Genomic DNA, 69566 nt, shown 5'->3' with positions numbered 1-69566 from the left:
TTCTGAATGGGCCGCCTCCCCAACCTGCCCCAGCCCAGGCCCCCTGCTCAGACTCTCCCCAGAAAATCACCACTGGGCTGGTGCTCCCCACCCTGGGAGGGTGCTCCCTCTGTGTGCTTCCCACCATTCCTGAGCTCTGGAACTGGGAGAATTGAACCAAAGGATGATTGGAGCAATCCGGCATTTTGTTCTCAGCACTTTGATGAAATTTCTGTAATATTTACTTTGTTTCAACACAAAGTCTTAGGAGAGGGTGTGGGGGAGGGAATGGTCTCTGTACCAGAAAATATGTCATTTCTTCCAAAGATGCCTCCAGTGTGAGCAGAGGAGGATGCACATGACCCCAGACACAGGCTCCTCCTCCGTAAGCACCATTCACCTTTTAGAATGACACATGTAACCTGGAATGTAGGAAAAAATATGATGATCAGGAGTAATGCTCTTATTTTAAAGTTTAGTAAGAAGAGAACCCGGTTCCCGACAGCTCCCTGCTACAGGGCCTGTGATGCAGAGGCTGGACAGGACTGGCATGGAAAGGGGCCCCAGCTCCATCCATCCCCAGCTCTGTGACCTGGGCAGGTTACCCTACCTCTCTGTGCCTCTGGCACTTCTGTAAAATAGGATGGCCCCTGCAGGCCTCAGGGACGTGCCATGAGCTCAGACATATGCAGCACTTACGAGAGTGGCCTGGACCTGCCAGGCACAGTGGCTTACGCCTGTCATCCCAGAACTTTGGGAGGCTGAGGTGGGCAGATCACGAGTTCAGGAGTTCAAGACCAGCCTGGCCAACATGATGAAAACCGGTTGCTACTAAACATACAAAAACTAGTGCTGGGCACGGTGGCTCACGCTTCTAATCCCAGCACTTTCGGAGGCCGAGGTGGGCAGATCACAAGGTCAGCAGTTCAAGACCATCCTGGCTAACATGGTAAAGCCCTATCTCTACTAAAAATTAAAAAAGTTGCCTGTAATCCCAGCACTTTGGGAGGCCGAGATGGGTGGATCACGAGGTCAGGAGATCGAGACCATCCCGGCTAACACGGTGAAACCCCATCTCTACTAAAAAAAAATACAAAAAAATTAGCCGGGCGAGGTGGCGGGCGCCTGTAGTCCCAGCTACTGGGAGGCTGAGGCGGGAGAATGGCGTGAACCCGGGAGGCGGAGCTTGCAGTGAGCCGAGATCGCGCCACTCCTCTCCAGCCTGGTGAAAGAGTGAGACCCCATATAAAAATAAATAAATAAAAATACAAAAATCAGCCAAGCGTGGTGACACAAGTCTGTAATCCCAGCTACTCAGGAGGCTGAGGTGGGAGAATCACTTCAACATGGGAGGTGCGGTGCAGTTTGCAGTGAGCCGAGATCGCACCACTGCACTCCATCCTGGATGCCAGCGAGATTCTGTCTCAAAAAGAAAAAAAAAAAAAAAACGGAGAGTATTCGGTGTGATCCCAATGTAAAAATAATAATCATCATCGGACAGGTGAAATGTGAGGAAGGAATTGAGCTGAAATATTCAAGCAATTATTTGAGTTTGGAGAGTTTTATTGTCTGTTGCATTTTCCTAATGGGTTGGGAGATGTGTGGCAGAAAAACTGGGAGGTTAAGGGTGTCCCATTGGTAGCCCCAGAGCTGGGGTTCCAGCTGGGAGAGGTCACTCCGGCCCTGCTGCCCCTGCCAGTATCCCCTCCTCTTTCTCTCTCCAAATCATCCTGCCTGGGAAAGCAGCAGACATTCTCAGGGCTGCGGAGGGATGGGGGAGGCCCAGAGCCCAGGGCAGTCCAGGGAGTGATGTTCAGCGGGCATCAGCCCCCAGGACTCCGGGGGGGGCGTCTCTGCATTGGCGGGTTTCTCCCTTGTGCCCTCAGAAACCCGATGGAGGCAACGTATCCACACATATTCTACTTCCACTTTAAAAACCTACGGAAAGCCTATGGTCGGAATGAAACCTGGCTGTGCTTCACCATGGAAATTATAAAGCAGCACTCAACTGTCTCCTGGGAGACGGGCATCTTCCGAAACCAGGTAGCACCAAAGTCCTAGTTACACCCCAAATAGGAGCTAAGTAGCTGGGAATGCAGAAACCACAAGAAGTGATGTGCCTGGCGCGGGCTCTCCTGTGTGTACTTTCCTTTTACATTTCTTTTTTTCTTTTTCCTTTCTTTTTTCTTTTTTCTTTCTTTCTTTTTTTTTTTTTGTTTTTTTTTTTTTGGTTTTTTTTTGTTTTTTTTTTTGTTTTTTTGAGACGGAGTCTCGCTCTGTCGCCCAGGCTGGAGTGCAGTGGCGTGATCTCGGCTCACTGCAGCCTCTGCCTCTTGGGTTCAAGCGATTCTCCTGTCTCAGCCTCCTGAGTAGCTGGGATTACAGGTGCCCGCCACCACACCCGGCTAATTTTTATTGTATTTTTAGTAGAGACGGGGTTTCACCACAGTGGCCAGGCTGGTTTCGAACTCCTGACCGCACGGGATCCGCCCCCCTCGGCCTCCCAAAGTGCTAGGATTATAGGCATGAGCTACCGCGCCCAACCTCCTCCCACATTTTTAAGTCCGTGGCCCAGATCTTCCTCCCTGTCTCTCCTGGGATCGGATGGTGGAGGGGGTTTGTCTCTTCCCAAAAGGCTTTGCTTAGAGCCCAGCACCCTCACTCTTGACCTTCTTTCCCAAAATCTTGTCATGGAGCTGTGTGTCCGGAAGTCCTCGGGAAACAGCTGCTGTGGGAAGCGGGGGCTGTGGTGTCCGGCACTGTGTCTGGGCCAGTCACTGCTGGGCTGGTGGGGCCGCCCCTGCCATTGCCCTGATTCCTTGATGTCAAGGACACATCATCACAGGATGGTGAACCCTTGCTCCTCACCACGCCGCCCCCACAGGGGCCAATGACCTCCCACCCACCCTGTCATGTTCCACCCACCCCTGCAGCCCCCACTGCCCAGGCAGGAGACTTTTCAGAGTGTGTTCGGGGAGGGAGCCGCCTGTGTTCTGGGCAGGCCTGGCCTACAGCAGTGCTGGCCTCGGAAACGCCCAGGACTCAGGAGTGAAGCACAAGTGAAGTCCCCACACGCTAAAAAGGCGGCAAGAACTGGTGGAAGACATTTTAATGTCTGCATTAGCTCAATTATCTCACATACGATTTCAACATATACTTAATATAAAATGTCTCACGAGGGAGTTAAAGTTTGTCTGTTCTCACAATGAGATTTTGAAATGAGCTGTGTATTGTTCACAGGCCAATGTTTCTAATCAGAGCCCCATTTCAAGTGCTCAGTAACCCCTTTGGCCAACCTTCAACTCCATGGGCAATGCTGGTCCAATGACCTGCGTAGCAGAAGGGAGACAGGGAACAAGGACGACCCCCATAGGGCCAGGCCGCAGCAGGGGCTGAGGATGCCTGGTTAATGGATGCCTGGGGAACAGGATGCCAGAAATCACACATGACCTGTGACGAGACAGGGAAAGACTCAATAAAATAAAGAAGGAAGGGGCCGAGCATGGGGGCTCACGCCTGTAATCCCAACACTTTGGGAGGCCGAGGCGACAGGATCATGAGGTCAGCAGTTTGAGACCAGCCTGGCTAACGTGGTGAAACTCCATCTCTACTAAAACTAGAAAAATTAGCCAGGCATGGGGGTGCGCCCCTGTAGTCCCAGCTACTCGGGAGGCTGAGGCAGGACAATTGCTTGAACCTGGGAGGCAGAAGTTTCAGTGAGCCGAGATCTTGCCACTGCACTCCAGCCTGGGTGATAGAGCATGACTCCATCGCTCAAAAAAATAAAGAGGAAGGACTGGGTGCGGTGGCTCACGCCTGTAATCCCAGCACTTTGGGAGGCTGAGGCGGGCAGATCACGAGATCAGGAGATTGAGACCATGCTTGATAAGTCAGTGAAACGCTGTCTCTACTAAAAATACAAACAATTGGCCGGGTGTGGTGGCGGGCGCCTGTAGTCCCAGCTACTTGGGAGGCTGAGGCAGGAGAATGGCATAAACCCGGGAAGTGGAGCTTGCAGTGAGTGGAAATCGCGCCACTGCACTCCAGCCTGGGCGACAGAGCAAGACTCCGTATCGGAAAAAAAAAAAAAAAAAAAAAAAGAAGAATAAAGAAAAACGAAGGACAAGGATGGAAGAAGGGAAATTCTATGAATAAAAAGCCCTAGGGCCTACTATGTACCCAGAAAAATGAAAAGTAAAGAGAATAAGGCAGTGCATGTGGTTTACGCTCATAGTCCCAGAGCTTTGGTAGGCTGGGGCAGGAGGACAGTATGAGCCCAAGAGTTCAAGATCAGCCTGGGTAACATGGTGAAATCTTGTCTCTGCAAAAATTACAAAAAGATTAGACAGGCGTGGTGGCACGCACCTGCAGTCCCAGCTAATCAGGAGGCTGAGGTGGGAAGATTCCTCGAGCCTGGGAGGTGAAGGCTACAGTCAGTCCAGATCGCACCACTGCACCCCAGCCTGGGCAACAGAGAGAGACCCTGTCTCAAAAATAAATAAATAAATAAGGAAACGCCCTGGGGCTCCAGGCCCGCCCTCTACTCCCATCGCCCCACCCCTGCACTCCCCCTGCTCCTGGTCTGAGCTCCCCCTGCCCTCCTCCTCCTTCCCCAGGTCGATCCTGAGAGCCGTTGTCATGCAGAAAGGTGCTTCCTCTCCTGGTTCTGCGAGGACATACTGTCTCCTAACACAGACTACCGGGTCACCTGGTACACATCTTGGAGCCCTTGCCTAGATTGTGCAGGGGAGGTGGCCGAGTTCCTGGCCAGGCACAGTAATGTGAAGCTCGCCATCTTTGCCGCCCGCCTCTACTACTTCTGGGATACACATTACCAGCAGGGGCTCCGCAGCCTGAGTGAGAAAGGGGCCTCCGTGGAGATCATGGGCTACAAAGGTGAGATGTGGGGGACTGAGGGGAGAGGGTTCGGGAGGGACAGCATGAGGGGCAGGTGGGGCTGCAATGCCGTGGGGCGAGGCAGTGTCCCCGGGAAGCCTGAAGGGATGGGGCCAGCGTCCACTGTAACTGGCAGCCAGGAGACCTGGCCTGGGAGGGGAGGGACCAGGGCCTGGAGAGAGGCCTGCTGGGTCCTCACTGCTTTCTCCTCGTTTTTTTTCAGATTTTAAATATTGTTGGGAAAACTTTGTGTACAATGGTGATGAGCCGTTCAAGCCTTGGAAGGGACTAAAATACAACTTTCTATTCCTGGACAGCAAGCTGCAGGAGATTCTCGAGTGAGCGGTCTCCCCAGGCCTCATGGTCTGTCTCCTCTAGCCTCCTGCTCATGCTGCGCGGGCCTCCCCTCCACCCTGGACCAGCTCTGCTTTTGTCTGGTCATCCTGAGCCCCTCCTGCCCTCAGGGCCATTTCACAGTGCTCCCCTGCCTCATCACCTCCTCCCCGCTCTCCTAGGCTCTTCCTTCAGAGGCCCCTTTCTGCCTCCATGGCTACCCATCCACCCACCAAGACCCCGTTCCCTGAGCCTGTGTGCCCCTAACCTGCCTTTTCCCATCTCCCCAGCATAACCAACCTTTTTTTTTTTTTCTTTGAGACGGAGTGTTGCTCTGTCGCCCAGACTGGAGTACAATGGCTTGATGTTGGCTCACTGCAAACTCCGCCTACCAGGTTCAAGTGATTCTCCTGCCTCAGCCTCCCGAATTGCTGGGAGTACAGATGCCTGCCACCACGCCCAGCTAATTTTTTTTTTTTTTTTTTTGTATTTTTAGTAGTAACTGGGTTTCACCATGTTGGCCAGGCTGGTCTTGAACTCCTGACCTCGGGTGATCTGCTCATCTCAGCCTCCCAAAGTGCTGGGATTACAGGCATAAGCAACCCTGCCCAGCCACATAAACAAATCTTATTAAACTCAACCTAGGCTGGCTGTAGTGACTCACGCCTGTAATCCCCCCAGCAATTTGGGAGGCAGAGGTGGGAGAATCCCTTGAGCGCAGGAGTTCAAGACCAGCCTGGGCCACAGGACAAAGCCCCATCTCTACAAAAAATAAATAAATAAATAAATAAAAAGCCAGGTGTGGTTGCATGCACCTGTAGTTTAAGCGACTTGGGAGGCTGAAGTGGGAAGATTGCTTGAGCTGGGGAGGTGGAGGCTGCAGTGAACTGAGATCGCGCCATTGAACTCTGGTCTGCATGACAGATTGAGACCCTGCCTGAAAATAAATTCATAAATAAACTCAACCTAAATGGGCGTGAATATATGTAGATTGAATACCAGAAGTTTTGAGAAACATCCTTTGTAAATTTCATCCTACGAGTTGGGTCATTCATGTCCTACCCAGCTAAAACAGAGGCCAGAAGCCAGGGAGGAAAAGCAATCAGGCCACACACCATTGCTCCCGAAATGGACTTTTCTGCAAGCCTGACTCCTGAAACTGTGCGTTGTACCCTGAAACCAGCTTTATCCATAGCTTCTGCGATAAATGGCTGTAAGTCTTGGACTCCTTGCTCCAAAAGCAGCGACTCAGCAATGGAACCTCCCAGCTCCCAAACCTTCCTAGTGCCCACGGGCTTTCCCAAAGGGCAAGAGAACATTTCTCCTTTTTTTTTTTTGAAATGGAGTCTCGCCTTGTTGCCCAGGCTGAAGGGCAATGGCCCAGTCTTGGCTCACTGCAACCTCCTCCTCCCTTGTTCAAGTGATTCTCCTGTTTCAGCCTCCCGAGTAGCTGGGATTACAGGCGTGCACCACCATGCCAGGCTAATTTTTGTATTTTTCATAAAAACGGGTTTCATCTTGTTGCGCAGGCTGGTCTTATTTTTATTTTATTTTTTAAAACAGAGTCTTGCTCTGTTGCCCAGGCTGGGGTGCAGTGGTGCAATCTCGGCTCGCTATAACCTCTGTCGCCCAGGTTCAAGCTATTCTCCTGCCTCAGCCTCCCAAGTAGCTGGGATTACATGCACGTGCCACCATGCCTGGCTAATTTTTGTGTTTTTAGTAGAGATGTGGTTTCAGCATCTTGGCCAGGCTGGTCTTGAACTCCTGACCTCATGATCCAGCCGTCTCGGACACCCAAAGTGCTGGGATTACAGGCGTGAGCCACAGGGCCCAGCCTAGGCTGGTCTTAAACTCCTGGCCTCAGGTGATCTGCCCGCCTTGGCCTCCCAAATTGCTGGGATTGCTGGTGTGAGCCACAGCGCCTAGCCCATTTCTCCTTTTTATAAAACCTGTTGCCATCTCTGTTCTCCCAACATGGTGAACACCACCCGGACTGCGTGTATGTCCCAAATTACAATTATTTCTTTGCAAATGAAATGTGAGATTTAGAGGCTCTTCTCCACACTTTAAATTTGACTTGACATTTTCAAGGCAGATGTAAGTTATTAGAGAATGACTCTATAAAAATGACCCCTTCATGCTGTGGCCTCCATAGAAGATGCCCCGGGCCAGGTGTCCACACGGCGGGCATTTATTTTCTCGAAGATCTGGAGGCTGCAGGTCCAAGTTCGAGGGGTGGATGGGGTTGTTTGCTTGGAGGCCGCTCCTCCTGGCTGGCAGGGAGTCTTCCAGCTGTGTCCTCTGTGGCCTTTCTTCTATGCACCTGCACCTCTGGGGTCTCTGCTTCCAAATATCAACTTTTTTTTCTTCTTTTTTTGAGACAGAATTTTGCTTTTGTTGTCCAGGCTGGAGTACAATGGCACAATCTCAGCTCACTGCAACCTCTGCCTTCCAAGTTCAAGTGATTCTCCTGCCTCAGTCTCCTGAGTAGCTGGGACTACAGGCGTGCGCCACCACGCCCAGCTAATTTTGTAGTTTTAGTAGAGCTGGAGTTTCTCCATGTTGTTCAGGCTGGTCTTGAACTCGTGAGCTCAGGTGATCCACCCTCCTCGCCTCCCAAAGTGCTGGGATTACAGATGTGAGCCACCATACACAACCTCTTTTTTTTTTTGAGATGGAGTTTCACTCTGTTGCCCAGGCTGGAGTGCAATGGCAGGATCACTGCTCACTGCAACGTCTGCCTCCTGGGTTCAAGCAATTCTCTTGCCTCAGCCTCCTGAGTAGTTGGGATTACAGATGCCCAGAACCACTCTCTGCTAATGTTTCTATTTTATAGTAGAAATGAGGTTTCACTGAGGAAGGAGACCACCTCTCTCATTGTCTCCTGTTTCAGAAGGAAGCAAAAAGTTAGAAAGAAGCAGAAGTAAGATCAATGGCCAGATTGTTTGGCACTGCTACCTGGGCCTGGTAGTTAAAGATCAACTCCTGACCTGACCATATGAGGAAGCATTGTGAAACTCTCTGTTCTGTTCTGCTAGCCCCCACTGCTGATGCATGTAGCCCCCAGTCACATAGCCCACACTTGCACAATCTATCATGACCCTTTCATGTGGACCCCTTAGAATTGTAAGCCATTAAAAGGGTCAGAGACTTTTTCAGGGAGCTTGGCTCTTAAGATGCAAGTCTGTCAACGCTCCCAGCTGATTAAAGCCTCTTCCTATAACCGGTGTCTGAGAGGTTTTTTCTGCGTCCATTCCTGCTGCATCACCATGTACACTGGAGGCCAGGCTGGTCTCAAATTCCTGACTGCCCACGTTGGCCTCCCAAAGTGCTGGGATTAAAGGCATGAGCCATGACACCTGGTCAACCTCCTTTTTGGACCCCAGCCAAGTTAATTTGTGCCCACACTAGAGGTCTCATTTAAATTAATAATCTCAGCCGGGCCTGGTGGCTCACGCCTGTAATCCTAGCACTTTGGGAGGCTGAGGCGGGCAGATCACTTGAGGTCAGTGTCACCCACGTCCATGTGAAGAGACCACCAACAGGTTTTGTGTGAGCTACAAGGCTGTTTATTTCACCCAGGTGCAGGTGGGCTGAGTCGAAAAAGGAGTCAGCAAAGGGTGGTGGGATTATCATTAGTTCTTATAGGTTTGGGCTAGGTGTACAAAGTACATTCTTAAGGGTGGGGGAGAATATTACAAAGTACATTTTTAACGGCAGGGGAGACTATATTGTATCGGTTAGGGTGGGGCAGGAACAAATCACAATGGTGGAATGTCATCAGTTAAAGCTATTTCCATTTCTTTTGTGGATCTTCAGTTGCTTCAGGCCATCTGGATGTAAACGTGCAGGTCACAGGAAATGGCTGAGCTTGGGCTCAGAGGCCTGACATTCCTGTCTACTTATATTAATAAGAAAAACAAAACAAAATAGTGCTGCAGTGTTGGGGTGGTGAAAATTTTGGGGGGTGGTATGGAGAGATAATGGGCGATGTTTCTCAGGGCTGCTTCAAGCAGGATTAGGGCAGCGTGGGAACCTATGGTGGGAGAGATTAAACTGAAGAAATATTTTGGGGTAAGGGGTGATATTGTGGGGTTGTTAGAGCATTTGTTGTATAGAATTATTGGTGATGGTCTGGATGTGGTTTTGTATGAATTAAGAAACTAAATGGAAGACACAAAGTCCAAATAAAATAAGGAGAAAAATAGCGTTGTTTTTTTTTTTGAGATGGAGTCTCACTCTGTTGCCCAGGCTGGAGTGCAGTGGCACAATCTCGGCTTACTGCAATCTCCGCCTCCCTGGTCCAGGTGATTCTCCTGCCTCAGCCTCCCGAGTAGCTGGGACTACAGGTGCCTGCCACCACGCCTGGCTAATTTTTTTGTATTTTTAGTAGAGACGGGGCATCTGCAGCACTGTAATATGTTCGTAATGGTCCCAACGCCCGTGCTGGAAGGTTGTGGGTTTATGGGAACGAGGGCAAGGAACACCTGGCCTGCCCAGGGCAGAAAACAGCTTAAAGGCATTCTTAAGCCACAAACAATGGCATGAGCGATCTGTGCCTTAAGGGCATGTTCCTGCTGCAGTTAACTAGCCCAACCTATTTCTTTAATTCGGGCCATCCCTTCATTTCCCATAAGGGATACTTTTAGTTAATTTAATATCTATAGAAACAACGCTAATGACTGGTTTGCTGTTAATAAATATGTGAGCAGGCCGGGCGCGGTGGCTCAAGCCTGTAATCCCAGCACTTTGGGAGGCCGAAACGGGCGGATCACGAGGTCAGGAGATCGAGACCATCCTGGCTAACACGGTGAAACCCCGTCTCTGCTAAAAAATACAAAAAACTAGCCGGGCGCGGTGGCGGGCGCCTGTAAGTCCCAACTACTTGGGAGGCTGAGGCAGGAGAATGGCGTGAACCCGGGAGGCGGAGCTTGCAGTGAGCTGAGATCCGGCCACTGCACTCCAGCCTGGGCGGCAGAGCCAGACTCTGTCTCAAAAAAAAAAAAAATAAATAAATAAAAAAAATAAATAAATATGTGAGCAAATATCTGTGCAGGGCTCTCAGCTCTGAAGGCTGTGAGATCCCTGATTTCCCACTTCACACCTCTATATTTCTGTGTGTGTGTCTTTAATTCCTCTAGTGCTGCTGGATTAGGGTCTCCCTGACTGAGCTGGTCTCGGCACCAAAGTGCTGGGATTACAGGCATGAGCCACTGCACCTGGCCAGAAAAATAGGTATTAAAGTACTAGGAATTGGGACTACATCCAATTAGACAGTGTCCAAGGGGGTTCAATGTAATTATTTGCTCGGTTGGTGAGTTTTGGGGCTCTATCTTTGAGTTGTTTTATGTTGTCATATACCCGGCTGGATTGATTTAGGTAAAAAAAACACTCTTCATTTAAAAATATACAGTCTTCTTTTGTTAGCAGTGAGTAAGTTGATGCCTCGGTGATTTTGGAGGAAAGAGAAATGCAAAGCCAGCAATTGTTCATTAAAGAAGGATTAGCAACGGCTAGGAGAGAGTGAGATTGATGGTGTGGTGGAGATAGCAGGGGAGAGGTAGAGGGTGGCATAAGAATGGGTACCAGAATAAGAGTGAGTATAAAAGTAAAGAATAGGACTTCATCAGGGTGAAAGTATTGGAGGATACCTTGCCCCTGAAGATCTTCTATCCACTTCAAGAGAGACTTAAGGGTGGTGATTTGAGGTAAAACCAGGAGCCACTAAATACCAAGAGCCTGAGAAACCACTTGGGTGATTTGACTAATAAAGGCTGATCCGTTACCAGACTGTATAGAGGTGGGAAGGCCAAACCGAGGAATTCTGTCTAACGGAAGGAAAGAAATGATCATGGTGGCCTTCTCAGACCCTGTGGGAAAGGCCTCTACCCATTCAGTGAAAGTGTCTACCCAGACCAAGAGGTATTTTAGTTTTCTGACTTGGGGCATGTGAGTAAAGTCAATTTACCAGTCCTGGGCAGGGGCAAATCCTGGAGCTTGATGTGTAGGGAAGGGAGGGGGCCTGAACAATCCCTGAGGAGTAATGGAATAGCAGACGGAACACAGAAGTGATTTCCTTGAGGATAGATTTCCACAATGGAAAGGAAATGAGAGGTTCTAAGAGGGGGGGTAGCGACTTGTAACCTACATGGAAGAGGTTATGAAATGATGATAGAATAGAATGGGCCTGTGAGGCTGGAAGGAGATATTTTCCTTGGTCCAAGAACCATTTGCCTTGTGTGGGAAGAGATTGATAGGTGGAAGTTCCAGTGGACAAGTAGGTGGGAGTGACTGATGAGAAGGAGAAAAACTGGCCATGAGGGGCAGAAGTTGGAACTCTAGCTACTTCTTTAGCGTTGCCCTGAGCAATGGGATCTGATGCCTTTTGATGGCCCTTGCAGTGAATGACTCCAGCTTCCTTTGGAAGTAAAGTGGCTTTAAGAAGAGTTTTTATTAAGGAGGCATTGATGATGGAGGACCCTTGCATAGTGAGGAAACCTCTTTCTGCCCATATAACAGCATGGAGGTGCAGGATATGGAAGGCATATTTAGAGTCAGTATAAATATTGATGTGTAGTCCCTTTGCAAGAGTAACGGCCTGAGTTAAGGCAATGCGTTTGGCTTGCTGAGAGGTAGTGGAGTAGGACAGAGTGGTAGCCTCAAGGATAGATATGGAAGATACTGTAGCATAGCCTGCCTTTGCTAGTGAGTGGTGATTAGGCCTGGTGGAACTGCCATCAATAAACCAAGTGTGATCAGGGTGAGGAATGGGAAAGAAGGAAATATGGGGAAATGGAGTGAATGCCAGGTGTATCAGAGAGATACAGTCATGGGTGTTAAGTGTGGTATTGGGAATAATGTGGGAGGCCAGATTGAAGTCTGGGCCAGGAACAATGGTAATTTTCAGAGACTCAACAAAGAGTGAGTATAGCTGAAGGAGCTGAGGAGCAGAAAGTATATGCATCAGGCGTGAGGAAGAAAATAGATTTTGTAAGTTATGAGAACTGCAGAGAATGAGTTGAGCATAGTTTGTGATTTTGAGGGCCTCTAAAAGTGTTAAGGCAGCAGCAGCCACTGCACAGAGACATGATGGCCAGCCTAAAACAGTAAGGTCAAGTTGTTTGGACAAAAAGGCTACAGGGCACGGTAGCTTTGTATAAGAATCCTAGTCCTTGTGTAAGAATTCTGACTGCACAGCCCTTCACTTCAGGCTATGTGTAATGGAAATGGTTGGGATGAGTCAGGGAGAGCTAGTGTGGGAGCAGTCTCTAAGCTGTCTTCAAGGAACAGAAAGAGGAGTGGGGAAAGGATTTAGGATCTATGGGGTCAGCTAGGTTTCTCTTTATGAATTTATATAATGGTTTTGTTAGGATGGCAAAACCAGGTATCCAAAGGTGAAAGTATCCGACCATGCCCAGGAAGGAAAGAAGTTGTTGTTTTGTAGAAGAAGCTGGGGTTTGAGAGATTAGCCAGACACGATCGGCAGGGAGAACACATATGTTTTCATGAAGAATTATGCTGAGGTAGGTAAAGGATGGGGAAGAAATTTGAGCTTTGGAGGGGGATACCCGATATCCTCTGGAGAATAAATGTTGAAGGAGCAGGAAGGTATCTTGTTGAGAAAACTCAAAGGAGGGACTACAAAGTAAAAGATCACCAATGTATTGAATAAGGTGGGAAGCAGAGGGGTGGAAAGAAAGTAAATCATGAGGAAGGGCCTGGCTGAAGTAATGAGGGCTGTCCCTGAAGCCTTGTGGCAGCACAGCCCAGGTAAGCTGCTGGGACTGATGGGTGTCAGGGTCAGTCCAGGTAAAAGCAAAGAGGGGCTGGGATGAAGCATGCAAAGGAATAGTAAAGAAAACGTGTTTGAGATCCAGGACCAAATAATGGATTGTGGAGGGAGGTATTGAGGAGAGGAGAGTATATGAGTTTGGCACCATGGGGTGGATAGACAAGACAATTTAGTTGATAAGACATAGATCCTGAACTAGCCTATAAGGCTTGTCCAGTTTTTGGACAGGTAAAATGGGAGAATTGTAAGGAGAGTTTTTAGGCTTTAAAAGGCCGTGCTGTAATAGTTGAGTGATAACAGGCTTTAATCCTTTTTAAAGCCTGCTGTGGGATGGGATATTGGCATTGAGCGGGGTAAGGGTGATTAGGTTTTAATGGGAAGGTAAGGGGTGCATGATCGGTTGCCAAGGAGGGAGGAGAGGTGTCCCATACTTGTGGATTAAGGTAGGAAGACACAAGGGGAGGATGCGAAGGAGGCTTTGAACTGGGGAAAAGGGTGGCAATGAGGTGTGGCTGGAGCCCAGGAGTAGTCAGGGAAGCATATAATTTGGTTAAAGTGTCTTGACCTAATAAGGGAGCTGGGCAGGTGGGGATAACTAAAAAAGACCCCATAAAAGAATGTTGTCCAAGTTGGTGCCAGAGTTGGGGAGTTTTAAGAGGTTTAGAAGCCTGGCCATCAATACCCACAACAGTTATGGAGGCAAGGGAAACAGGCCTTTGAAAAGAAGGTAATGTGGAGTAGGTAGCCTCCATATTGATTAAGAAGGGGACAGACTTTCCCTCTACTGTAAGAGTTACCCAAAGCATCCATGATGGTCCAGGAGGCTTCCGAGGCAATCAGACAGCGTCAGTGTTCAGCCGCTAAGCTGAGAAGAACTGGGAAGGAGTCAGTCAGAGAACCTTGGGCCAGAGTTCCAGGGGCTCTGGGACTGTCTGCCGGGTGAGTTGGACAGTCCGATTTCCAGTGGGGTCCTGCACAGGTGGGGCATGGCTTAGGAGGAATCCTGGGCTTTGGGCATTCCTTGTCCCAGTGGCCAGATTTCTGTCACTTGAAGCAAGATCCTGGGGAAGGCGGTGCTGGAGGAATGCCTGGCCCCTGCGGTTTAGGTGATCTGAAGTCCTTGTGTGCTAGAGATGTGACTGGGGTTTCTCTCACAGCAGAGGCAAGTAATTGCAACTCTTCTCCATTATTGCACACCTCAAAGATGAGGTTAATTAAGTCCTGTTGTGGGATTGAGGGCCAGAATCCAATTTTTGGAGCTTTTTCTAATGTCAGGAATGGGTTGGGTAACAAAATGCATATTGAGAATACAACAGTCTTCAGGCCCCTCTGGATCTAGGGCGGTAAAGCATCTAAGGGTTATCGCCAAATGGGCTATGGACTGGGCTGGGTTTTCATATTTGATGAAAAAGCGCCTAAATGCTAACCGATTTGGGAGAGGTTGGGTAAGAAAATGGAGCATTAACCTTGGCTATGCCTTCAGCTCCAACCACTTCTCTAAGAGGAAACTGTTAGACAGGTGGGGAAGGGCTAGTCGTGGAATGAAACTGTAGGCCAGACCAGGTGTGAGGAGGGGAGGTGATAGAAGGATTATAGGGTGGGGGAGCAGAGACTGAAGAAGAGTTGGGACCTGGCTCAGCCTGGCGAGGAGCAGACTGAGGAGAAGGGAAGAGGTCAGATGAGTCCATGCAAAAGGAGGATTCGAATGACTTAGAGCTTGGGGTGGAGACTGAAGGAACAGACAGGAGAGAAAGAAGATTTGGGATGAGTCTCATCAGAAGCAGAGATTAGGAAGGGACTGATGTGTAAAAGAATGCCTGGACGTCAGACACCTCAGACCATTTGCCCATTTTAGGGCAAGAATGTTCTAGATATTGTAGGAAGGAGAAATGGAAAGTGCCATTTTCTGGCTGTTTTGAATCATTGTTGAGTTTGTATTGGGGCCGAGTGGTGCTGCAGAAGAAAATAAGATGCTTAGGTTTTATGTCAGGTGTGAGTTGAAGAGGTTTTAAGTTTTTGAGAACACAGGCCAAGGGAGAAGAAGGAGGAATGGAGGGTGTAAGGTTGCCCATAGTGAAGGAGGCAAGCTCAGAGCAAAGAGAGGGTACAAACACAGAGAAGGGGGGCTAGTGAGCAGCCCTGCACTGCAATGTATGTGAGCAGCCAAAGCAGGCATCCCTGCAATTGACTGGCCACCAAGGGAAGGTGGGTGAATGACCAAGGCAAGTGTCCCCGTGGTGATCAGACACCAATGGAGTGTGGGTGAATAATCAGGCAGGTGTCCCCGCAGTGATTAAACACCAAGGGAAGACTTGTCTTCCTGAGTCCGTGACAGGCGCCAGAGTTTTGGGTCCATGGATAAAATGTGTCTCCTTGTCTCTACTAGAGAGGAAAAAGAACTGGAATTGGGAGGACAGGGAGATTGAAGGGTAGTGAGAGAGGAAGATTGTAGGGTAGGGAGAAAGGTTGGAGAAGAGTGAAAAGAACGCTTACCCGATTTGAAATTGGTGAGATGTTCCTTGGGCTGGTTGGTCTGAGGACCCAAGGTTGTAGGTGGATCTCCTCATGGAGTGAGGGCGAGGACAGAGGACTGGTCTCCTGAAGGAGTCCTCCTGTCCCGGGTTTCGGCACCAAATGTCATGTGCGTCTGTGTGAAGAGACCACCAACAGGCTTTGTGTGAGCAACAAAGCTGTTTATTTCACCTGGGTGCAGGCGGGCTGAGTCTGAAAAAGGAGTCAGCAAAGGGTGGTGGGATTATCATTAGTTCTTACAGGTTTGGAATAGGCATACAAAGTACATTCTCAAGGGCAGGGGAGAATATTACAAAGTACATTCTTAAGGGCAGGGGAGAATATTACAAAGTACCATCTTAAGGGCAGGGGAGGCTATATCGTATCAGTTAGGGTGGGCAGGAACAAATCACAATGGTGGAATGTCATCAGTTAAGGCTATTTTAACTTCTTTTGTAGATCTTCAATTGCTTCAGGCCATCTGGATATATACATGCAGGTCACAGGGGATACGATGGCTTAGCTTGGGCTCTGAGGCCTGACAGTCAGGAGTTCGAAACGAGCCTGGTCAACATGGTGAAACCCCCTCTCTACTAAAAATTAAAAAAAAAATTAGCCAGGCGTGGTAGTGGACGCCTGTGATCTCAGCTACTCCAGAGGCTGAGGCAGGAGAATCACTGGAACTTGGGAGGCAGAGGTTGCAGTGAGCCAAGATCATGGCATTGCACTCCTACTGGAAGACAGAATGAAACTGCATCTCAAAAAAATAAATAGGCCGGGCGCGGTGGCTCAAGCCTGTAATCCCAGCACTTTGGGAGGCCGAGACGGGCGGATCACGAGGTCAGGAGATCGAGACCATCCTGGCTAACACGGTGAAACCCCGTCTCTATTAAGAAATACAAAAAACTAGCCGGGCGAGGTGGTGGGCGCCTGTAGTCCCAGCTACTCAGGAGGCTGAGGCCGGAGAATGGCATAAACCCGGGAGGCGGAGCTTGCAGTGAGCTGAGATCCGGCCACTGCACTCCAGCCTGGGTGACAGAGCGAGACTCCATCTCAAAAATAAATAAATAAATAAATAAATAAATAAATAAAAATAAATTAATCATCCGTTGGCTGGCGGCAGTGGCTCACGCCTGTAATCCCAGCACTTTGGGAGGCCAAGGTGGGCGGATCACCTGAGGTCAGGAGTTCAAGACCAGCCTGGCCAACATGGCAAAACCCTATCTCTACTAAAAATACAAAAAGTAGCTGGGTGTGGTGGTGGACACCTGGAATCCCAGCTACTCGGGAGGCTGAGGCTTGAATCACTTGAACCAGGAGGCAGAGGTTGCAGAGAGCTGAGATGGTGCCACTGCGCTCCAGCTTGGATGACAGAGTGAGACTTTGTCTCCAAAAACATTAATTAATGAATTAATTAATCATCTGTTGAAAAGGACCTGTCTCCAAATACAAGCACACATTGAGGTAGAGGGATTAGGGTTTCAATATATTGATTTTTGGGAGAAACAGGGAGACATGGCAACAAGCCATAGTCATTGTGGGCGGGCCTGAGTGGGGAGTGCAGTGGTTCCTGTCCTGTGTGTCTGTCTCCCAGGGGAGTCCTGACCTGACCCTCCCAGCCCCTCCACCCAGACCTTCCTGTGTGCTCCACCCACCGCATTCCTCCTGCACCCAACAGCACCCAGCCCTCCCTCCTGCTCATGCCCCTCCCTTCTCAAATCCCTCCCAGCAGTGCAGCTCTGGTCTAGGAAACAGCTCAGGGAATGTGATGGAGATACAGCCAAGAAAACACTCAGTGATCAAGTTGGTGTTTAAGTAAGATTTTCAGTAAAAAGTAGAATTGGGTACTACATGGAGGCTTGAGATGCCCAGAGCTTTTTGAGAAAGCAGAACAGAAAGTAGAAGGGCAACCAGGAACCAGAGGGGCTAGAGAACCAGAAGCTTGAGCCCTCAGAGGAAACAGGGAGTGGGCACCTGGGTCTTGGGCCTGTCAACAAAAAGAGTCAAACTCTGTAAAATATTGAAGAGATGTGTTCTGAGCCAAATACGAGTGACCATGGCCCGTGACACAGCACTCAGGAGGTCCTGAGAACATGTGCCCAAGGTGGTGGGGGTGCAGCTTGGTTTTATATATTTTAGAGAGGCAAGAGCTATCAATCAAATATATTTAAGAAATACAGGAGCTGGGCGCAGTGGCTCATGCCTGTAATCCCAGCACTTTGGGAGGCTGAGGTGGGTGGATCATGAGGTCAGGAGTTCGAGACTAGCCTGGCCAACACAGTGAAACCCTGTCTCTATTTAAAATACAAAAAATTAGCCAGTGTGGTGATGTGCACCTGTAATCCCAGCTACTCAGGAGGCTGAGGGAGGAGAATCATGTGATCCTGGGAGGCGGATGTGGAGGTTGCAGTGAGCCAAGACTGTGCCATTGCACTCCAGCCAGGATGACAGTGCAAGACTCCATCAAGAAAGAAAGAAAGGGCCGGGCGCGGTGGCTCAAGCCTGTAATCCCAGCACTTTGGGAGGCCGAGACGGGCGGATCACGAGGTCGGGAGATCGAGACCATCCTGGGTAACACGGTGAAACCCCGTCTCTACTAAAAATACAAAAACTTAGCCGGGCGAGGTGGCAGGCGCCTGTAGTCCCAGCTACTCGGGAGGCTGAGGCAGGAGAATGGCGTGAACCCGGGAGGCAGAGCTTGCAGTGAGCTGAGATCCGGCCACTGCACTCCAGCCTGGGTGACAGAGCAAGACTCCGTCTCAAAAAAAAAAAAAAAAAAAAAAAAAAGAAAGAAAGAAAGAAAGAAAGAAAGGAAAGAAAGGAAAGAAAGAAAAAAGAAAGAAAGAAAGAAAGAAAGAAAGAAAGAAAGAAAGAAAGAAAGAAAGAGAGAGAGAAAGAACGAACGAACGAAAGAAAGAAAGAAAGAAAGAAAGAAAGAAAGAAAGAAAGAAAGAAAGAAAGAACGACAGACAGACAGACATTGGTGGCCAGACACCACCAATGTATCACCTGAGGTCAGGAGTTCGAGACCAGCCTGGCCAACATGGCAAAACCCTGTCTCCACTGAAAATAAAAAAATTAGCTGGGTGTGGTGGCGGGCCCCTATAACCCCAGCTACTTGGGACACTGAGGCAGGACAATTGCATGAACCCAGGAGGCAGAAGTTGCCGTGAGCCAAGAGCATGCCACTGCATTCCAGCCTTTGAGACAAAGCAAGACTCTGTATCGAAAAGAAAAGAAAAGAAATACATTGGTTTGGTTCAGAAAGGTCAGGTGACTCAAAGTGAGAGGAGAGGAGTTGGGGGGCTTCCAGGCTACAGGTAAATTTAAACATTTTGTGGGCTGGGCACGGTGGCTCACACCTGTAGTCCCAGCACTTTGGGAGTCTGAGGCAGGCAGATCACGAGGTCAGGAGCTTGAGACCATCCTGACTAACATGGTGAAACCCCATCTCTACTAAAAATACAAAAAATTAGCCGGATGTGGTGGCAGGCGCCTGTAGTCCCAGCTACTCTGGAGGTTGAGGCAGGAGAATGGCGTGAACCCAGGAGACAGAGCTTGCAGTGAGCCAAGATCACGCCACTGCACTCCAGCCTGGGTGACAAAGCGAGACTCTATCTCAAAAAAACAAAAAACAAACAAACAAAAAACATTTTCTGGTTGACGATTGGTCGAGTTTGTCTAGAGACCTGGCATCCATAGAAAGGAAATGTTCAGGTTAAGATAAAAGACTGTGGAGACCAAAGAACCTAAGATTGTGGAGACCAAGGTTCTTTTGAAGTCTCATAGTGGCTGCCCCTAGAGACAATAGACGACAAATGTTTCCCATTCAGGTCTTTAAAAGGTGCAATTAGTTAATCTGTTTAGAACTGTGAGGGCCTGGAAGAAAAAGATCCAGCTATGTTAACAGAGATTCTTCACAGATGCAAATTTTCCCCCACAATGGACAACTTTGCAGGGCCATTTCAAGATATGGCAAAGAAACATGTTTTGGGATAAAATGTTTTGTCTTTCTTCTTTGCCACATAATTTTGTGCCTGAGTCAGACTGGAAAATAACTCACAATATATAGGGTTAAATAAAACCCATCTGGGCTGGGCGCAGTGGCTCATGTCTGTAATCCCAGCACTTTGGGAGGCCTAGGTGGGTGGATACTTGAAGTCAAGAGTTCGAGACCAACCTGGTCAACATGGTGAAAACCCCGTCTCTACTAAAAATACAAAAATTAGCTGGATGTGATGGCGGATGCCTGTAATCTCAGCTACTTGGGAGGTTGAGGAAGGAGAATTGCTTGAACCCGTGAGGCAGAGGTTGCAGTGAGCCAAGACTGCACCATTGTACTCTAGCCTGGGCAAGAAGAGTCAAACTTGGTCTTAATTAAAATAAAATGAAATAAAATAAAAATAGAACCCATCTGATGAGGATATATGCTTGGTAGGGCATGAATCCCCAGACCCCTTAGATAGTGTCACACAGGTCCATGTGAAGAGAGTCCACCAACAGGTTTTGTATGAGCAACAAGGGTATTTATTTCACTTGGGTGCAAGTGGGCTGAGTCCGGAAAGAGAGTCAGCAAAGGCAGATAGGGGTGGGGCAGTTTTATAGGATGTGGGTGGGCAGTGGAAAATTACAGTCAAAGGGGGTTTTTCTCTTGTGGGCAGGGGCCAGGGTTACAAAGTGCTCCGTGGGGGAGCTTCTGAGACTCATTGTCCAGGAGAAGGAATTTCACAAGGTAATGTCAACAGTTAAAGCAGAACAGAAAGTAGAAGGGCAACCAGGAACCAGAGGGGCTAGAGAATGGGAAGCTTGAGCCCTCAGAGGAGACAGGGAGTGGGCACCTGGGTCTTGGGCCTGTCAACAAAAAGAGTCAAACTCTGTAAAATATTGAAGAGATGTGTTCTGAGCCAAATATGAGTGACCATGGCCCATGATACAGCACTCAGGAGGTCCTGAGAACATGTGCCCAAGGTGGTGGGGGTGCAGCTTGGTTTTATATATTTTAGAGAGGCAAGAGCTATCAATCAAATACATTTAAGAAATACAGGAGCTGGGCGCAGTGGCTCATGCCTGTAATCCCAGAACTTTGGGAGGCTGAGGTGGGTGGATCATGAGGTCAGGAGTTCGAGACTAGCCTGGCCAACATAGTGAAACCCTGTCTCTATTTAAAATACAAAAAATTAGCCGGCCATTTTCACTTCTTTTGTGGTTCTTCAGCTGCCTCAGGCCATCTGGATGTATACCTGCAGGCTTGGGTTCAGAGGCCTGACATTCCTGTCTTCTTACATTAATAAGAAAAATAAAACAAAATAGTGGTGAAGTGTTGGGGCAGTGAAAATTTTTCAGGGTGGTATGGAGAGATAATGGGTGATGTTTCTCAGGGCTGGTTTGAGTGGGATTAGGGGCAGTGTGGGAGAGATTAAACTGAAGAAAGATTTTGGGGTAAAGGGTGATAAGTCAAGTGTGACCAGGGTGAGGAACAGGAAAGAACGAAATATGAGGAAATGGAGTGAATGCCAGGTGGATCAGAGCGATACACTCAGTTTAGACACAACTGACCAGTGGTAATGTTAAAACAGAATCGTGAGACGGGCAGAACCAGAACAGACTCTTCATGGCAATAAGATACCAAATCACAACCAGGACCTCAGGCTGTGCCAGGCAAGGGTGAGGTCACACAGCCCACACTTCAACAGTAAACTCTGTTCTGCCTGCCACAGAGTTTTTCTTTTGCTCTAGCAGCTAAACAAGCACTGCCTCCAGATAAAGATGAAAACAATCACAGCTCATCCAGCGTCCTGACACGGAGCCACAGAGCTCCTGCTCCACAGCCCTCATTCCTGCTTTCCCTGCACAAGACACTGATTTCAGTGACTTTCTCCAGATCAGAAGACCATGGACCACAGACCATGGACCACGGACTGGTTCTGCGTAGTTTACAGACGTGGCAAATTTCAGTGCCTTCATGTCCTGAAAGGACCTTTCACGCGTGTCCGTGTGAAGAGATCACCAAACAGGCTTTGTGTGAGCAATAAAGCTTTTTAATCACTGGGTGCAGGCGGGCTGAGTCCGAAAGAGAGTCAGTGAAGGGAGATACGGGTGGGGCTGTTTTATAGGATTTGGGTAGGGAAAGGAAAATGACAGTCAAAGGGGGTTGTTCTCTGGCGGGCAGGGGTGGGGGTCACAAGGTGCTCAGTGGGGGAGCTTTTGAGCCAGGATGAGCCAGGAAAAGGAATTTCACAAGGTAATGTCATCAGTTAAGGCAGGAACAGGCCATTTTCACTTCTTTTTTTTTTGAGACGGAGTCTCGCTGTGCCGCCCAGGCTGGAGTGCAGTGGCCGGATCTCAGCTCACTGCAAGCTCCTCCTCCCGGGTTCACGCCATTCTCCTGCCTCAGCCTCCCGAGTAGTTGGGACTACAGGCGCCCGCCACCTCGCCCGGCTAGTTTTTTGTATTTTTTAGTAGAGACGGGGTTTCACCGTGTTAGCCAGGATGGTCTCGATCTCCTGACCTCGTGATCCGCCCGTCTTGGCCTCCCAAAGTGCTGGGATTACAGGCTTGAGCCACCGCGCCAGGCCCATTTTCACTTCTTTTGTGGTGGAATGTCATCAGTTAAGGCAGTGGATGTGGCTGTGCAGGTCACAGGGGACATGATGGCTTAGCTTTGGCTCAGAGGCCTGACGGGACCTTTTGACATACTGTAACAGGATGAGCCACAGACAAAACTCCTCCTCAGACACCAAGTTAAAGAAGGAAGGGGTTTATTCGGCCGGGGGCATTGGCAAGACTCCTGTCTCAAGAGCCGAGCCTCCTGAGTGAGCAATTCCTGTCCCTTTTAAGGTCTCACAACTCTAAGGGGGTGCACATGAGAGGGTCATGATTGATTGAGTAAGCAAAGCCTACCATAAAATAATGGGACCATAGCAACTTTTTGTCCTACCTCAGTGACTTGATGTATACACTGGGAACAGTCCTCAGTCTGAGGAAGGTCAGTTGAAGTCCTTACTGCAAAAGTCCAAATTTTAAGGAAAATGAGTCCCGCGATGAGTTTTCTCATGCTTTGGCCGTGCATGGACCAGTCAGCTTCCGGGTGTGACTGGAGCAGGGCTTGTCGTCTTCTTCAGAGTCACTTTGCAGGGGTTGGCAAAGCTGCTCCCATCCACATACCGCCCGCAGTCTACTGATGTTTAAGGATGCTCTCGGAGGTTGGGCCTGCTAGAATAAACTGAGTCCAAAACCTCTACACAGTTATGTTCAACTGGGCTCTCTGACACCAGGAGAAAGGTGGTGGGGTTTAGGGTGTTGCTAACTTCAATGGTTATGTGAGGATTTTCACATAGCAAGCTTTGGTACTTGGTTAATCTAGCATTTGTTAACCAATGACGTCCTTTGGTAGTAATTAAAGTTACCCACAGCATAGGGGGCCTTTATATTCAGGTGCTGCCTAAGGGTTAGATTACCTGCTTCTTGTGCTAACAGGGCCTTTGCTACTAGGGCCCTTAGACCTGGGAGCCAGCCTTTGGAAACCGTGTCTAGTTGTTTTGAGAGATAGGCCACTGGCGTTGGCCAGGGCCCCACAGTCTGGGTTAAAACTCCAACTGCCATTTTTTCTCTTTCTGACACATAGAGTGCAAAGAGTTTTGTCAGGTCAGGTAGCCTCAGGGCTGGGGCCAACATGAGTTTTTCTTTTAACTCATGAAAAGCTCATTGCTGTTGGTTGTAATAGATGTAGTTTATCTAATCTACATTTTTATTAACTGTCACCAACCAAAATATTGACTCAAATCCTGCAGCTATTTGATTTCAAGCTTTAAATTGATCTGATATTCCTTATGGGACTCCAATTGTGTCTAAATAGACATCAGAGTCGAAAGACCCATCAGGGGCTTCTCTTGCTTTACGATGTCTTATTTTTTTCCTTCTGGTTGATGAAATAACAGGATGAAAGAGATAACCAATTGGACTAAAGTACAAGTACCACTCCAGTTATTTGGCAGAGTGCCCAGTAAAGGTCAACCACAATACCACCACACATCCGCTCGGAGATGAACAAGGGCTGACTGATTGATAAGCTCTTGAAAATTCTTAAGCTCACTGCATCCTTTGAGGTCTCCAAGGAACACTAAGTTTTATCCCTGTTGTGAGAGACATGAAGTGCACTTAGTGTTGGGAGAAGGAGGCTGGATGGCCCTCAGGGGCTGACCCCCAGGGTGCCGGACTTTGAGATATAACAGAGAGAGCTTGGCACGACTTATTACTCCAGGCTGTAGAATCTTGGAAAAGGGCTACCATGCAGCCCACACCTGGTTGACTGGAGGACCACCTTAGTGGAAAGGGGACAATCTGGGCCTCTGGCCTGCCATGTGCACAAGCATAACAATTGCTTTTGTTTAATGTGCAGATGGAATATTTTATCCATTTTAACCAGGCACTTGCATCTTGGTATCCTGTCTTAAGTGCTAAAGTTTTTTTTAAGTCTTTAACTTCTATGATCCTCTAGTAAAATGAATGTATGGTTTTAGGAAATTACAAAACTGGTTGGGGCAGTCCATCCTTGCTCTTTAGTGGTCCACAGAATGTTGGACCAACTATGGCATGAAAGCTCCACATCAGAGGGCAAGACTCTTGGTTGGCACTGGGGTCTTTATCGAAATCTCCCTGGATTAAATGGTCCTAGTTTACTAATGCCCAGTCTGAAGAGAGTCAGGAGGGACAGAAGTACTTTTCTGAAGTAGAAAACTGTCTTTGACATGTCAAGTCCTCACAGGGTATAACAAGGCCAGCATTAAATGCAATAGTTTGAGGTGAAATTGACTTGGTTATGTTAATAACTAGATGGTCAGCAATAGAATGAGGAAAGAAGAAAGAGTAATAGAATAGATGAAAAGAGTTAGATTTTTCTTAGCTTTAGTTTGGTAGGGTTTTCCTCTGGGACTATGGCCCACGACTCTGGAGGGGGTAGTGCTTTCTTGATTCTGGTGTGATGAGTCCATCCTTTTTTGCTGTATGAACAGCAGTCTTGGTGGTTAGCAGCACAAGATAGGGTTCTTCCCAGGCTGGCTCAAATTTTTCTTCTTTGCACCTTTTGATGAGAATGTGATCTTCAGGCTGGTGCTGGTTTACCGGAAATTCTAGGGGTGGCACATGTGGTAAAAGACTTTTGGTTTTTGAGAGAAAGGAAATGGAAGATAAACCAAGTATATAATTGCTAAGAAATTGACCTTTTGTTTTAAATGTGGGGAACCTGGCAGTAGACTTTATAGTCCTTAATGTCTTTTTACTGAGAAATTTCCTTTAGCACCTATTTTTATTAGTTTTTAAACCAAAGAAAGCCAAATACCATTTTACATTTAACAATGCTTCTCATGTGATTTTTATACCAGATAAGCTAAATTTTATTTTATAGTAGTGTGTTATTAATGTTAAATCTAATTTTAATAAAACCTTGTAGACATATTTATCTAATTTTTAATGTTTGACTCTAAGGTAAGATTTTATAGACTCTTTTTAATGTTTTATAATTTTTGCTAAAGAGCAGGTTGGTGCTTTAAGAAAAACCTGTTATGCTTTTACTTTAATGTCCAGTTCACAGAAAAACTGGATGATACTTCTTTAACTTTAGCTAATGTGTTTACACATAGAATTTTCTTTACAGCTAACGTTTTAAAACTTGCTTAAACCTTCAAAACAATCATTTTTTTAAACTTTTTAATGTAGGTAAAAATGTACTTTCTTATGCCTCCTTATAATCCTTTTACTAAAGGTATATTTTACTTTTCTTATACACCTTGCACATAAACTGTTTTTTTTTCAATAGTTTTACATTCAGGAGGCCTACTTACTTTTAAATTATACAACATGTTTTGCATATATTCTTTTTTAACACACACTTTTTAATAACCTTTTTTTTTCCTTTCACAGCTTTTACAGGCAATTTTTCGACATGCCTTAACTTTCTGACTTTTAACAAACATTTCTTTCTTTAAACAACCAATTAACTTATCTCAGGACAAGAATTTACAATAGAATATTCTTTTTATATAAATTCTGCCCCCCCCCCTTTTTTTTCCCTTTTTTTTTTCCTTAGGATACTTCTGAACTGGTGAGGTGTGCTTACAATGAGGTTTCCTCTAAAAGTTTGTTTTTTTTTTTTACCTTTTTTGTTTGTTTGTTTGTTTGTTTGTTAACAAAGCAGTTGCCACTACAGATTGAATGCATTTGGGCCATCTGTTGGTTACCGGGTTAAGGATTTTTGATAGAAAGGCCTCAGTGCTTTCAGGATACGCCCTTGTTTACACTGACAACAATGTGGTTTTGGAGTGTTATAAGGTTACGGAGAATACCTTCAGTTATCAATTATAGGTTTTAAATTTACCTTGGCTTTTAAAGGAATAGAATACACTTTTTTTTTTCTTAACTACTTGTATATCTCTCTCTTTCTCTTTTTGTCTCTCTCTTTTGACTTTCCTTTTGCCTCTGTCTCTTCTTCTCTCTCTCTCTGCCTCTCTTTCTCTCTCTCTCTCTCCTTGACTCCCTCTTTGTCTCTCTCTTCCTCTCTGTCTCTTCCTCTCTCTCTTTGCCTCTTTTCCTCTCTCTCTTTCTGCTGGTCTTTCCTTGCCTCTGACAGCCGCTTATGCTGGTTTTCTCTCAACCACTGTGTGTTGGGGCAGGGGTTCTAAAACCAACTGTAACCAAATGTCTATATACGGGAACTGGTCTGGGTTCCCTGGCTTACAGGTTACCTTGTGCCATTACCTTTGAAACAAGGAACCTGTCCAGGCTTCCTTCTAATGGCCAACCTACCTCTAATGCTGGCCAGTCTGTCTTACACAAAGTTTTAAGTTTTCCTGGTGTCATAGTACTTCATAGTCTCCCTTAAATTCTTTTTTGAAAATTTTGAACATAGTTCCTAGTGGGGTGGGCTTATTTGTGCCTGACCTATGCTTCTTCGAGACAAAACACCATGCTCACACCACACACACACCACAAAACAAAGAATGGGTAAAAAGGACACACACAAACTTTTGCAGTTTGCATCAAACCAAAATCAAAATCAAAACCAGGCCGGGAGCGGTGGCTCAAGTCTGTAATCCCAGCACTTTGGGAGGCCGAGACGGGTGGATCACGAGGTCAGGAGATCGAGACCATCCTGGCTAACACGGTGAAACCCCATCTCTACTAAAAAATACAAAAAACTAGCCGGGCGAGGTGGTGGGCGCCTGTAGTCCCAGCTACTCAGGAGGCTGAGGCAGGAGAATGGCGTAAACCCGGGAGGTGGAGCTTGCAGTGAGATGAGATCCGGCCACTGCACCCCAGCCTGGGCGACAGAGCAAGACTCCGTCTCAAAAAAAAAAAAAAAATCAAAACCAAAACCAAAATCAGAGTATCCAGAAATCCAAGCCAGGTCAAAACCAAAACCAAAGTATCAAGCAAGACAAGTCAAGTCAAAAACAAAAACCAAAGTGCTGGTACAGGCACACCGTGAGTGATCAGGCCATGCTTCCACTCAAATGGAGTAGGCAAGTTCCCAGGACCAATCCTGTCAAGCAATTCAAACCAAGTCAAAACCAAAACCAAAGTGCCGATAAAGGCACGCCGTGGGTGATCGGGCCACGCTTCCACTCAAATGGAGTGGGCAAGTTCCCAAGACCAGTCCTGTCAAGCAATTCAAACCAAGTCAAAACCAAAACCAAAGTGCTGATAAAGGCACGCCACGGATGATCAGCCCATGCGTCCACACAAACGGAGTGGGCAAGTTTCAAAAACTAGTCTTACCACGTTTTAGATGTCCAGACTCCAAGTGCCCATTCCTTCCCGGTGTTCGGCCACTGCGTTGATCCTCCATGGGGTCCTGCCTCACACTGCTCTGGCAAGGCTTCCCACCGGGGCAAATGCCTACCGGGGAGCGCTCTCAGGGTCCGCGTCGCTCGGGCTGGTTGGAGTCCCCCCACAGGGATGTTCCACAGGGCAGGCTTAAGCCGCCTAAGGAGCTGCCTTGACCATCGCCAATCATCTCGCTTCCCGGTCAGGGAACCAAGAAATATAGCAGGACGAGTTGCAGACAAAACTCCTCAGACACCGAGTTACAGAAGGAAGAGGTTTATTCGGCTGGGGGCATCGGCAAGACTCCTGTCTCAAGTAGTGAGCAATTCCTGTCCCTTTTAAGGGCTCACAACTCTAAGGGGGTGTGCATGAGAGGGTCGTGATTGATTGAGCAAGCAGGAGGTACGTGACTGGTGGGGGCTGCATGGACTGGTAATTAGATTGGAACAAAACAGGACAGGGATTTTCACAGTGCTTTTCTTTTTTTTTTTTTTTTGTTGTTGTTGTTGTTGTTGTTGAGACAGAGTCTTGCTTTGTCGCCCAGCCTGGAGTGCAGTGGCCGGATCTCAGCTCACTGCAAGCTCCGCCTCCTGGGTTCACGCCATTCTCCTGCCTCAGCCTCCTGAGTAGCTGGGACTACAGGCGCCCGCCACCTCGCCCGGCTAGGTTTTTGTATTTTTTAGTAGAGACGGGGTTTCACCGTGTTAGCCAGGATGGTCTCGATCTCCTGACCTTGTGATCCGCCCGTCTCGGCCTCCCAAAGTGCTGGGATTACAGGCTTGAGCCACCGCGCCCGGCCACAGTGCTTTTCTATACAATGTCTGTAATCTATAGAAAACATAACCGATTAGGTCAGGGGTCGATCTTTAACTACCAGGCCCAGGGTGTGGTGCCAGGCTGTCTGCTTGTGGATTTCATTTCTGCCTTCTAGTTTTTACTTTTTCTTTCTTTGGAGGCAGAAATTGGGCATAAGACAATGTGAGGGGTGGTCTCCTCCCTTAATACAGGTTTAATTGTAGTACATTTAAATGTTCTCTCCACCACAATGTGAGGAAGGATTATATGGTTGGGTTTTTTTTAGTTTTTTGTTGTTGTTGTTGTTGTTGTTTGTTTGTTTTTGTGATGGACTCTCACTCTGTCTCCCAGGCTGGAGCGCTGTGGCATGATCTCAGCTCACTGCAACCTCCACCTACCAGGTTCAAGTGATTCTCCTGATTCAGTCTCCCAAGTAGCTGGAATTACAGGCACCCGCCACCACGCCCGGCTAATTTTTGTATTTTTAATAGAGACAAGGTCTTACCATATTGGCCAGACTGGTCTCGAACTCCTGACTGTCACACATGTCCATATAGAAGACCACCTAAACAGGCTTTGTGTAAGCAATAAGGCCGTTTATTCACTTGGGTATAAGACAGCTGAGTCTGAAAAGAGAGTCAGCAAAGGGAGATAGGAGAGGGGCAGCTTTATAGGACTTGAGTAGGCAGTGGAAAGTTACAGTCGAAGGTGGTCATCTGTTGTCAGCAGGGGAGGGGGTCACAAGAGACCATGAGACCATGAGACCCATTGTCCAGGAGAAGAGTGTTATAAGGATGATTGATCAGTTAGGGCAGGGCAGGAGCAAGTCATAACGGTGGAATGTCTCAAGGTTGGTTAATCAGTTAAGGCAGAAACTGGCTGTTTCACTTCTTTCGTGGTTTTTCGACTGCTCCAGACTCCTTGGCTGCTGCAGGCCATCTGGATGTATATGTGCAGTTCACAGGGGTTACAATGGCTTAGCTCCGGCTCAGAGGCCTGACACTGACCTCAGATGATCCACCTGCCTCGGCCTCCCAAAGTGCTGGGATTACAGGCGTGAGCCACTGTGCCCGCCTGGGATCATGTGTTACACACATGTTTGTTCAACAAGCATGGACTGCAGCCACCTACATGAATATTCATAGCTCCTCCTGTAGCCTGTTGAATATGTATGTTTAGCCAACCCCTTCAGTTTAAAGCTCCTGCCCCAACCCCTCCTGCTTCTAAATGTCTGTCTCTGGTGTTTCCCAGAGGCTGCTTTTCCCAGGCTGTGGGATGGCCACCTGCAGGCTGTCACCCTTATCAAGAAATAAAGTCTCCTTTCCAAATTTATATGTTGTGGCCAGGCACGGTGGCTCACGCCTACAATTGCAGCACTTTGGGAGGCTGAGGCTGGTAGATCTCCTCAGGTCACGAGTTCAAGACCAGCCTGACCAATATAGAGAAACCCTGTCTCTACTAAAAATACAAAAATTAACCGGGCATGGTTGCAGGCACCTGTAATCCCAGTTACTTGGGAGGCTGAGGCAGGAGAATTGCTTGAACCTGGGAGGCAGAGGTGGCGGTGACCTGAGATCACGCTATTGCACTCCAGCCTAGCCAACAGAGCAAGACTCCATCTGAGAAAAGCACAAAAAACAACCAACCAACCAACAAACAAAAAGACAAATGTATATACACCTTGTGTAATTTTTAGGTCTCTGCACTATGGGAGCACGCTACCAGGGGAAGGGAGCTGTGAGACCCACAGGGAGGCTCCAGACAGGCTGGCCTGGGACACCAGCCGCTGCCCTTCCATGACATGGGGACAAGAGAGGGCAAAAGTTCATCCTACCAGGGAGCAACTCCAGGCAGGAGATGGGGAAGGAGAAGCAGGAAGGAAGGAGCTCAGTTTGGGGGTGCGCATGACATCCTGGTGGGACATCTGAGGCCCACACCCACCTGCTGCCCCTCCCTCCCATGGTGGCCTCCTAGTGTGAAGGCCTGGGGGGAGGTAGACGCCATGCCCTTCACTCTCCCTCCCTGTCCCCATGGCTGCTGGGTGGAAGGTGTCTCTGGGATGATCCCTGAGGGCAGGATCTGGGAGTCCCTGCAGAGGCATCAACCTGTCTGTCTTGAGGGTGGAAAGGCAGCTCCAGCTGGGCGGGACAACCAGGGGAGGGGCGTCTGCTCTGCTGACTCAGCCTGTTGTGGACCCACCTTGGGTCCTGCTGCACAGAGTGGCCTGTCTTTAGAAATGTCCCTCTGCCGGGGGAGGGCCCCAGAGAAAACTGGAAAGAGGGTGAGAGCCTGAGGAAGACAAAGCATCCCAGGGCCTCCCACACCAGTGCCAGAGCAGGAAGGGGGAGGGGCAATGACTCACAAGGCCCTGGGAGGTCACTTTAAGGAGGGCTGTCCTAAAATCAGGAACCTGTAGCAGAAAGTGAAACCGTTGTGCACCAGACAAAGATCATAGTCAGGACTAGCCGGCAAAGGACGAATCCTCAAATCAGGTACTGCTGCCCGCTCTACCCGCTGGGCCCCTCTGCTGCCCCTTCCTCCCGGGTGGTCCTGCTGGGCGTCAGCCCTGGCCTCCCCCTGCCCTAGCCCAAGCCCTGGGCTCCCTCCCCTCTGGTTCCCCTGCAACCCCCATTCCCAGCCAGGCTCCTTGCCCTGCTGTGTGGTCACCCCACTGCTGGTCTGAATGGGCTGCCTCCCCCACCTGCCCCAGTCCAGGTCCCCTGCTGAGACTCTCCCGTGAAAGTCATGGCTGAGGTGGTGCTCCCTGCCCTGGGAGGGTGCTCCCTCTGTGTGCTTCCTGCCATTCCTGAACTCTGGAACTGGGAGAATTGAACCAAATTATGATTGGAGCAATGTGGAATTTTGTTCACAGAGCTTCGATGGATTTTCTGTAAGATTTACTTTGCTTAAATACCAAGTATTAGGAGAGGGTGTGGGGAGGGAATGGTCTCTGAAGCACAAGATAAATCGTGTCTTCCAAAGATGTCTCCACTGTGGGCAGAGGAGGATGCAGATGACCCCAAACATACACTCTTCCTCTACGATCAGCATTCACCATTTATAATGACACCAGTAACATGGAATATAGTGGCCAGGAAAGGTGGCTCACGCCTGTCATCCCAGCACTTTGGGAAGTCGAGTTGGGCGGATCGCCTGAGGTCGGGAGTTTGAGACCAACCTGACAAACATGGATAAACCCTGTCTCTACTAGAAATACATGATTAGCCAGGTGCGGTGGCGGGCGCCTGTAATCCCAGCTACTCAGGTGGCTGAGACAGGAGAATCGCTTGAACCCAGGAGGTGGAGGTTGCGGTGAGCCGAGATCGCCCCATTGCACTCCAGCCTGGGCAACAAGAGCAAAACCTCATTTCAAAAGAAAACAAAAACAAAAACAAAAACATGAAATACATGGGAAAAATCTCAGTGATCTGGGGAAATGCTTTTATTTTAAAATTTAGTAAGAAGAGAGCCCGGTGCCCAATGGCTCCCTCCTGCAGGGCTGGTAATACACAGACTGGACAGGGCTGGCCTGGAAAGGGGCCCCCACTCCATTTGTCCACAACTCTGTGGCCTGGGCAGGTTACCCCGCCTCTCTGCGCCTCTGGCCCCTCCTCTATAAGATGGGAAGTGCCCCTGCAGGCCTAGGGCAGCCTCACATGAGTTCAAACCCACGCAGCACTTAGAAGAGTGGCCTGGGCCTCAGAATTCGGTTCTACCGTGATTTAACAATAGAGGTGAAATGGCAGGAAGGAACTGAGTTAAAAGGTTAAAAGCTATTATTTTGGGGTGAAAAGTTTTATTCTGTCTCTCTCTCTTTCTTTTTTTTTTTTTTTTTTTTTTGAGACGGAGTCTCGCTCTGTTGCCCAGGCTGGAGTGCTGTGGCTGGATCTCAGCTCACTGCAAGCTCCGCCTCCCGGGTTCCCGCCATTCTCCTGCCTCAGCCTCCCGAGTAGCTGGGACTACAGGCGCCCGCCACCTCGCCCAGCTAGTTTTTTGTATTTTTTAGTAGAGACGGGGTTTCACCGTGTTAGCCAGGATGGTCTCGATCTCCTGACCTCGTGATCCACCCGTCTCGGCCTCCCAAAGTGCTGGGATTACAGGCTTGAGCCACCGCGCCCGGCCGTCTCTTTCTTTTTTTTCTTTCTTTTTTTTTTTTTTTTTTTTTTTTTTCTTGTTGCCCAGGCTGGAGTGCAGTGCCGTGATCTCAGCTCACTGCAATCTCTGCTGAAATTCTCAGGGCTGTGGAGGGATGGGGAAGGCCTAGAGCCATCCAGGGGGCTGTGTTTAGTGGATACTCGCCCAGAGGGCACCCAGGAGTGCTCTCTGCATTGGTTGGTTTCTCTCTTATGTCTTCAGAAACATGGTGGAGCCAATGGATCCACGCACATTCGTCTCCAACTTCAATAACAGACTTATCCTTTCTGGTCTGAATACCGTCTGGCTGTGCTGCGAAGTGAAAACAAAGGACCCTTCGGGGCCCCCTTTGGACGCAAAGATCTTTCAAGGCAAGGTACCAGCCAGGAAAGCAAACCACGCACTGATGAATTAAATGCCCGGTGGTGGGCTAGCCAGGGTGCCCTTCTCTCCCACACTTTCCAAGTCCGTGGCCCTGAACTTCCTGCTGGACCGTCCTGGGATCGGATGGTGGAGGGAGGTTGCCTCTGCACAAAAGGCCTTGTTTTTAATTTCTTTTCTTTTTTTTTTTTTTTTTTTTTTTTGAGACGGAGTCTCGCTCTGTCGCCCGGGCTGGAGTGCAGTGGCCGGATCTCAGCTCACTGCAAGCTCCGCCTCCCGGGTTTACGCCATTCTCCTGCCTCGGCCTCCCGAGTAGCCGGGACTACAGGTGCCCGCCACTGCGCCCGGCTAATTTTTTGTATTTTTTAGTAGAGAGGGGGTTTCACCGTGTTAGCCAGGATGGTCTCGATCTCCTGACCTCGTGATCCGCCCGTCTCGGCCTCCCAAAGTGCTGGGATTACAGGCTTGAGCCACCGCGCCTGGCCGTAATTTCTTTTCTTTTCTTTTTTGAGACGAAGTTTTGTTCTTGTTGCTCAGGCTGGAGTGCAATGGCGCGATCTCAGCTCACTGCAACTTCTGCCTCCTGGGTCCAAGCGATTCTGTCGCCTGAGACTCCCAAGTAGCTGGGATTACAGGTGCCCACCACCATGCCCAGGTAATTTTTTTATATTTTTAGTAGAGATGGGGTTTCACCATATTGACCAGGCTGGTCTGGAACTCCTGACCTCAGGTGATCCACCTGACTCAGCCTCCCAAAGTGTTGGGATTACAGGTGTGAGCAACCGTACCCCACCTAATTTTAATATTTAATCCAGTGTAGCTAACATATTACTTCAACATTAATTAACATAAAATTCTTGACAAGATAATGAAGTTTCTTTTTCTTGTCACACTGAGTCTTTGAAATGAGCTGTGTGGGTCATGTACGGTGGGTGGCTCGCACCTGTAATCCCAGCACTTTGGGAGGCCAAGGCAGGTGGATCACCTGAGGTTAGATATTCGAAACCGGCCTGGGCAACATGGTGAAATCCCGTCTCTACTAAAATACAAAAAAATTAGCTAGGCGTGGTGGCAGTCGCCTGTATTCCCAGCTACTCGGGAGGCTGAGGCAGGAGAATCGCTTGATCCCATGAGGCAGAGGTTGTAGTGAGCCGAGATTGCATCATTATACTCCAGCCTGGGCAACAAGAGTGAAACTCCGTCTCAAAAAAAAAAAGAGAAATGAGCGGTGTATTTTTCAGGTGCTCAGGTCTCTAATCAGAGCCCCATTTCAAGTGCTCAGTAGCCCCCTTGGCCAGTGCCCGACCCCCCCGAAATGGACAGTGAAGGTCCAGTGGCCTCCCCAGCTGACCGCAGAGAGGGAATAAGGCCAACCCCAGAGGGCTAGGCCACAGCAGGGGCTGAGGATGCCTGGTGAATGGATGCCTGGGAGAATGGATGCCAGAATTCACGCACGAGGCCGTGAACAGGGCCGGGAAAACTCCCAAACGAAGGGAAGCACGTGTCTTGGTGCACCTTGTGATGCTTCAACAACAGGACTGAGACGGGGACATTGACAATGAATAGAAATGTGCTGGCTCGAGTTCTGGACGCTGGGAAATCTACTGTCAAGGCACCAGCGACTTTCCAGGGCCTGCGAGCTGCACAGTCACGTGGGGGTGAAGGTTGTTGCCAGAAGCTCAGGGGATGCTCCAGACAGAGTGGCCTGGGATGTCGAGTCACTGCTGCTCCATGCCACAGGGACAAGAGGAAGCAGGAGTTTAGTCTTACACACTGCCCCTCCAGCTAGAGGGCAAGAGACAGAAAGTGGGGCTGAAGACGCCCTGGAATAACCACAGCAGTGGCACCCACAAAGGTGCAGTCCCCACAGCCTCATAGCCGCTTGTAGGTGCCACCTCTTAAGGCCATTACCATAGCAATTAACATGAGCTTTGGAGCAGACAATCACTCAAACTAAACAGGGGGGATGGAGGAAAGGAGCTTCAGTGGCAAGATCCCCTGGGCTCCTGTCCTGGCCCCTCCTCCCCCTGCATCACCCCTGCTCTCCTCCTGCTCCCCCTCTCAGAGCTTCCCCTGCCCCTGCTCCTCTCCCAGGTGTACTCCAAGGCTAAGTACCACCCAGAGATGAGATTCCTCCGCTGGTTCCACAAGTGGAGGCAGCTGCATCATGACCAGGAGTACAAGGTCACCTGGTACGTATCCTGGAGCCCCTGCACAAGGTGTGCAAACAGTGTGGCCACGTTCCTGGCCAAAGACCCGAAGGTTACCCTGACCATCTTTGTTGCCCGCCTCTACTACTTCTGGAAACCAGATTACCAGCAGGCGCTTCGCATCCTGTGTCAGAAAAGAGGCAGTCCACATGCCACCATGAAGATCATGAATTATAACGGTGAGAAGTGGGAGGCTCAGAGGTGTGGGAGAGACTGAGTGAGGCTCTGTGATGGGTCCCTCCCACACATACCTGTGGATCTGCTGTGATGCCTGCAAAGGCCAAGTGTCCCAGGGGAGCCTGTGGGGTTGGGTCTGGCACTGACTGTAACTAGCATCCAGAGTCTGTCTGGGAGGGGAGGGCCCCAAGGTCACAGAAGACAGGCCAGGCGGGCCTGACTGCGTTCTCTCTTCTTTTTCTCAGAATTTCAAGACTGTTGGAACAAGTTCGTGGACGGCCGAGGAAAGCCATTTAAGCCTCGGAACAATCTGCCTAAACATTATACATTACTGCAGGCCACGCTGGGGGAGCTTCTCAGGTGAGGGTCTCCCTCCAGGCTCATCGCCTCTCTCCTCTCACCTCCTGCTTACCCTCTTGAGGCCTCCCCTCTGTCCCAGACCAGGTTCTCTCCTGGCCAGGCCCTCCTGCCCTCCCTCCTGCCCCCCTGCCTGCCCTCATGGTCACACCACCTCGCCCCAACTCCTCATGCTTCCTCCACCTCCCTGCCTTCCCCCCTCCTTTCCTGGGCCCCTCCTGTGAGTGAGAGGCCCCTTCGGCCTCCAGAGCAACCTCCATCCATCTCCGAGGCCGCCCTCTCCACAGCCTGGGATCCCCAGCCTGGCTCCTTCCATCTCCCTGGCATAACCATATTTGTCATAAAACTGGACGTAGTAAGTGGGTATGAATATTCACAAGCCCGACAGTTAGAAGCTTTGAGTAACATCCTTCAAGGCTGACCTGAGCCCTTGAGAAGGAGCTGCCTCCGTGGAAACAGAGCTTCAGGCTTCGGCTGCCGTAGAAGATGGCCCGGGCCGGGTGCCCACAGGGCAGGCATTTATTTTCTCACAGATCTGGAGGCTGCAAGTCCAGGGTGGAGGGGTGGGCGGGGCTGTGTCCTCTGTGGCCGCTCCTCCTGGCTGGCAAGGGGTCCCTTCCGGCCCTGTCTTCTCTGGCCGTTCCTCTGTGCACTTGGACTCCCGGGGTCTCTCTGCCTCTAAATGTCCTTGTTTATGGACCCCAGCCAGGTGAATCTGGGCCCACACTGAAGGCCTCATTTAAATTAATCATCTGATGAAAGGATCTGTCTCCAGGCCAGGTGCAGAGGCTCACTCCTGTAATCCCAGCACTTTGGGAGGCTGAGGTGGGTGGATCACCTGAGGTCAGGAGTTCGACACCAGCCTGGCCGGTGTGGCAAAACCCCATCTCCATCAAAAATACAAAAATTAGCCGGGAGTGGTGTTGGGCGCCTATAATCCCCGCTACTCGGGAGGCCGAGGCAGGAGAATCGCTTGAACCCGGGAGGCGGAGGTTACGGGGAGCCCAGACTGTGCCACTGCCCTCCAACCCGGGCAAAAGAGCGAAACAACTTCTCAAACAAACAAACAAGAAAGAAAGGACCTGTTTCCAAATACAGCCACCCTTTGAGGGAGTGGGGGTTAGGGCTTCAATACATTGATATGGGCAGAAACAGTGAAATGCACGGCAACAAGCTGCAGTCATTGTGGGCAGGCCTGGGTGGGGAATGCAGGGGTTCCTGTCCTGTGTGTCTGTCTCCCAGGGGAGTCCTGACCTGACTCTCATGGCCCCTCCACCCAGACCTTGCTGCGTGCTTCACCCACCCCATTCCTCCTGCACCCAACTCTCCTGAGTCCCTCCTTAGCCACCCCGACAGGCTCCCATGCCCCACCACTTCCGGGCTGCTCCTCTTCTCAGACTCTCTCTGGGCCTCTTTGGGGTCCCAACATGACCCCTCAGCTGATGCCCGTGGCTTCCCCAGCCAGACCCTTCCCAGTTGCAGGCTGCGCTCTGCAGAGTCCTATCAAAGGTCACATCCTCCCCTCTGTCCAGCCCGGGGTGAAGACCTGGTGTTTCTGGTTTGGAAATGCCTCTGCACTGGGTGCTAATAATTCACTTTTACCTTTATAATTCGTGGTTTCGTAAGGACAGGTATTATTTTTGGCAGCAGAAGCAAATCCTGTGATTAAAAAAAAAAAAAAAAGTCCCTGGCAGGCTCTTCTCCCCGCTGGTCCCGCTCAGGAGCGTCTCTGCCCTGATGTTGGGTGTGGCAAGAGCTAACCTTGTAGGCAGGAGGGAAGCCCCGGTGGGTCCACCTCCAGCAGGGACTGACAGCGAGCAGAGCCAGGACTGGGGTGTATTGTGCGGCCAGGGAAGAAGACCCAGCTGTACCCCAGGGAGGGGGCCTGAGCACACTGAGCTGAACCTGAGGAGGCCCTAGACAGGCCCCAGGGCTGCAGCGATCTCCCAGTGAGCCCCAGAAGGGGTCAGAGGGGCAGGTGTGGAGGCTCCAGCAAGTGAGCGGGAGCCCCTTCTGACAGGTGCTAAGGGATGTGGGGAGCAAGGGGAAGGAGGGTGGGGTGAAAGGGAGGAAGCGTGGAGAGGGAGGGGGAGGCAGGGCAGACCACGACGAGGGCTCTTACTCCTCTGGGCTTTTTCCCCCGCTGTCCACAGACATTTGATGGATCCAGGCACGTTCACTTCCAACTTTAACAATAAACCTTGGGTCAGTGGACAGCATGAGACTTACCTGTGTTACAAGGTGGAGCGCCTGCACAATGACACCTGGGTCCCGCTGAACCAGCACAGGGGCTTTCTACGCAACCAGGTGACCAACCCAGCCACCCACATCCAGGCAGGGCTCTCCCAATCCAGGGACACGCATGGGCAGAAGGTTCTGGGCGGTACCTGTGGTGTCCCGCAGAGTGTCTGTCACCTGTGCTTCCTGCAGCTGCTGCTGCTTGGCCCTGGGGTTGGGGGGGGAAACTTTGGCTTCAGTGACTCTCCAGGATTGGCGGCTTCCAACCCCACATGCCTAACCAGCCACATGTCTCAGGGGCTGACACCACTAGTCCAGAGTCACCCCCAGGCCCAGGGCTCAGCCATCCCCACTCCTGCTGTGCTCTGAGAGGGTCGGGGCAGAGGAAAAGGGTCTGCACCAGGGCCAAGTGGGGTCAAAGGCAACGTGCTTTCTGAGGACCCTCCTAGGATCCCCTCACAGACGCAGCTCTCACCAGGAATGATTCGGAACTGTGGGATTTGAGGCTCGGGGGCTCCCCGACCTCACAAGGCCAAGATTCCCCAGTGCCTGCTCCTGGGCTTCCTCCTGTGGGAAGAGAGACTGAGGCAGGAAAGGCCCACCAGGGATTCTGTCCTGACCAGGATGGAGCCCACAGCAAGGCTAGAACAGGCCCCAAGTCAGGATGCAGGGATGGTCAGCATTTGAAGAGGACCTGGGCCAGGCCAGGCTGAGGGGCCCTGAACCCGTGGGACGTTCTTCCCTGGCCTTTGCCCAGCACAGCCCCTGGCTGGAGAGGTCGAATTCTGCTTGGCTCTGGTGCTGGAAACGGGGTTCCTCTGGGCTCTATGAGCTCAATGTGGGCCCTGCTGGGCCCATACCCACTGCTTGGAAGCCACTTTCAAAGGCGCCGGTTCCCATCACTGCCTAACCAGTGGGACGGGACTCCCCCAGGAATGACCCACAGCCCCTTCTCAGCACATTTGGTGTCATCCGTTCTACTCCGAGTCCTCTCTGCACTGGACTCCTTGGCTTGACTAGTTCCCAGTTGAAATTTGGACAAAACACCATCATTCCTTGGGCTCAACAAGGGCAATCACCCCATGACTGGAGCCCTTCCCAATGTGGGGTTAGTCCTGCTGGGGACCCCTCATCCCCACTTCTCCCTGCAAAGGGAGCCCTCTGGCCTCAGTCTGTCACTCTTGGGCTTAATACAGGCTAAAGCACAATGCGGAAGCGTCTAGAATTATGGGTCACAGAAGGGGTGGGGCGAGGGGAATTGATGGATAGAGAGGTCAGTCTCCCCACGAGGGAAGCACACACAGCTCAGTGGCATCTGTCTTGCCTCCCCCAGCTCTACAGCCCCTCTCTGCAGGCCTGGGGCGGAGTGAGGGTCCTAAAGGCACTGATCTCAGGTGCAAAATGAGAGGATGCTCCAAATACTCAGTATCAGAGAAATTCCATCGTAATGGAAAATTACATTATTTAACGGATTATCATAAAAATCAGGTCAGGTGTGGTGGCTCATGCCTGTAATCCCAGCGCTTTGGGAGGCTGAGGTGGGTGGATCACTTGAGGTTAGGCATTCAAGATGAGCCTGGCCAACATGGTGAAACCCTGTCTCTACTAAAAATACAAAAATTAGCCAGGCGTGTTGGCACATGCCTGTAGTCCCAGCTACTGAGGAGGCTGAGGCACGAGAATCGCTTGAACCTGGGAGGTGGAGGTTGCGGTGAGCCAAGATTGTGCCACTGTACTCCAGCCTGAGTGACAAAACCAGACTCTGTCGGAAAGTAAAGGAAGGAAAGACAAAGACAAAGAAAATTGGGGTTTGGTACCCCCTGCTAATTTTGTGTTGGAGGCTCCCCTGCACCCAGCCTCACCTGATCCAGGCTGTCTCTCCCTGCTCACTAAAAATTACCTCGGCCAGGCATGGTGGCTCACACCTGTAATCCCAGCACTTTGGGAGGCTGAGGAGGGCAGATCACCTGAGGTCGGGAGTTCGAGACCAGCCTGACCAACATGGAGAAACCCCCTTTCTACTAAAAATACAAAATTAGCCTGGTGTGGTGGTGCATGCCTGTAATCCCAGCTACTCGTGCACTCCAGCCTGGGCAACAAGAGTGAAACTCTGTCCAAAAAAATAATAACAATAATAAATAAATAAATAAATAACCTCACGGCTTGCTTTCTTTTCTAGGCTCCAAATATACACGGTTTCCCTAAAGGCCGCCATGCAGAGCTGTGCTTCCTGGACCTGATTCCCTTTTGGAAGCTGGATGGCCAGCAATACAGGGTTACCTGCTTCACCTCCTGGAGCCCCTGCTTTAGCTGCGCCCAGGAAATGGCTAAATTCATTTCAAATAACGAACACGTGAGCTTGTGCATCTTCGCTGCCCGCATCTATGATGATCAAGGAAGATATCAGGAGGGGCTGCGCACCTTGCACAGGGATGGGGCCAAAATTGCAATGATGAACTACAGTGGTGAGAATGGAGGCCTAGAGTGGGGCGGGGTCGGCTGGGGCAGGAGGGGGCCCTGGGAAGTTACTAGAAAGTGGGGAGGGTTGGCATCCCTGAGGGAAAGGCCTTGGTCCACTGCCTGCAGAGACGATGGCTGCACTCTGGACCCGACTCTGGGGTCTATGGGAAGAGAGAGGCCAGGCCAGGAGATGTGGGCCCGGGGAGGGCAGGGAGGGTGGCTGGAAGTGGAAGCAGAACTTGGGGCTTCCCGAAAGAATGAGAACTGGGCTGGCCCAGATCCCACTGGGAAGGAAGTGCCTGATGAAGGAGCTCAGTCCCTAGGGGAGGGAGAGGGAAAGGAGGGACCAAAACTAGGATGTGGGAAGTCTGTCCTGAGAGTCACGGGCTCTTGGTGCCACCCCGTCCCCACAGCCGGAGCGTGACTTATCTCCCCTGTCCCTTTTCAGAATTTGAGTACTGCTGGGACACCTTTGTGGACCGCCAGGGACGTCCCTTCCAGCCCTGGGATGGACTAGATGAGCACAGCCAAGCCCTGAGTGAGAGGCTTCGGGCCATTCTCCAGGTGACGGCTTCCTCCCTCTGCCTGGTGCCCCATCGGCCTCCCCCTCCTCCCCTCTCCCCGGGCCTTGCCTTCCCTCTGCTCAGAGCCTCCTCTGGGTTCCCTGCTCCCCCCAGGGCGCCCAGCTCTGTCCCTCCCTTTCCTTCTCACAGCCTCCCTCTCTCTCCCTCCTCTCCTGTCATTGTCACTGTCCCCAGGCCTCCTCCCTGTGCCCTCTTTCCACTCTCTCACTCCCCCCTCCCAGCTCCATTCAACCCCCCCTCCCCCCACTCTTCCAGAATCAGGGAAACTGAAGGATGGGCCTCAGTCTCTAAGGAAGGCAGAGACCTGGGTTGAGCCACAGAATAAAAGATCTTCTTCCAAGAAATGCAAACAGGCCGTTCACCACCATCTCCAGCCGCTCACAGACACCAGCGAAGCAAGGCGCTCCTGACCAAGTAGATTTTTTAAAAATTAGAGTGAATTACTTTTAATCAAAAATTTATGTTACGTTTCAAGAATATAGTACTAAGATTATACTCAATACACTCAGAAAAGTTTCAAACCTACTAATCCAGTGACAATTTGAATTGGTTTTATACCTAGAGGAATAAAATGAAATACTAAATCTTTTCTTATATTTTTTCCCTGTGTGATTGTATCATGAATTGCATGTGTTTCCATAAACACTAGCAAATGTGTAGATGTCTTTCCTTGTTAGTGGACCTGTAGTGGGGCAAAGGTCACATGACATCCCTCTGGAGCCAGAAAACTCAGCTAAACCTCACAGGAGAGGAACCTAAATGCAGACCCCACCCTCACTCACAGAGCCCCGGGCGCTGATTGGAAGGGACAGGCCCAGCAGTAAGAGGACAGCCAGCAGCCAGTCTCCCTGTTGGAAAGGAGCCACACAGGTGCAGGCAGGGGCTCTCTGGAGCCCGGATTCCAGTCAGTTCTTGGTGAATGTCATCCCCCTACCCCACCCTCAGAACAAATACAGACGTTCAAGATCTACCGCTTTTTTCTTTCCAATTTCCTACCCATGGAAGAATGAATGACCATCTGGAGACAGCAGGGAAAGTTGTTGCTTAATCAAGATGCTGGTGTGTTTCAGGGAGCTGGTCAGGGTGGAGTGAGCTTGTGGCCCCGTTCCCTTGGTGGGAAGACTGAGATGGAGATGGGGGTGGTCCAGGGACTGTCAGGAGCAGGGCTGGGGGAGGTGGCCTGGCACAGGCCCGTGCCTGCACACAGAGCAACAACGCTCACCATCAGGTCTGCCCTGTGTCAATCAGAAAATTCTGGACAGAGACCGTGACTCTCCGTATCACTCTGGGGCAGGGAGTAATGGTTCCACACACTTCTATGGGGACCTGGAGAGTGGAGACCAGAGCACTGGCAGGCGAGCCTGGGTCTAACAGCCCACTGTGCCTGCTACTGTCAGGTACCTCGGCACATCACCTCCCCTGAAACCTCTCTTTACTCATCTGTAAAGTGGGGGCAATTATACCTCCTCTCAGCTGTGCACTTGGAGGGCAGTGGGGGCTGGATTTGGGACCGACCTGGCACGCACCAGGCGTTGGGCCAATCTGAGTCTCCTCCTCTCCCTGAGTGAAGCTGCCTGACGTCATGGCAGTCTCCCTGCCCACAAGGTCTGGTCCAGACCCCCCACCCAGGAAGCCCTCGGGGAGGCGATGCCACCGGCAGCGCTGTGGTTTTGGTACCCACAGGCACAGGATGGGCTGCCGTGGAAGGTGCCTGCTGCCCCTCAGGGTCTGTACCTCAGCCGCCCTCCAAGATGGGGCCCTATCCTCCTCCCACTGCCTTCTCCAGCCCTCACCACCCTAGGCAGCCACTGCTTCCCAGAGAGCCACCCGGGTCAGGAGTAAAGTGGCCTCTGTGGTCAAAGTCTGAAAAAGTTGCCCCCACACCTGCCTAACAGTGCACAGGGCTTTCTGGGGGGGGATAGTGGGGAGTCAAGCAAGGCTCTGACACCTTTTCTGAGTCACATCCTTTCTACTGGGGCCCTGAGTCTGCAGGATGGAAGGATGTGGCCTTGCGTGTCGGAGGGTTCTGAGAACACAGAAGGCTCCTGATTCCTTGAAGGGCATCCTCAGTGGGAGAGCGGCCCTGAGCAGAGAAAAGCATAAGGGGCAAAGCACACCCCTTGAGAGGTCTGTGTCAGCAGTGAGTCTGTTTGCCTGTAGACATCCGTCTCCCCTCTTTATTTATACATTTTTTTGAGTAAGGGTCTGACTCTGTCACCCAGACTGGAGTGCAGTGGCAAGATCACACCTTACTGCAGCCTCAACCTCCCGGGCTTAACTGATCCTCCCACTTCAGCCTCCCAAGTAGCTGGGACTACAAGCGTCCGTCACCACACCCAGCTAATTTCCGTGTGTGGGGGGGGGGCGGGGCGGGGGGAAGAAAGAGATCAGCCTGTTACTGTGTCTATATAGAACGAAGTAGACATAAGAGACTCCATTTTGTTCTGTATTTGAGATGCTGTTAGTCTGTGACTCTACCCCCAACCTTGTCCTTGCAAGAGACATGTGCTGTGGTGACTCAAGGTTTAATGGATTTTGGGCTGTGCAGGATGTGCTTTTGTTAAACAAGTGCCTGAAGGCAGCTTGCTGGTTAAAAGTCATCACCATTCTCTTAATCTCAAGTACCCAGGGACATGTACACTGCCAAAGGTCGCAGGGACCTCTGCCTAGGAAAGCTAGGTATTGTCCAAGGTTTCTCCCCATGTGATAGTCTGAAATATGGCCTCGTGGGAAGGGAAAGACCTGATCGTCCCCCAGCCTGACACCTGTGAAGGGTCTGTGCTGAGGAGGACTAGTACAAGAGGAAAGAAGGCCTCTTGGCAGTTGAGATAGAGAAAAGCATCTGTCTCCTGCCCGTCCCTGGGCAATGGAACATCTCGGTGTAAAACCCAGTTGTACGTTCTGTTTACTGAGAAAGGAGAAAACTGCCTTAGGGCGAAAGGTGGGACTTGCTAGCGCAATGCTGCTCTTTATGCACTAAAAAGGTTTATGGAGATGTTTGCATATGCATATGCATATCAAGACACAGCACTTTTCCTTAAACTTATTCATGTCACAGAGATCTTTATTCATATGTCTTACTGCTGACCTTCTCCCTACGATGATCCTATTATCCTGTCACTTCCCTTTGTCTAAGATGGTAAAGATAATGATCAATAAATACTAAGGGAACTCAGAGACCGGTGTCTACGTGGGTCCTCTGTATGCTGAGCGCCGGTCCCCTGGGCCCACTTTTTCTTTCTCTATACTTTGTCTCTGTGTCTCATTTCTTTTCTCAAGTCTCTCGTTCCACCTAACGAGAAACGCCCACAGGTGTGGAGGGGCAGGCCACCCCTTCAGTGTGTGTGTGTGTGTATGTGTGTGTGTGTAATAGGGATGGGGTTTTTCCATGTTGCCCCGGCTGGTCTTGAACTTCTAGGCTCAGGCAATCCTCCTGCCTCGGCCTCCCAAGGTACTGGGATCACAGGCGTGAGCCACCACCGGCAGGCGTCTCCTCTCCTTGACACTGCAGTGAGAAAGGGCAAAAGCAGCCGGTCTCGTGGAGCACAAATGTGCTTCCCGTCCCGACCTGCAACGCGCTGCCTCCTTACAAGTGCTACCAGATCGCCTGGTTCATACCCTGGAGCCCCGGCCCGGACCATGTGGTGAAAGCGGCCGAGTTCCTGGCCGAGCACAACAAAGCAAGGCTGAGCATCTTCACTGCCCGCCTCTACCACGACTGTGACCCGGGATTCCAGCATGGGCTTCACAGACTGCAGGACAAAGGGGCACGTGTGCAGATCATGTCTTCTAAGGGTGAGAGGTTGGGGCCTAAGGAGTGTGTGGGGGGGAGGGGACAGCATGAGGCCAGGGGAGTCTGGGATGCCCTTGGGAGCATGTCCCAGGAGAGCCTGCAGGGACTGAGCCAGCACTGACAGACAGGAGATCACACCTAGGGTCAGGGGACAGAGGTCTGCCAGGCCTGACTGTTTTCTCCTCTATCTTAGAATTTGAACACTGTTGAGAATACTGTGTACAAGAGAGATAAGCCACGTTGGCCTCGCAAGGGACTGTGTAAAAACTACCCATCTCCTGTTACCAAGCTGGAGGGTAGCCTCACAGCCGATCCCCTCGCTCCTCTTGGCTCCTGCTCGGCCTCCTGATGCCTTCCCTCTGTCCTGGACCAGATTCACTCCTGCCTGGGCCTTCTGAGCTGCTTCTGCCCCGAGTACCACTCCTCAGTGGCCCCCACCTCACTGCCTCCTCCCCACTTTCCTGACCCTGCCTGTGAGAGGCTGCTTTCTGCCTCCAGAGCAACCTCCATCCACCCCCCAGTCTCCTCCCTCCCATCCTGGGGCCCCTAGCCTGGCTCCTCCCATCTCCCCATCATACCTGAATCTTATCATTGAACTGAATGTAAATGGGTACTAGAAATATACATAAGTGTGAAAGTTAAATTTGAGAAACATCTCTTGTAAAAACTGATGCTAAGAATTGGGTCATTCTTGTCACGCCCAACTCAGAGGCCAGGAGCCAGGAGGGGAAACCACTCAGGCTGGAAAACCTCACTTTCACCAGCCTGATGGCTGGAACTGCTCACCGTACCCTGAAACCAGCTTTACCTATAGCTTCTGAGTTAAGTTGCTGTAACGCTGGGACTCACGGTGCCTACCACAGTGGCTCATCAATGCAACCTGCCAGCTCCCTAGAACCTAGGTCCTGGGACCCATTAACTTTCTGAAAGAGGAACACAAATATTTCTCCTTTAAAAAAGATCTTTCATCTTCCCTTTGTTCTTCATGTACACACTGAATTGCAATTCTTCTTCCCAAATAAAACATTAAACCTAGAAATTTCTCTCCACAGTTTTATTTTGACTTCAACATACATGGGGTCAGAAGTGGGATCCAATTCTCACTTCCTTCCAGGGGAATCAGCAGCCCACAGAGCTATGGTGGGAGGTACCCACACTGGTAACCCCTTCTGCCCCCTGGCAGATCTTTCTTGGACAAAACTCCAGAATTGGGTTTGCATTCTGTTTCATTTGAGATAAGGTTGGGGAGGAGTCTTTACCCCTCCTGTTTGGGAGATTTCCTCTTAGGAGGGTTATTTTCCTCCTGTTGATCTGGGCTGTGAGGTTTGGACCTCGACAAGTTTGGAAGACATGATTCCCCCTCATTTGGAGAAAGCTATCATCCTTCCTGGTAAGCACCTACTTTATTTCCCATCAGGGCTTGCATTTATTATACTTTTGTGTATTTGATGTCAAATTAAATTACCTAGATAAACCAAGTAACAGGCAGGGCGCGGTGGCTCATGCCTATAATCCCAGCACTGTGGGAGGCCAAAGCAGGTGGATCACCTGAGGTCAGGAGTTTTGAGACCAGCCTGGCCAACATGGTGAAACCCCGTCTCTACTAAAAATACAAAAATTAGCTGGGCGTGGTGGTGGGCACTTGTAGTCCCAGCTACTCGGTAGGCTGAGGCAAAAGAATTGCTGAAACCCGGGAGGTGGAGACTGCAGTGAGCCAAGATCGTGTCACTGCACTCCAGCCTGTGTGACAGAGTGAGACTCTGTCTCAAAACAACAAACAAAAAAACTGAATTACAAATGAAATCAAAGTTCAAAGGCATGCCAAGATATTTTCTGGGACTCCAGCCTGTAACATCTTCAATCATTATAGGGATTACTCAATCTATTGTTCTTGGGTTTTTTTTTTTTTTTTTTTTTTTTGGAGATGGGAGTTTTTTTGTTTTTTGGGTTTTTTTTTTTTTTTTTTTGCTTGTTTTTTGTTTTTTGGACATAGAGTTTTGCTCTATTGCCCAGGCTGGAGTGCAATGGCTTGATCTCAGCTCACTGTAACCTCTGCATCCTGGGTTCAAGCAATTCTCCTGTCTCAGCCTCCCGAGTAGCTGGGATTACAGGCATGCGCCACCACACCTGGCTGATTTTTGTATTTTTGGTAGAGATGGGGTTTCTCCATGTTGGTCCAGGCTGGTCTCAAACTCCCGACCTCAGAAGATTGGCCCGCCTTGGCCTCCTAAAGTGCTGGAATTACAGGCATGATCCACTGTGCCCAGCCCAATCTATTGTTCTTAAAACTAAACTAAAAGAGCATGATTTTAAAATCATACACTTTAAATAAGATATGCGTATCTCATTGATATCTTTTTTTTTTTTTTGAGATGGAGTCTCGCTCTGTCGCCCAGGCTGGAGTGCAGTAGCAGGATCTAGGCTCACTGCAACCTCTGCTTCCCGGGTTCAAGAGATTCTCCTGTCTCAGCCTCCCGAGTAGCTGGGATTACAGGTGCGCCACCACCATGCCCAGCTAATTTTTGCAATTTTAGTAGAGATGGGGTTTCACCATGTCGGCCAGGCTGACCTCGAACTCCCAAAGTGCTGGGATTACAGATGTGAGCCACCATGCCAGGCCCTGGAAAATTTTCTTTAAATCAACAAAGTAATAAATTTTGTCACACTGTCAGCTCGCTTGCATGTAGACATAGCTTAGCTTTTACATTGATAAGACTCCAATATACGAGAGTTTAGGCCAGGCACAGTGGATGAGGTCATCGGGGTGGTTCCTAATCCAATAAATCTGGTGTCCTTATAAAGGGGAGATTTAGGCCGGGCATGGTGGCTCACACCTGTAATCCCAGCACTTTGGGAGGCTGAGGTGGGAGGATCAGGAGTCAGAAGTTTGAAACCAGCCTGACCAATATGGTGAAATCCTCTCTCTAATAAAAATATAAAAATTAGCCGGGTGGCTGCACACCTGTGATCCCAGCTACTCGGGAGTCTGAGGCAGGAGAATTTCTTTTTTTTTTTTTTTTTTTGAGACGGAGTCTCGGACTGTCGCCCAGGCTGGAGTGCAGTGGCGCAATCTCGGCTCACTGCAAGCTCCGCCTCCCGGGTTCACGCCATTCTCCTGCCTCAGCCTCCCAAGTAGCTGGGACTACAGGCGCCCGCCACCGCGCCCGGCTAATTTTTTCTATTTTTAGTAGAGACGGGGTTTCACCATGGTCTCGATCTCCTGACCTTGTGATCCGCCCGCCTCGGCCTCCCAAAGTGCTGGGATTACAGGCGTGAGCCACCGCGCTCGGCCAAGCAGGAGAATTTCTTAAACCTGGGAGGCGGAGGTTGAAGTGAGCTGAGATCACGCCATTGCACCACATCCTGGGTGACAGAGCAAGACTCCGTCTCAAAAAAAAAAAAAAAAAAGAAGCTTAAAACAAAGACGGGACGTTCTTCCTTCTGCCTTCTGAGGCCTCCCTAGTCCGTAGTACGGGAGCTTCTAATGAACGATCATAACTTCACCGCACCCTGTGGCTCACCTTGAGTTCTTTCCTGTGAGAGATCCAAGAACCCATTCTTGGAGTCCGGATCGGGTCCCCTTTTCCAGCAACGAACACGGGCCACAGTGGCCAGGCCAAACCTCCCCTCCTCCTGGAGACAACACCTAAGCAGAGGCCCGTCCTAGACACCACAGGGTCTCTGCTGCAGGGATTCACTGGAGGAACAGTGGGAATGCTGCCTGTGGGAAGGACTAGGAAAGGGTTCCGCCTTTCTTTCCATCCTCCCTGCTTCTCAGCCTAGGAGACTCAGCTCTCTGATTAACCAGCACTACAGAGTGCAGATCTGATGTCGCTTCTGGCAGGACCCCGCTTATTCTGGAATCCTCCATGGACTGTAGCCCCAACATTAGGACAGATAGGGTGGAGGGGATGCCATTCCCAGGAACCTTCTAAATTCTCACCCAAGCTCCTGTGACCCCAGGGGCCATGCAGGGTCTAGGGGGCTGTCGGGGTGTGCAGGGCGGGAGGACATGGAGGGACAAGCTGGGCAAGATTCAGTGGGACTCCTTGGTGTGGAACCTAGACTCTGCAGTGACTGCCCCTAGTCCTCGCCCTTGGGATTCAACTTTCCTTGGGGCTCTTTAGTTTTTCTTTCTCTTTTCTTTTTTTTTTTTTTAGATGGAGTTTTGATCTTGCCACCCAGGCTGGAGTGAAGTGGCACAGTCTTGGCTCGCTGCAACCTCTGCCTCCTAGGTTCAGATGATTCCCCTACTTCAGACTCCCGAGTAGCTAGGATTACAGGTGCCCGCCACCACGCCTGGCTAATTTTTGTATTTTTAGTAGAGACAAGGTTTCGCCATGTTGCCCAGGCTGGTCTCGAACTCCTGACCTCAGGTCATCAGCCTGCCTCAGCCTCCTGAAATGCTGGGATTATAGGCATGAGCCACGGCACCTGGCCTGGCTCTTTGGTGTTTATGATCTGAAGGGTGTTGGTTGATATGCATGAAGATGAGAACACGGGTTCCAGAATGCAAATGTGAAGTCCAGGTCCTTCATCTCTAACCTGGGAGGCCCTTTAGGAGCAGTAAGTCCCCTTCCTCGTGTCTCCTCTCCTCCTCTTTCCATGGAGCAATGAAGAACCTCAAAGCAGGTAGCTGTGGGGGAGGAGGGACACAGGAAGCCCTGGCCAGCCCTCCAGCTCTGCTGTTGATTTGCTGTGTGACCTGGGGACAGTATCTTAGCCTCTCTGTGCTTGGGACCTCCTCTGACTGTCAGGATCATGGTTCTCCCCTCCCAGTACTATCTGGGGACTGGGCAAGGTAATGGGCACTGGATCCTCTGGAGATGCAGTCCTGAGCCCTGACCCCAGTGCTCATTTCACATCAGGCTCAGGGTCCTGCCAGGAGGCTGAATGACAAAGGTCAGTGGGGTGGTGGGGAGGGGGCTGCAGCCTGCCCTGCCCACCAGGGGAATGACATCTGGCCTGTGGTCTCAGTCCTGGTCTGGATCCCTGTTCCTCTCTGTGGCTTCTATTCCTTTCGTTTATTATACTTCATTTTTTGAGACGGAGTCTCGCTCCTATTGCCCAGGCTGGAGTGCAGTTGGCCAGGTTGGTCTCGAACTCCTGACCTCGGGTGATCCACCTGCCTCACTCCCAGCACTCCCAAAGTTCTGGGATAACAGGCACCATGACCAGTCATCAATTCCTTCCTTCCTTCCTTCCTTCCTTCCTTCCTTCCTTCCTTCCTTCCTTCCTTCCTTCCTTCCTTCCTTTCTTCCTTCCTTCCTTCCTTCATCCCTCCCTCCCTCCCTCCCTCCCTTCCTCCCTTCCTTTCCTCCCTCTCTCCCTCCCTCCCTCCCTCCTTCCTTCCTTTCTCTCTCTCTTTTTTTTCAGTGTCTGGTTCTGTCACCAGGCTGGAGTGCAGTGGTGCGATCTCGACTCACTGCAACCTCTGCCTCCCAGGTTCAAGTGATTTCCCTGCCTCAGCCTCCCAAGTAGCTGGAACTACAGGCGCCCACCACCACGCCTGGCTAATTTTTTGTATTTTAGTAGAGACGGGGTTTCACCATGTTGGCCAGGATGGTCTTCATCTCCTTACCTCGTGATTTGCCCACCTCAGCCGCCCAAATGTTGGGATTACAGGTGTGAGCCACTGCATCCAGCCTTTGTTCCTTTGTAAACTGTACCTGGGGAGGGAATTGGGGATGGGGGGATGGGAGGATGGGAGGTGAGGCATCTCCATCAGACTTCCCCTGCCAAGCCTGAGGAACATAGATAAAGGAAGGAGCCTGAGGGATCTGAAGCACCCAGGGCCCTCCCACTCCAGTCCTCAAAAAAGGGAGAGGGTGGAGCCACCCTCATCAAGCCCTGAGAGGTGACTTTTGGGAGAGCTGCCTGGAAACAAAAGTGAAACTTAGTGCCCCAGACAAGCAGGGGCAAGCCTGCTAAGGAAGCTGTGGCCAGAAGCACAGATCAGGTACTGCTGCCCACTCTGTCCACTGGGTCCTCTGCTGCCCCTTCCTGCCTGGCAGCCCTTCTGGGCCTCAGCCCTGGCCTCCCGCTGCCCCAGTCCCATCCCTGGGCTCCTTCCCCTCTGACTCCCCTGCCGCCCCCACTCCCACCCAGGCTCTTTGCCCTGCTGTGTGGTCGCCCCACTGCTGCTTCTGAATGGGCTGCCTCCCCTACCTGCCCCAGTCCAGGTCCCCTGCTGAGACTCTCCCCTAAAAGTCATGGCTGGGCTGATGCTCCCCACCTTGGGAGGGTGCTCCCTCTGTGTGCTTCCTGCCATTCCTGGGTTCTGGAACTGGGAGAACCGAACTAAAGGATGACAGGAGCAATCTGGAATTTTGTTCAGAGCGCTTTGATGAACTTTCTGTAAGATTTACTTTGTTTCAATACAGAGTCTTAGGAGAAGGTGTGGGGAGGGAATGGTCTCTGAAGCACAAGGTAAATCTTGTTTTCCAAGGATGTCTCCACTGTGGGCAGAGGAGGACGCAGATGACCCCGAACACATGCTCCTCCTCCACGATCAGCATTCACCATTTATAATGACACCAGTAACATGGAATATAGGGAAAAACTTAATGATCAGGAGAAATGCTTTTATTTTAAAATTTAGTAAGAAGAGAGCCTGGTCCCCAACGGCTCCCTCCTGCAGGGCCCCGTGATGCAGAGGCTGGACAGGGCTGGCCTGGAAAGGGGCCCTAGCTCCATCTGTTCCCAGCTCTGTGGCCTGGGCAGGTTACCCCGCCTCTCTGCGCCTCTGGCCCCTCCTCTGTAAGATGGGAATGGCCCCTGCAGTCCTAGGGCAGCCTCACATGAGTTCAGACTCTCTCAGCACTTAGAAGAGGGCCTGGGCCTGGGGGATGGAGGTGCTACTCTGAATTTTTTTTTTTTTTTTTTTTCTTGAGACGGAATCTCTGTCTGTCTCCCAGGCTGGAGAGTGATCTCAGCTCACCACAAGCTCCGCCTCCTGAGTTCACCCCATTCTCCTGCCTGGCCAGGCACAATGGCTCATGCCTGTAATCCCAACACTTTGCGAAGCTGAGAGAGGAGGATCATCACTAGAGGCCGGGAGTTCCAAACCAGCCTGGTCAACATAGGGAGACTCCTTATCTACCAAAACTAAAAAAAAAAAAAAAACAAAACAAAATAACATGAATAGTAAAATGCCAGGAATTAACTGAACTGAAATAGTAAGAGCTCTTATTTTGAAGTGGAGAATTTTATTCACTTTTCTTATTTTTAATGGGTTGGAGGATAGTTGGCAGAAATACTGCGAGGATGGGGGATCTGTCCCTGGAAAGACCAGGGCTGGTGCCCTGAGCTGGGAGAGGTCACCCTGGCCCTGCTGCCCCTGCCAGCATATTCTCTTCCCCTCTCCCTGGTCCTCCTGCTTGGGAAAGCTGCAGAAATTCTCAGGACTTGGAGGCTTGAAATTCTCAGGGGTCTTCCAGAAAGCAGAATAGAAAGTAGAAGGGCAATAACCAATCAGAGAGGCCAAAGAGAGGGAGCTCAGGCCCTCAGGGAGACAGCACGGGTCACAATCCTGGCCGGGCATGGTGGCTCACGCCTATAATCCCAGCACTTTGGGAGGCCGAGGTGGGTGGATCACCTGAGGTCAAAGGAGTTCAAGACCAGCCTGGCCAACATGGTAAAACTCCATCTCTACAAAAATACAAAAACTAGCCAGGCATGAAGGAGAGTGCCTGTAATCCCAGCTACTTGGGAGGTTGAGGTGGGAGAATCGCTTGAACTGGGTAGGTAGAGGTTGCAGTGGGCCGAGATTGCACCATTGCACTCCAGCCTGGGCGACAGAGTGAGACTCTGTCTCAAAAAAATAAATAAATAAAATGAAATAAAATAAAAGCAAAATCCAAAATTGAATCCTCTGTAGAATGTAATCACAATTCAGCAGAGCAAAATCAATGTAACTCCTTCAGCCAAATATCTGTCACAACACTCCCTTGGTGACAACAGCTTTTCCTGTTCACCCAACTCTGTGTTTTGTGCAGACAAAATTGTGAAACACACACCTAAGCAAAGAGCACAGTGTTAGAGGAAGCTCCAGTCTCCACCCCGTCACTCCCCAAGAAGAAGGTTCTGGTATTGGACATGTAGGGGTCGAGAGGCCTGTGGACCTCAAGGAGGGGGTGTCCAACTGCAGCTGGAAAGAGGGATCTGGGACTCAGGCAAGAGGCGTGTGAGCAGCTCAGAGAAGGTCTGAGCTCAGCGGAGCCAGAAAGGCACACCCACAGTTCTCAGGCAGGGGATCCCCACCCAACCCAGGCAGAATAGTGATGAGGTCAGGGCAGTCCCATACAAAGAGCCTCAGCTGTGAGCAGCAGCGGGTGCCCTCCCAGGTGGGAGGATGGGAAGTAGCAGACAAGGTGGGAAGAAGCACTCCCCTCCTCCTGCCCTCCTGCCAGTGCTTCCTCCCCCTCCTCCACTGCAGTCCTCCTGGCCAACAACTAAAGGGGAGACCCTCCCTCACCAAGGAGAGGGGTCCAAGTGAACAGAAAGAGTTGTGTTTGGCTGGCCGCAGTGGCTCACGCCTGTAATCCCAACACTTTGGGAGACCAAGGTGGGTGGATCACCTGAGTTCAGGAGTTCGAGACCAGCCTGGCCAACATGGTAAAACCCAGTATGTACTAAAAATACAAAAATTAGCTGGGTGTGGTGGTGGGCATCTCTAATCCCAGCTACTTGGGAGGCTGAGGCAGGAGAATCACTTGAACTTGGAAGGCGGTGGTTGTAGTGAGCCAAGATCGTGCCACGGCACTCCCGCCTGGGCGACAGAGGGAGACTCCGTCTCAAAAAACAAAAAAGAGTTGGGTTTGAAAAGTGGCTTGAGCCTGGGGTGACTCCAGATGATGCTCCCTGCATCTTTCGTTTTCCCTTTCTGTTGCACAGAAACACGATGGCTCTGCTAACAGCCAAAACATTCAGCTTACAGTTTAACAACAAGCGCCGTGTCAACAAGCCTTACTACCCGAGGAAGGCCCTCTTGTGTTACCAGCTGACGCCGCAGAATGGCTCCACGCCTACCAGAGGCCACTTAAAAAACAAGGTGCCACACGGGCTCTCTGGGCACAGGCCCGGCAGGGGCTAAACCCATCTGATGTGTGCAGGAAATACATGAAATGCCTGCCTATAAATTTCTCAATTGCTGATTTAACACCCTCTGTGTTTTCCGAACCCTCGGTCCCTGCCTGGGTTCTGGCTTAGCTGGGTCTGAGGGGCCCAGCTTCCCTAGGACGCTCCCCATTCCTTCCCGTCCCCGGGCCTCCGAAGAAGTCATCCCTTCTGTAGAATCCTTTCTGTGGAATGTTCCTTCTGCTCCTCTCCTTTACTCATTCTCCCGATCTCAGCTCAGTTACTACTTCGGGGAAGCCGAGGTGCGGTGCCACGGTCTGAGTGCAACTCCCTCACATTCCTGCCCTCGGCTCTATTGCCAGCCCGGACCCGCCCTGCCTCCCCGACCCCCACCCCGGCTCTCACCTGCTGTTTAGGATCATCCCAGGTTGGACACAGCCTCCTAGGCGGGTGTCCAAAGGCAAGGTCCACGAAGTTTCGGGACTGGGGCGTGGAGATGGGGTCTCTTCCTCTGGACACTGGGATCTTTGTCCAATTTAGAGAAAGCTGTGGAAGCCTCGGGACAGACGAATTAACACACGGGTGCGTGAGTGCAGGGCTGTACAAACCAAGGAAGGCAGGAAGCGGGTGCTTGCCCTGTGCTAGGCCGGGCCACCCACTAGAAAGTTTACCGGACAGACCCCTCCGCACCCCCTCCCCGCCCCAGTCCCGGCCCCCGCCCCCAGTCACGTGACTCCTGGCCTCTCTATTCTCACCTCCCGGGACCCTCCCCAGAAAGAGGACCATGCAGAAATTCGCTTTATTAACGAGATCAAGTCCATGGGACTGGACGAAACCCAGTGCTACCAAGTCACCTGTTACCTCACGTGGAGCCCCTGTCCCTCCTGTGCCGGGGAGCTGGTTGACTTCATCAAGGCTCACCGCCATCTGAACCTGCGCATCTTCGCCTCCCGCCTGTACTACCACTGGCGCCCGAACTATCAGGAGGGGCTGCTGCTTCTGTGTGGATCCCAGGTCCCAGTGGAGGTCATGGGCCTCCCAGGTAGGAAGGAGGCTTTGCAGCTCCAAGAGGGCAAACCCCCGGGGGCGCAGGCTTGGCTGGAGGGGGGGCGGTGAGGCGGGGGCGGGATCTGTGGGAAGCCAGGAAGGAAGGATTGTGGCTCGGTCGAGGCCCAAGATCCGACACCACCCAGGAGGGAGAATTCCCCGGACAGAGCAATGTCCAGGAAGAGGAAGGAAAGAGAGGGGAAAGGAAGCAAGAGTTCCTGGCGCTGCAGCTGCTGCCCCTGGGGCCTGTCTGGTTTCCCTCTTCGATCTCAGAGTTTACTGACTGCTGGGAAAACTTTGTGGACCACAAGGAACCGCCTTCCTTCAACCCCTCTGAGAAGTTAAAGGAGCTAGATAAAAACAGCCAAGCCATAAAGCGACGGCTTGAAAGGATAAAGGTGAGGAGCTGTCCTGCCTGCTGCCCCCCGCCTCCTCACCGCCTGCCGCAGCCCCACGCCCAGTCATACCTCTGTCCACTGCCCTTACCCCTACCTTTTTTTTTTCTTTTCTCTTTTGAGACAGGGTCTCACTCTGTCACCCAGGCAGGAGTGCAGTGGCACGATCTCGGCTCACTGCAACCTCCGCCTCCGGGGTTCAAGTGATTCTCGTGCTTCAGCCTCCCGAGTAGCTGGGACTACAGGCACCCGCCACCATGCCCAGCTAATTCTTGCGTTTTTAGTAGAGACAGGGTTTTACCATATTGCCCAGGCTGGCCTTGAACTCTTGGCTTCAAGTGACCTGTGCGCCTTGGCCTCCCAAAGTGCTGGGATTACAGGTGTGAGCCACTGTACCCGGCCCCACTACCTGTTTGTTTTGGGGGGGTTCTCCTCTGGCACCAGCGGCTCCCTCTGGTTCTTTTAGATTCCAGGGGTACATGTGCAGGGTTGTTACATAGATATATTGTGTGATGCTGAGGTTTGAGTCACCCAGTCTACTGGCACATAGCACCCAATAGGTAGTTTTTCAACCCTGGTCTCCCTCCCACCCTCCCTTCTTTTGGAGTCTCTAGTGTCTATTATTTCCATCTTTATGTCCATGTGTACCCCTCACCATATACAAAAATTAACTCAGCCGGCCGCAGTGACTCATGCCTATAATCCCAGCACTGGGAGGCCGAGGCAGGCGGATCAAGAGGTCAGGAGTTTGAGACTAGCCTAGCCAACATGGTGAAACCCCATCTCTGCGCCTGTAATCCCAGCTACTCGGGAGGCTGAAGCAGGAGAACTGCTAGAACCCGGAAGGTGGGAGGTTGCAGTGAGCCAAGATCACGCCACTGCACTCCAGCCTGGGCAACAGAGCAAGACTCTGTCATGAAAGAAAAAAAAAAAAATTAACTCAAGATGTGCTGGGCATGACGACTCACACCTGTAATCCCAGCACTTCAGGAGGCCAAGGCGGGTGGATCGCTTGAGCCCCAGAGTTCAAGACCAGCCTGGGCAACATGGCAAACCCCCATCTCTACAAAAAATACAAAAATCAGCCAGGCATGGTGACATGTGCCCATGGTCCCAGCCATTTGGGAGAGTGAAGTGGGAGATTGCATGAGTTCAGGGAGGCGAAGGCTGTAGTGAGCTGAGATCGTGCCACTGCACTCCAGCCTGGGCAACAGAGTGAGGCTTTGCTTAAAAAATAATAATAACCTGGGCCGGGCACGGTGGCTCACGCCTGGAATCCCAGCACTTTGGGAGGCTGAGGCGGGTGAATCACGAGGTCAGGAGATCGAGACCATCCTGACTAACACGGTGAAACCCCGTCTCTACTAAAAATACAAAAAATTAGCCAGGTGTGGTGGCGGGCACCTGTATGTAGTCCCAGCTACTCAGGAGGTTGAGGCAGGAGAATGGGGTGAACCCAGGAGGCGGAGCTTGCAGTGAGCTGAGATTGTGCCACTGTACTCCAGCCTGGGTGACAGAGCAAGACTCCGGCTCAAAATAATAATAATAATAATAATAACCCAAGATGAATTAAAGACTTAGATGTAAGACCTCAAACTACAAAAATCTTAGAAGAAAACCTGGGAAATATGAAATACTCTACTGGACACTGGTCTATGCAAACAATCTATGATTAAATTCTGAAAAGCAAATGCAACCAAAACAGAAATTGACAATTGGGATCTAATTAAATGGAGCTCCTGCACAGCAAAAGAAACTATCAACAGAGTAAACAGACAATCTCCCTTTGCTAAGGAGCTCTTGTCACCTCCCTGTTTTTCTCCACGCCTTCTTGGCCCTTCTGTTGCCAGTTCTTTTCTCTTCCTAATGATCTCATCCTCACCTCTCCCTCCTTCCTCCCTGTGATGCCTCGCCAGTTGATACCTCCTGATTTCTCTCTTTCCATCTCAGCAGTCCCGGAGTGTGGATGTTTTAGAGAATGGCTTAAGAAGTTTGCAGCTTGGACCCGTAACCCCCTCATCGTCAATACGCAACTCAAGATGACTTTCCCTGGGGCATGTCAGTTGCCTCGTAGCCTGCTGGTCCTGTGGGCAAGCACCAAGCTCCACAGTGCCAGTTCCTTGCCCCAAACCTGGCCCCATCCAAGTACAGAAGACCTTTCTTTCCTCCTTTTTCCATCTGTTCTAAGTGGGTTAATAATTTTATAATTGAAAAAATAAAGATAATTTTAGAGTCTGTAAATCCGGCCAGATACGGTGGCTCATGCCTGGAATCCTAGCACTTTGGGAGGCTGAGGTGCTCAACCAATAAATTTCTATTGTTTATGAATCACCCAGTCTGTGGTATTTTGTTATACGACATATGGACTAAGATACTGAGTTAAGGCAGAGTGCAGTGGCTCATGCCTATAATCCCAGCACTTTGGGAGGCTGAGGTGGGTGGATCACGTGAGGTCAGGAGTTTGAGACCAGCCTGACCAACATTGTGAAAACCCGTCTCTACTAAGAATACAAAAAATAGCCAGGTGTGGTGGCATGCGCCTGTAATCCCAGCTACTTGGGAGGCTGAGGCAGGAGAATCACTTGAACCTAGGAGGTGAGGGTTGCAGTGAGCTGAGATCATGCCACTGCACTCCAGCCTGGGCAAGCGAGTGAGACTCCATCTCAAAAAAAAAGGAAAAGAAAAAAAGGCCAGGCACGGTGGCTCACCGAAATGCTGTAATACCAGCATTTTGGGAGGCTGAGGCGGGTGGATCACCTGAGTTTGGGAATTTGAGACCAGCCTGACCAACGTGGAGAAATCCTGTCTCTACTAAAAATACAAAATTAGCCTGGCATGGTGGCAGTCGCCTGTAGTCCCAGCTACTTGGGAGGCTGAGGCAGGAGAATCGCTTGAACCTAGGAGGTGGAGGTTGCGGTGAGCTGAGATAGTGCCATTGCACTCCAGCCTGGGTAACAAGAGCAAAACTCCATCTCAAAAAAAAAAAAAAAAAAAGTGTACAAAAGATTTCATTCTACAGCACCAAAAAAATAAAAATAAAAAACAAACAACAACAACAATGCTCTATTGAAAGATTCTCTGTTGACTAGAATCACTGCATTATTTTATAGTCCAGGTAACCTCTGTCCCTTCTCAGTATCTGTGTTCAAATAAATAAGGTCAAACTCTATGGAGCAGAGGTGCCCATAAATTGATTGAAAAAAGCAAAAAACAGCCAGGTGCTGTGGCTCACGCCTGTAATCCCAGCACTTTGGGAGGACGAGGTGGCAGATCACAAGATCAGGAGTTCGAGGCCAGCATGGCCAATATGGTGAAACCCCGCTCTACTAAAAATACAAAAAAAATTAGCCAGATGTGGTGGTGGACGCCTGTAATCCCAGCTGCTCAGGAGGCTGAGGCAGGAGAATTGCTTGAACCTGGGAGGCGGAGGTTGCAGTGAGCCGAGATCACACCACTGCACTCCAGCCTGGGCGACAGAGACTCTGTCTCAAAATAAAATAAAATAAGGCCGGGCGCAGTGGCTCAAGCCTGTAATCCCAGCACTTTGGGAGGCCGAGACCGGCGGATCACGAGGTCAGGAGATCGAGACCATCCTGGATAACCCAGTGAAAACCCGTCTCTACTAAAAAATACAAAAAACTAGCCGGGCGAGGCGGCGGGCGCCTGTAGTCCCAGCTACTCGGGAGGCTGAGGCAGGAGAATGGCGTGAACCCGGGAGGCGGAGCTTGCAGTGAGCTGAGATCCGGCCACTGCACTCCAGCCTGGGTGACAGACCGAGACTCCGTCTCAAAAAATAAAAAAATAAAAAATAAAAATAAAATAAAATAAATAAAAACGATAACTATTTAAAGTCATTTCCACAGTTAATTACTTAAGGCTGATCCAGTTTCTGAAAACTTCACAAGCATGCAAAATCCTAGAATATGGTATCTTTTAAAAGGTTCATAAAAGGATGGAAAGGACTCTGAAAAGCACTCTTGAGCACCGGTTTCTAATAACTTTAAAATCATATCATGGAAAAATAAATAAACGTTAAAAGATCATATCATGGGTAAGAATTCCCCATGAATTCCACAATTCCCCAGGAATTGGACTGGGTAAGAATTCCTGTTGCTTCAATAAGAAAAAAAAAAACCAAAAAACTTACTGGTTTATAAAACTGCTAACACAAGTAAAACAAAAATTAATGAAATACCAAAAAATACTTTGCCAGATTATCATGCTAAATCAGCCAATATGAAAATTGTTTAGATATACAATTTGAATGAACTCCATGGTCTAAATCAAATTACCTGCGATAACCCATTAGTCATCATTGCTATGCACCTACATTGGAGAAGCAACTGGCATTCAAGAGGACATAAGTCCAGTGTCAAGCATGGACTCATGGAGAACCAGGACAGCCGCCTTGTCCTTCCTGAGGAAAAAAAGCTTTTATTCTTAAAGGTTCTGTATTCCATGACTCATCATGGAAAAGATAAAATAATCCAAATTGAATATATGTACTTATAAATTGAGGAAATAGTTTTTATTTATTTATTTATTTATTTTTGAGGTGGAGTTTCACTCTTGTGGCCTAGGCTAGAGTGCAATGGCGTGATCTCAGCTCACTGCAACCTCTGCCTTCCAGGTTCAAGCAATTCTCTTGCCTCAGCCTCCTGAGTAGCTGGGATTACAGGTGCCTGCCACCATGCTCGGCTAATTTTTGTATTTTTAGTAGAGACGGAGTTTCACCATGTTGGCCAGGCTGGTCTTGAACTCCTGACCTCGGATGATCCACCTGCCTAGGCCTACCAAAGTGCTGGGATTACAGGCGTGATCCACTGAGCCCAGCCAAGGAAACAGTTTAAAACCATTGTTTGGTTGCATATTCTTGGGAAGACAATCAAAGCTTCAGGTACATTTGGCTGCCTGATGGGCCATTTTAAACATTTATAAAGGGATTTCATTCAGTTGTCATTTTCAATGCTTGTTTTTTAGTTGTATAAAAGCTTTCCCATGCAAGAGGGCTAATGTTGTAGCAGCAGATTATTATGCTACAGTGTATTTTCACCAGACAAAGAAAGCTTTGTGTGGTTCACTGAGGACAACCCCTTCACAATCCAGAACCCGAAGAATGGATCTTCTGAACATCAGAGAAAGACTGTCCTTGCCATCCACATTGCAGCAAAACTTTGGAACCTTGAACTTTGGGTTCATAATCTCACAACTGAGAAGCGTACCTCCACATTCTTGGAACTGTTCACCCACCAGAACCCTTAAAGTAAAACTAACCAGAGACGTCTCTCCCCAGAAGAAGATGGAATCCTTAATGGGAACAGCTTTTCACAAGATGACGGATCAAGACTTCTTGAGGCTGGGGGCCGGGCGTGGTGGCTCAAGCCTGTAATCCCAGCACTTTGGGAGGCCGAGACGGGCGGATCACAAGGTCAGGAGATGGAGACCGTCCTGGCTAACACGGTGAAACCCCGTCTCTACTAAAAAATACAAAAAACTACCGGGGCAAGGTGGCGGGCGCCTGTAGTCCCAGCTACTGGGGAGGCTGAGGCAGGAGAATGGTGTAAACCCGGGAGGCGGAGCTTGCAGTGAGCTGAGACCCGGCCACTTTACTCCAGCCTGGGAGAAAGAGCGAGACTCCGTCTCAAAAAAAAAAAAAAAAAAAAAAAAAAAAAGACTTCTCTAGGCTGGGCGCAGGGACTAACGCCTGTAATCCCAACACTTTGGGAGGCCAAGGTGGGAGGATCACTTGAGGTCAGGAGTTCTAGACCAACCTGGCCAACATAGTGAAACTTCTTCTCTACTAAAAATTTAAAACATTAGCCAGGCACGGTGGTGGCGCGAGACTGTAATCCCAGCTACTCGGAAGGCTGAGGCAGGAGAATTGCTTGAGTCTGGGAGGCAGAGGTTGCAGTGAGCCGAGATCATGCCACTGTACTCCAGCCTGGGCAACAGAGTGAGACTCTGTCTCAAAAAAACAAAACAAAACAAAAAAGATTTTTCTATTATCATGAGACTCTTATCTTTGAATATTTTTTCTTATTTATGCCTCTATGAACAATAGAAGTGGAAAAGGAGTCTATTATGTGCACTTATGGAGTATACTTTTATTTGTAAAGGAGTTTACAGCCAGCCTTATATATGAATAAGCTTATACTTTAATAGATAAAAGATAAAGGCCCAGTGTAGGTGAAAAACTTTAATGGTACATATGTTGCCTCATAATAAGTCAGAAACAGAACATTCATTCATGCCTTTTAACCCACATCATGTGTTAAAGGAAACACCACCTTCACTCTTCTAGAACGACATCATTTGTTAGGTCCTTTTTCCATGGTTTAGAATAAACGTGGCAATAATTAGAATGTATCCCTCGTGATAGGCTCCATGGCAGATTCTACTTTTTTTTTAGGGTGAGGGGACAGTCTCCCTCTGTCACCCAGTTTGGAGTGCAGTGGCATGATCTCGGCTCACAGCAACCTCTGCCTCCTGGATTCAAGCAATTCTCCTGCCTCAGCCTCCCACGTAGCTGGGACTACAGGCGTCCACCAGCATGCCCAGCTAATTTCTGTATTTTTAGTAGAGACGGGGTTTCACCATGTTGGCCAGGCTGGTCTCGAACTCCTGACCTCAAGTGATCCACCCACCTCAGCCTCCCAAAGTGCTGGGATTACAGCGTGAGCCACCACACTGTCGCCCAGGCTGGAGTTCTGTGGCATGACCTTGGCTCACTGGAATCTCCGCCTCCCGGGTTCAAGCGATTCTCCTGTCTCAGCCTCCCCAGTAGCTGGGATTACAGGCACGTGCCACCATGCCCAGCTAGTATTTGTATTTTTAGTAGAGACGGGGTTTCACCATGTTGACCAGGCTGTGCTCAAACTCCCGACCTCAGGTGATCCTCCCGCCTCAGCCTGCCAAAGTGCTGGGATTACAGGCATGAGCCACCGCGCCCGGCCAGCAGAGTCTACTTTAAAGGGTATCATTATACAACAGACTTTAAATTCTTTCGTGAAAGTCATGCTGAATAACAGAATTCGCGAAACAGAAAAGTACCTGGGCATCTGTTGACACTTGTGGCCTGTGGAGAAATACGTCAAATGTAGATTATACAAATTCAGCTGTAGGAAATTAATGAAAAGGCTACTTAGTCAAACGAGTAGACTCTTCATCCAGCTCATTCTCTATTTAATTTTAGGATTTGGCGTATGGGGACCCTGTGTACTCCAAATTCTTGGTATTATCCTCCCGATAGCCATAATAGTCTCCCTGATGTGCTGTATTCTCTAAGGTTTTTTGTTTTTTTTGTTTGTTTGTTTGTTTGTTTTGTTTTGTTTTGTTTTTGAGACAGAGTCTTGCTCTGTCGCCCAGGCTGGAGTGCAGTGGCCGGATCTCAGCTCACTGCAAGCTCCGCCTCCCGGGTTCACGCCATTCTCCTGCCTCAGCCTCCCGAGTAGCTGGGACTACAGGCGCCCGCCACCTCGCCCGGCTAGTTTTTTGTATTTTTTTTTAGTAGAGACGGGGTTTCACCGTGTTAGCCAGGATGGTCTCGATCTCCCGACCTCGTGATCCGCCCGTCTCGGCCTCCCAAAGTGCTGGGATTACAGGCTTGAGCCACCGCGCCCGGCCGTTTTCTCTAAGGTTTTTAATGTTTGTACACAGCCAGCTCTAAAGCATCAAATGGTCTCTCTTCAAGTGGAATGACAAAAGCTAAAAGAAATGTGCGACCGGCCGGGCACGGTGGCTCAAGCCTGTAATCCCAGCACTTTGGGAGGCCGAGACGGGTGGATCACGAGGTCAGGAGATCGAGACCATCCTGGCTAACACGGTGAAACCCCGTCTCTACTAAGAAATACAAAAAACTAGCCGGGCGAGGTGGCGGGCGCCTGTAGTCCCAGCTACTTGGGAGGCTGAGGCCGGAGAATGGCGTGAACCCGGGAGGCGGAGCTTGCAGTGAGCTGAGATCCGGCCACTGCACTCCAGCCTGGGCTACAGAGTGAGACTCCGTCTCAAAAAAAAAAAAAAAAAAAAAGAAATGTGCGACCATGAGGGTCACATGTCAACCCTAAATGACAACAGAGTGGCAATAAGGCCCTAAGTTTTGGTCACACTCTCACTTAAGTGAGAACCTGGCCAAAAAGGGGGAATTTTTAAAACAAAATTAAGGAAGGCCATTATTTTGGACTGAGCTCATACAGTAGGCCTCAACAGACCAAACCAAACAAAATAGAGTCACTCGTGCTAAATGTGACATAATCAAACTAAGACTTTAAGGAAACATAGATCCTAGAACACACCAAGTTTTGTTTTTCTCCTGTAAACAGAACATCCCAGCATAAAGAGGTACCCTCTACTCAGTCTTTGTTCCCTCCTCTCGAAACCTACTGCTCTACTGTTTCTCAGTGAGTTTCAAGACCAAATAAGTACATTTATGATGGTAATAGTGACATCAGTGACTAAGGTTTTCATCAATCTCTCAAATTGAGAAAATTATCAAAAGGGGTAAATTGGCCAGGCCATTGCTTTACACCTGTAACCCTAACACTTTGGGAGGCTGAGGCACGTCGGATCATGAGGTTAGGAGATCGAGACCATCCTGGCTAACATGGTGAAACCCCATCTCTACTAAAAATACAAAAAGTTAGCTGGGCGTGGTGGCACGTGCCTGTAGTCACAGCTACTCAGGAGGCTGAGGCAGGAGAATCACTTGAAACCAGGAGGCAGAGGTTGCAGTGAGCTGAGATTGTGCCACTACATTCCGATTCCAGCCTGGGCAACAGAGTGAGACTCCATCTCAAAAAAAAAAAAAAAAAAAGTAAAGAAAAGAAAAGAGAGAAGGGGGATTTTTTTTGTTTTTTGGTTTGTTTGTTTATTTGAGTTTTTGAGTTTGAGTTTTTTTGTTTGTTGAGAGTGAGACTCAGTCTCTAAAAATAATTAAAATTAAAATTAAAATTTCCTGGCTAACATGGTGAAACCCCATCTCTACTAAAAAATACAGAAAACTAGCCGGGCGAGGTGGCCGGCGCCTGTAGTCCCAGCTACTTGGGAGGCTGAGGCAGGAGAATGGCATAAACCTGGGAGGCGGAGCTTGCAGTGAGCTGAGATCCGGCCACTGCAGTCCAACCTGGGCGACAGAGCGAGACTCTGTCTCAAAAAAAAAAAAAAAATTAAAATTAAAAAACTCTTTTAAATTTAATTCAGCTGAAGTTTTTCTTTTATCAGTACTGAGCTTAATACCTGGGTGATGAATCAATCTGTACAAAAACCCCCGTGTCACAAGTTCATTGTCAATAAAAAGAATAAAACTCTGTAACATATTTGAAGAGATTTATTCTGAGCATAATATGAGTGACCATGGCCCATGACACAGCCCACAGGAGGTCCTGAGAACATGTTCCCAAAGTGATCAAGACACAGATTGATTTTATACACTTCAGGAAGGAATGAGACATCAATCAAATATATTTAAGAAATACACTGGGCCAGGCGCCGGGGTTCATGCCTGTAATCCCAGCACTTTGGGAGGCCCAGGCGGGTGAATCACAAGGTCAGGAGATGGAGAGGATCCTGGCTAACATGGTGAAACCCCATCTCTACTAACAATATAAAAAATTAGCCGGGCATGGTGGCGGGCACCTGTAATCCCAGCTACTCGAAGGGCTGAGGCAGAATGGCGTGAACCCGGGAGGTGGAGCTTGCAGTGAGCCAAGATCATGCCACTGCTCTCCAGCCTGGGCGACAGAGCAAGACCCTGTCTCAAAAAAAAAAAAAAAATACATTGGATTGGTCCAGAAAGGTGGGACAACTCAAAGGTAGGAGGGCTTCCAGGCTATGATAAATTTAAACATTTTCTGGTGAAGCAGAGGTCAAAAGAGAAAAACAAGTTTTCTCTTGCTAGGCTGACCCACTCCAAGACCTGGCAATAGGCAGCAGAGCTCTGGCAAAGATTTGATAACTATCTGCAAAACCAGAGCCCTCAAAGGATGTGCTCCAGGGCCCCCTCCCCTCCCAGTTATGGGCAAGGATGAGAAAACAGGCTTTTCTCCTCTCTCGGCTCCCCAATCCCCTCTTAGTAATCCTTCGTTAGTGAAACTCAAGGTTACTTTACTCAGTTTTAGGGATTCCCCTTTCTCCTCTGTGTAACATAAGAAGGTCATCAGACATGCTCGAGTAAGACATGTACCAGCTGTAAATCCTGCCTTAGTTTGGTAAGTTCCTATTTTTCCTCAAGTTGCAAAAGCCGTCACTGTATGATTAAGTGCCTTTGTCCTGCCTCTGTAAGTCCGTTTGCCTGCCTCGTAAGCTTCGCGCAACTAGATGGCCAACCCCCTCAGTTGTATGTATAAAAGTCAAGCCCTGTCTTTGTTCAGGGCTCAGTCTTTTGGATGCGAATCAGCTGAGCCTGTGCACACCTTAATAAAATCCTCCTGTTTCACCCATTTGGTCTCTTTGGTCCTTTGATCCCTGCAACACTGATTGACAATTTCCTTGTGATACCCTACCTTGTTTTAACCTGAGTAACTCTCCTAGCAGAGAGAGAGTGCCGGACAGACTTCATTTTAGTTTCACTTGCAGCCCCCTTTCACCTCCCTCCCTTAAGGCATAACTAGTGTAAACTGACTCAAAGCACGTCCAGGAATGTACCTACCGATAAGATATTGAGGCAAGCTGCACTAGCAGCTCCTGGGGACGTGTGCGGTGGATGGCACCCCAAACTCCTGCATTTCTCTCTTTGTGATAGTTTAAGTCCCTGCACCTGGAACTGTTTATTTTTTGTAACTGCATTTGTAACCAATTAATTTTTTTTAACTTTTGCCAGTTCTGCTTCTGTAAAAATTGCTTCAGCTAAACTTCACCCTCCCCTATTTAGACCACGGTATAACAACAAAACTAGCCCCTTCCTCGGGGCCGAGAGGATTTTGAGCATTAGCTGCCTCTCGGTCACTGGCTAATAAAGGACTTCTTAACGTGTCTCAAAGTGTGGCGTTTCTCTGTAACTCGTTTGGTTACAACAGCTGAGCTGTCTAAAGACCTGGGATCACTGGGATCATAGAAAGGAAATGTTCAGGTTAAAATATTGTGGAGACCAGCCAGGGACAGTGGCTCATGCCTGTAATCCTAGCACTTTGGGAGGTTGAGGCAGGTGGATCACGAGTTTGAGACTAGCCTGGCCAACATAGTGAAATCCCATCTCTACTAAAAATACAAAAATTAGCCAGGTGTGATGGTAGGTGCCTATAATCCCCCACTCCAAAAAAAAAAAAAAAAGATTGCAGAGATGAAGGTTCTTTTGAAGTCTTATAGTGGCTGCCTTTAGAGACAATAGATGACAAATATTTCTTATTCAGATTTTTTTTTTTTTTTTTTTTTGAGACGGAGTCTTGCACTGTCGCCGGGCTAGAGTGCAATGGCATGATCTCGGCTCACTGCAACCTCTGCCTCCTGGGTTCAAGCAATTCTCCTGCCTCAGCCTCCCGAGTAGCTGGGATTATAGGCACCTGCCACCATGCTCGGCTAATTTTTTATGTTTTTAGTAAAGACAGGGTTTTGCTATGTGGGCCAAGCTGGTCTCGAACTCCTGACCTCGTGATCCACCCACCTCGGCCTCCCAAAGTGCTGGGATTACAGGCATGAGTCACCCACCGCGCCCGGCCCTATTCATATTTTTTAAAGGTGCTAGACTCCTAGTTAACCTGTTTAGGATTGGGAGGGCCTGGAAGAAAAAGACCTAGCTACATTAATAGAGATTCTTTTTTTTTTTTTTTTTTTTTGAGACAGAGTCTCGCTCTGTCACCCAGGCTGGAGTGCAGTGGCCGGATCTCAGCTCGCTGCAAGCTCCGCCTCCCGGGTTTACACCATTCTCCTGCCTCAGCCTCCCGAGTAGCTGGGACTACAGGCGCCCGCCACCTCGCCCGGCTAGTTTTTTGTATTTTTTAGTAGAGACGGGGTTTCACCGTGTTAGCCAGGATGGTCTCGATCTCCTGACCTCGTGATCCGCCCGTCTTGGCCTCCCAAAGTGCTGGGATTACAGGCTTGAGCCACCGCGCCCGGCCAGAGATTCTTTGCAGTTGCAAATTTTCCCCCACAAAGGACAGCTTTGTAGGGTCATTTCAAGATATGGCAAAGAAACATGTTTTAAGATAAAATATTTTTATTTTCTTCCTTGTCTCATAATGCTATGCCGGAGTCAGGTTGGAAAGTAAGTCACGATATGTAGGGTTAGATAAAACCCATCTAGTGAGAATCTATGGTTTGTAGGGCATGACTCCCCAGATCCCTTAGATAGGAATTTGAGCAAGATGAAAAAATCACGGTGTAGTCCTCATCACCTGTGTAACAAACCGTTCATTGTCCCCCTGTACCTACAATCAAAGTTTAAAACATAAAATAAAGTATTTTTAAAAAGAAAATGTGGTATATATGAACAGTAGAATATTAGGAGATTCCATCATATGCTACAAAATAGGTGGTATGTACACACAGTAGAATATTATTCCATCTTTAAAAAGGAGGTTCTGTCATAACTATAATAAAAGTTTATAATAAAAGTTTAAAAATATACCCCTGTACCTATAATAAAAGTTTAAAAAATGAAATAAAGTGTTTTTTGTTTTGTTTTTGTTTTTTTTTTTTTTTTTTTTTTTTTTTGAGACGGAGTCTTGCTCTGTCGCCGAGACTGGAGTGCAGTGGCCGGATCTCGGCTCACTGCAAGCTCCGCCTCCCGGGTTTACGCCATTCTCCTGCCTCAGCCTCCCGAGTAGCTGGGACTACAGGCACCCGCCACCTCGCCCGGCTATTTTTTTGTATTTTTTACTAGAGACGGGGTTTCACCGGGTTAGCCAGGATGGTCTCGATCTCCTGACCTCGTGATCCGCCCGTCTCGGCCTCCCAAAGTGCTGGGATTACAGGCTTGAGCCACCGCGCCCGGCCTGTTTTTGTTTTTTTTGAGATGGAGTCCCGCTTTGTCGCCCAGGCTGGAGTGCAGTGGGATGATCTCGGCTCACCACAACCTCTGCCTCCTTGGTTCAAGTGATTCTCCTGCCTCAGCCTCCCGAGTAGCTGGGACTATAGCCACGTGCCACCACGCCTGGCTAATTTTTTGTATTTTTAGTACAAATGGGGTTTCACCATGTTAGCCAGGATGGTCTCAATCTCCTGACCTCATGATCCGCCCCCCTCGGCCTCCCAAAGTGCTGGGATTACAAGCGTGAGCCACTGCACCCAGCCAAATAAAGTATTTTTAAAAAGAAAATGTGGTATATACAAACAGTAGAATATTAGGAGATTCTGTCATATGCTACAAAATAGGTGGTATATACCATTGTAGAATATTATTCAGCCTTTAAAAAGGAGATTCTGTCATGCACTACAAAATAGGTAAACCTGAAGGACATTATACCAAGTGAAATACGCCAGTCACAAAAAGACTAATACTGCACGATCCCACCTCCTTGAGATATCTGCAGCAGTCAAACTCAAGGAAACAGAATGTAGAACGAGGGCTGTCAGGGGCTAGGGGAGGGGGAAACTGAGAGTTGTCATTCAATGAGTATAGAGTTTCAGTTTTGCAAGATAAAAACCTCCAGAGATCTGTCACCAAACAATGGAAGTATAGTTAACAACACTGGGCCAGGTGAGGTGGCTCACGCCTGTAATCCCAGCCTCCCTGAGGAGGGCGAATCGCTTGAGCTCAGGAGTTCAAGACAAGCCAGGGCAACATGGCAAAAACCTGTCTCTACCAAAAATACAAAAAAAAAAAATTAGCCGGGCATGGTGGTGCATGCCTGTCATCTGAGTTACATGGGAGGCTGAGGTGGAAGGATCACTGGACCCTGGACCCGGGAGGTGGAGGTTGCATTGAGCTGAGATTGCACCACTGCACAACACAGTGAGACCCTATCTTCAAAAAAAAAAAAAAAAAAAAAAAACCCTGAACTGTACACTTAAAAACGGTTAAGAAGCCGGTGTAGTGGTTCACACCTATATTCTCAGGACTTCCTGGAATTTATGGTTTGTAGGGCATGACTCTCCAGATTCCTTAGATGGGAATTTGTGCGAGATGAAAAAATCAGAGCTTAGTCCACACAAAGCAGATGAATAGGAGAAAAGGCATACTAATTTATTAACATGTCCATGACGGAGAACCACAGAGGGAGCACTCCAACCCCACAAAGAGCTGTAGCAGCTTATATACCATCTTGTGGTTACAGAAAGATTTGGGGCTTGGATCCTGGCAAAACAGGTTATGGGAAGGGGAGAAGAAGCAGCCTAGCTGGCAAAGGTGATCTTGTTATGAAGATGAAACTCACAGGTAGCAGTCCTCGGAGGAAAAAGATGGTAAATGTTTCTTTCAGACTTTCAGGGTGTCAGACTCTCAGTTCCTCTCTCCTAGATCTGGACAAGGGAGGGCCTCGGAGAAAACCAGGCTGCAGCAATGCAGATTTTCTACAGATGCAAATCTCCCCCCACAAAAGACCGCTTTTGCCTCCCAGCACTTTGGGAGGCCGAGGCAGACGGATCACCCAAGGTCAGGAGTTCAAGACCAGCCTGGTCAACATGGCAAAACCCCATCTCTACTAAAAATAGAAAAAA

General features: G+C 49.7%; 3 protein-coding genes across 20 annotated transcripts in view; all 3 read left to right on the top strand.

Annotated features, from left to right (window-relative positions):
* APOBEC3F (apolipoprotein B mRNA editing enzyme catalytic subunit 3F) overlaps nucleotides 1–8431 on the top strand; it is a 15502-nt gene extending 7071 nt beyond the window's left edge. For 4 of the 12 annotated variants that reach the window (XM_065522110.1, XM_065522109.1, XM_074003738.1 and 1 more), the window contains 4 exons: nucleotides 1866–2022; nucleotides 4596–4875; nucleotides 5099–5213; nucleotides 5530–8431. In XM_065522110.1, coding sequence (XP_065378182.1) covers nucleotides 1866–2022; nucleotides 4596–4875; nucleotides 5099–5213; nucleotides 5530–5704 — 727 coding nt within the window. In that variant the 3' untranslated portion in view covers nucleotides 5705–8431. Of the gene's footprint in view, nucleotides 1–1865; nucleotides 2023–4595; nucleotides 4876–5098 lie in introns of all 12 variants that reach the window. The other 8 variants (XM_065522111.1, XM_074003740.1, XM_074003741.1 and 5 more) reach the window with 4 other exon arrangements.
* Nucleotides 8432–30573: 22142 nt separating this feature from the next.
* Nucleotides 30574–40937, top strand: APOBEC3G (apolipoprotein B mRNA editing enzyme catalytic subunit 3G; the record flags this gene model as incomplete). Its single annotated transcript, NM_001284084.1, is given in 8 exon segments — nucleotides 30574–30618; nucleotides 32483–32636; nucleotides 34742–35030; nucleotides 35274–35388; nucleotides 37539–37692; nucleotides 39803–40088; nucleotides 40532–40647; nucleotides 40923–40937. Coding segments are annotated over 7 exon segments (1125 nt in total), but the record flags the coding sequence as incomplete, so codon positions are not given.
* A 4813-nt stretch (nucleotides 40938–45750) lies between these two features.
* Nucleotides 45751–57311, top strand: APOBEC3H (apolipoprotein B mRNA editing enzyme catalytic subunit 3H). Of its 7 annotated transcripts, XM_065522108.2 has the most exons (6): nucleotides 45751–45850; nucleotides 48621–48743; nucleotides 53356–53512; nucleotides 54313–54580; nucleotides 54859–54983; nucleotides 56931–57311. In XM_065522108.2, the coding sequence occupies exons 3-6, from the start codon at nucleotides 53363–53365 to the stop codon at nucleotides 57021–57023; spliced, it is 636 nt and encodes a 211-aa protein (XP_065378180.1). In that variant the 5' UTR covers nucleotides 45751–45850; nucleotides 48621–48743; nucleotides 53356–53362; the 3' UTR covers nucleotides 57024–57311. The 7 variants fall into 7 exon arrangements, with proteins under 7 accessions (XP_065378180.1, XP_005567312.3, XP_045219540.2 ...); XM_005567255.5 differs by lacking the exon at nucleotides 48621–48743; XM_045363605.3 differs by lacking the exons at nucleotides 45751–45850; nucleotides 48621–48743 and adding an exon at nucleotides 48886–49026.
* Nucleotides 57312–69566: the final 12255 nt, after the last annotated feature.

This window comes from Macaca fascicularis, chromosome 10 (assembly GCF_037993035.2).
Source record: "Macaca fascicularis isolate 582-1 chromosome 10, T2T-MFA8v1.1".
Classification (NCBI taxonomy): domain Eukaryota; kingdom Metazoa; phylum Chordata; class Mammalia; order Primates; family Cercopithecidae; genus Macaca; species Macaca fascicularis.
Note: the sequence above shows the minus strand (reverse complement) of the source record. Positions and strands in the feature narration are given on the sequence as shown.

Excerpts from the sequence above, each read along its gene's own strand:
- APOBEC3H (XM_045363603.3), top strand. The coding sequence starts at position 50,768 with ATGACAGGAGCAATCTGGAATTTTGTTCAGAGCGCTTTGATGAACTTT. Across the intron at positions 50,818-53,355 it reads AGCGCTTTGATGAACTTTCT|AAACACGATGGCTCTGCTAA; the intron begins GTAAGATTTACT and ends TCTGTTGCACAG. Across the intron at positions 54,581-54,858 it reads GGAGGTCATGGGCCTCCCAG|AGTTTACTGACTGCTGGGAA; the intron begins GTAGGAAGGAGG and ends CTTCGATCTCAG.